At 36.5% G+C, this 72,089-nt stretch overlaps 1 protein-coding gene across 1 annotated transcript; it reads right to left on the bottom strand.

Moving 5' to 3' along the window:
• Positions 1-45,365: 45,365 nt before the first annotated feature.
• LOC110941145 (cytokinin riboside 5'-monophosphate phosphoribohydrolase LOG5) lies at positions 45,366-48,825 on the bottom strand. Its single transcript, XM_022182766.2, has 7 exons — positions 48,583-48,825; positions 48,266-48,363; positions 48,145-48,175; positions 47,970-48,069; positions 47,186-47,256; positions 45,973-46,116; positions 45,366-45,704 (listed from the first exon to the last, which is right to left on the bottom strand). Exons 1-7 carry the CDS (start codon positions 48,688-48,690, stop codon positions 45,606-45,608), a joined length of 651 nt encoding a protein of 216 aa, XP_022038458.1. The 5' UTR covers positions 48,691-48,825; the 3' UTR covers positions 45,366-45,605.
• Between the last annotated feature and the right edge of the window lie 23,264 nt (positions 48,826-72,089).

Consider the following 72,089-nt stretch of genomic DNA (forward strand, 5'->3'; position numbering starts at 1 on the left):
CCTGGAAACTTCCTACCATTTCTTTTATAAAACTTGCTTGTTCTCACACTCAACAAGGCAAGTTGATGCAAAATGTCCATCTCTTTCAGATCTATGGGATCAAAATGTTGAAGGTCATTTAGCTCAAAGGACAAGTTGTCAGAGATCTGGTTTTCCCCATTAGCTGTGAAAGCATAATTGGGTGAATAAGGCTCAGAGTTGAAGGCTCCACCTACAGTTATGTCAATGTAATGATCATAACTTTGATCCTTATTACCACCAGATGACTCTTACTGACCAAAAAGTGTTGTATTACGAAAAGAGTAATCATCAGCCACTTTCCCTGACTCTTGTAACTTCTTTTTCTGTTTAAGCTCTCTTTCATATGTGAGAAGCCTACCATGAAGTTGAGTCAGACTCATCTCCTTGAACCCAACAAAATTTCTAGTAACAAAGGCTATAGTGTCCCACTTTTTTGGTAATGATCTAAGGATCCTACTATTTAAAGTAGAGTTAGCATATTCAACATTAACCAGTTTTAGCTCACTAATCAGACAACTAAACCTTTCAAACTGCTGGGTCAATGACTCTCCCTTAACATGACAAAACGTTTCATATTGTTGGTTCAACATTTCTCTGTTGTTCTCAATGACCTCTTCTTCCCCACCGAATTGCTCTTTGTAGGATCGCGTTCGGCCCTGATTGAGTCGATCAGAAGAATTCCTATCCAAATCAAGAGGCGGAAACTAATGATTTGGTGCTATTTCAGTCGGATTCACTTTAATATTGTTGTTTTATTGATTTTGACAACGTTTACAGACTCTGACAGCACTTCGGCAGCACTTCGTGGCTCACCGGAAGAATACACCTTCAACACACGCACTAGGTTTCGCTTGAATGTCCCCTATATATAGATGAGGAGGTTTCGCTTATATGGTCATGTCCGTATAAGCGAACCTACATCAATGACGTATAAGCGGAACTAATCATTGACGCATAAGCGAACCTATTAGACTATGACACATAAGCGAAACCTAGACACTGACACATAAGCGAAACCTATTCAATCACATGTTTCTAGAATTTCGTGCCATATCTAACCTATACAACACTAAGAAGAAGGAAAACAGTTGTCTAGTGAAGAAGTAAACGAAAAGGAAGCAGAGTACTTCACAGAAACCATCAAGAAAATGGGTCTAAAAGAAGAGAGCTCAGTAAGACTTCAAAACCTTTTCAAAAAGGTATTAACCAAGCCTGCATCACCAAACACTTCAGAAGTATCAGACATTGAGCTAGATCAACAAAAGAGAAAAGAGCAAATTGAAAAGGAAACTGCAGAAGACGTAGCTGCAGCAAATGATGTCTTTGAGAAGGCCCTCAAACAAATGTCTGATAGCTTACAACTTTTCACAAGGCCAACATCTCCAAACTCATCTGGAAATAAATCTCTCCCAAGAAACCCATTAGGATTAAAAGTACTAAAGTGGATGTCTGATCAAAAGACCCACGTATTGACCTTGGTCAGATCCAATGGCGAAGTGAAGTACATATCAAGGAAAGAAGCACTAGGCCTTAGTGTTGAAGATTTACAGGATCTCCTTGAACTTTCACTGTGTAGGGATGAGGATGACTCAAATTCCAAGGATTTTGAAGAAGAATTTAAAAGACAAGCTAAGGAACTTCTGATGAGAAATAAAAATCCAGAATAATGAAGGGTTTTGGCATTATCTGTTCCAGGGGGAGATTGTTGGGATTGAACCCTACCAGATGAACAGATAATGAAAGCCAAAACTGGATCACAACAATGGATTCACAATAAGCAGCTGTTTACTATAAGCTTTCCCCTTGATTATGGCTCCAACATCTAATATACTCCAAAGTACTGCCTTTATCAACAACTGATGGCACTGGAAACTGCTGATCAGATCAAAGACTGATGAAGATTAAAGCCCTGCTGCTCAATCTACTGCCTTGATTCAAGCACTGCTAATCATGACAAGTACTGCTGGGTTCACAGCAGTGGAAGGATGCAGCAGCTGTTTATGTCTACTTTATGTAATGAATTGTAACATCAGTAGTTAGCAAAGCAGTAGTTGTATAGATCGGTAGATAGAGTTTGTTAGTTAGTTAGATGTCACTTTCATGGTGACGTCAGCTGAGATGCCTCAGTGGTTTGGACTGCCGATAAATGTAACAGCACTCTGTACTGTTACATTTGATTGACTGAGCAAGTTCTTCTTCTCATGTCTAATCCTTTCATCTTGTGCAACCAACCTTGGAGCATCAGGCTGAGGGGGAGTTTAGTATTGTAAGAATGCTTGTAATCATTTGCTTTATAATTCAATCATTCGACTTAATGTGAAGCATCTGTTTTTCATACTATTCTCTTCTTTGATTATGTTTACAAAGTTTGTATTAATTTCCGCTGCACTTTACGTTATTTCATATTCTCTTAATGTACAAATTATGCAAACAAACACAATCATGAGAGCCTCCGATCCTAACACAATTTGATCAATATTACCACTAATTGATCACAATCACATTAATTTCTTCCTCTATGTACTGCAAAGTAGATATCAACATGTAGTTTGCCCAGTTTTTATACCTCTACATACCGAGACACACTTCCTTAGATCATGATGTATCTTCTGTAATATCTCACTTGGTCTCACGTACTCTTAACCTTAGAATCATTCCTGGATATACAAACGGTTTGTGAATAAGAGCGCCACCAAGTGAGTAAATCAACAAATACCCACAAGATGTTCCCATAACAATAACCCGAATATCATCAAACACCAACCAGCTACTCAAGTGTAGACACATACTCTGCTTCAATTGGGGACAAAGTGGGTCGGATCTTGACCTAAAAAAAAAGCAGGAGCGGAATCGTGAGACCACTCAAGAAAAAGGAGGAAGTGGTGGTTCGCGATTGCAAGAGAATCTGTATCGAATGCGCAGAGAAGATTTGGTTGTCGAGCCAGCCTTCTTTCCCTGCACCCAGTTCGCTCAGATCAAGTTTGATATGAATGATGAAGGTGATTTGATTATTTTGGGTTGCGGAGGATGAAAAAACCAAAAAAAAATAACATATATATATATATATATATATACTCTGCAGATCTGATGGTTCTTGGCCGGAAAAAAAAACGATGGTGGTTGTGGGCCATGGTGGTTCGGTTGCCGATTGGTGGTGTTGTGGAGGGTTTGTGGTGCTGGATCTGGTGGTGGCGGGGTTGGTTGGATACGGTGGCTGGTGGTGGTTAGGCTAGATTAGGTGGTTATGGTGGTGGTGGGGTTGGATTCGGTGGTGGTACGGTTGGATTTGTTGGTTGTTGTGATGGTGGTTGAAGAGAATGAGAGTGGAGGGGAGAGTTGTGATGGGGGTTGAAGAGAGAGAGAGGGGGAGGGGAGAGATAACTGAGAGAAATACTTAAGGTTATATATGCTATATATAATTTATTATTTTTTTAAAGAGTAAATTACAAGTTTTGTCCTTTATGTTTAAACCAAGTTGCAGTCGCTGTCCTTTAGCGCAAAAGTTTGCAAGTTTTGTGTTTTATGTTTCAAAATCTTGCACGTTTTGACCTTTAGGCCAAACCCAGTTAGATGTTTTAGTTAATTATGGTCATGTGTCATGCACATGAGGGTATTCTTATAATTTTACCTCCATAGGGACTATTGAGTAAACAACTTGATATTCAAAGGACTAGTTATGTAAGAAATAAAAAATAAAATGTAAATATGAAAAACCCTGAAATGTATCTCTCCGACTATCTCTCTCTCTCCCTCTCTCTTCTCTCTCTCATTCTCCTCTCCCTCCCATCTCTCCCTCTTCACCCATTACCACCACATTCCACCACCACCTCCACCTCCCACCACCAACACCCACCACCAACACCCACCACCAACACCCACCACCACAACCTCCATAAATCCCTAAACAATTTATATACATCTATGTAAACCCAGACCAAAATCTCATTTTACACAGTCAACTATGCATATAAAATAAAATCTCAAATTTTTCCTCAAGTAAAGATGAGGCCACTTCTGTCTAGCTTCACCATCAGCAACCGGATCACCAGCGAACCGGCTCTCCTCCTCGTCCTTCACCACAACCTCCACCTTCTTCACCGGTTTCCGGCCAGAACTTCTAACCAAAGCGTCACCGTTAACCGCCGGAGCTTCAACCACATCAGTGTTTGACAATTCCTCTTCTGTTTCCTCTTTAACTATCTTTGCTTTCTTCTTGGAAATAGATGAGAGGCCGGATCGGTGTTCTTGGCGGAAGCAGACGACTTTCACTTGTTGTTCATCATCGTTTTATTCTCCGGTGAGAATGAGAGAGAGAGAGTGTGTGTGTGTGTGGATGAGAAGGTGAGGAGACTGGAGAGTGATGGATCTAGGGTTTTATGGCGTGTGTTTGGCGGGTGAATTTTTTTGGAGAGTGATGGATATACACCCCATCACCTCCAAAAAAATTAAACTGAACGAGTACAATACGACACAAATCGCAGTTGAAGATCCGAAAATTAAACTGAACGAGTACGATACGAAATAAATCGCACCTCCGGCAGCCGGAGATCGACCGGAAACCGTCACAAACCGCCGATATCAGCTGCGACTGTGTGCGTGTTCATCTGTTGGTTAGGCATTTGGGATGATGATGGCTTGTGTTCATCAGTCGTGGTGTGATGATGATTTGAAAATGGTGGAGGGTGGTGGCTTGTGGTTGTTGTTAGCAGTAGAGAATGATAGAGATGGTGGTTGTTAGCAGTAGAGAATGATAGAGAGATAAAGAGATAAGAGAATATTTTTATATTTCTTTGATTAACCTAAGATTTTTCCATTTATTACAAACTAGTTACTAAATATATTTTTTTACACAATAGTCCCTGAAGAGGTAAAAAGACAATGATACCCTCATGTGCAAGGCATATGATCAGATTTAACCAAAAAATCTAACTGAGATTGGCCTAAAGGTTAAAACGTGCAAGATTTTGAAACATAAAGCACAAAACTTGCAAACTTTTGCGCTAAAGGACAGCGCCTGCAATTTGATGTAAACATAAAGGACAAAACTTGTAATTTACTCTTTTTTAAATGAGTAAAATTACGAAACTACCCTCTTATACAAGTCACATGACTAGACTTAACTCAAAATTCTAACTTGGTTAGTGCTAAAGGATGAAAGGTGTAACGACTTTTCCAAATAAAGGATTGTGACAGTAATTATTGAAGTTAAAGGTTATCCACTGCAATTTGATACAAAGATAAAGGACGAAAAGTGTAATTTACCCTAAAGATAGAGTGCACCACATCGTATTATATTTTTTTTTGAAAGGTAAAAAAATGACATTAACATTATGAATATCGTACATGTTATTTTAATTTTAATTTTAATAAAGAATGTTTTTTATGAACAATCTCAAACATCCTATTAGGATTGGAATTGGACTCGTATGAGATCAATTTGGTAATCTCAGATTCCAAGTCTCCTATCTAATTGTAAAATCATCTGTTATATCTAACCCACTACCCATTATATATATATATATAGTGGAAGGTTTAAATGAGAAGAATTTTTTTGTAAGAAGAAAAAAGAAGAAGTTTCAGCCAATAAGAATGCTTCAATTTACTTCATTTAATATTTGCATTTAATTTTAATATAAGGGTATATTGGTAAACTTACATAAATCATTAATTTGTATTCTTCTCCTTTAATAACTAACTAAATTAAATTTGTAACTCATTTTCAAAATATATACTTTTTCCAAATTAAAAAACCAACATAATTTAAAGTGTAGAATAAATTAGTAGTTGTGTAGGTAAATTACGAGTTGTGTAGGATATATTTCGAGATGTGTAGGATAAATTTCGACTGTGTAAGATAAAATTCTATAATGTGTATGGTACATGTAGGAAAATTTTGATATGTGTAGGTTTTGTAGATTATATGTAGGATAATTAATGATTAGTTGACTAATTAATTAAAGAGAGAAAAAATAATGATATGAGTTATAAATGAAATAGTATTTTACTAATATGCCTTTTCTTTTTTTTTCTTCTCAAATTAAATTTCTTCTCAAATGAACCTTCCCCTATATATATATAGGGAGAAGATCATGCGAGAACCACCTCTTATTGTGAGAATCGCGAAAACCAATGTGAACACACCAAAAATGCCTAAAAATAGCTAAAAATCACACAAAAAAATTTTTTTTTTAATATTTTTTATATAAAAATCGCTACTTTTCGAAGCCAAAAAAAAAATTTTTTTTTAATTTTTTTTTGGCCACTAAAAGTAGCGATTTGAGCATAAAAAATATTAAAAAAAAATTTAGATTTTTTTTATTTTTTTAGGTTTTTTGGGGGTTTAGTTTTTAACATTTTAGCTTGGGTGGGGGAGGGGGGGGTTTAGGTTTTTGGGGGGTGGGGGAGGGGGGTTTAGGTTTTTTTTTTTTTTTTTTTTGGGGGGGGGGGGGGTTAGGTTTTTTTGGGGGTTTTAGTTTTTAGCATTTTGCTTTAGGGGGGGGGGTGGGGTTTAGGTTTTTTGGGGAGGGGGTGGGGGTTAGGTTTTTTGGGGTTTTTTTTAGGTTGTTTTCACATTGGTTCTCAAGGTTCTCACAATAAGGGTGGTTCTCGTATGAGCCCCTCCCTATATATATATATATATATATATATATATATATATATATATATATATATATATATATATATATATATATATATCTCGAATAATTACCCTAAAAATAGAGTGGACCATATCGTACTATATTTTCTTTTAAAAGGCAAAAAAATGGCATTAATATTATGAATATCGTACATGTTATTTAAAATATCGTACTATATCGTACATGTTATTTAAAATAATGACATTAACATTATGAATAAATTTAATTTTAGTAAAGAATAATTTTTATATGAACAATCTCAAACATCCTATTGGATTGGAATTGGACTCGTATGAGATCAATTTGATAATCCTGAATTCCTAGTCTCATATCTAATTGTAAAATCATCTTTTATATCTAAGCCACTACACGTTATATATATTTGTCAAATAATTACCTGTTGATTATTGAGCATACCCACAAGTACTGGATTTATCTATTAGTTTGTTAAAATTACTCGTTGAGATTTTAATTACATCTTTTTCCTTCCATTATAGTTTTTATATAACTTTATATTCTTAACACCTATAATAAATTAAAATATGATAAATTATCCATTGTAGTTTTTATATAACTTTACATTCTTAACACCTACAATAAATTAAAATATGATAAATTACATCTATATTATTATCTTCTTTTAACATGTTTGAAATATAAAATAATGTATATTTCATGAGAATATAAATTTGAAAATATAATATCATAATTTGTAGCATATAATTTATTTCAGAGTAAAATGCCAAAATAATCCCTGAGTTTAGGTCATTTTGCCACTTTAATAAAAAAAACTAAAATCTTTTGAATATAGGTCCCTAAGGTTTCAGTTTTCATGTCATTTTCATCCAAAAGACAAATTTGGTCAGAAATTTCTTTTAATCTTCACATTTTTTGTCGTGTTCCTCATTTTAATAAATGGTAGAATTATCTTTTTATCCCTTTATATAACTAAATTAAAAAACTTTATAAATCCCAAATTCCCTTTATAAAAGCCTAAACCCTAATGTCCATTCTTCAACCCCACCTACTTCTTCAACTGAAGAATAACAATGGTCGTCTGCATCTGTGGAGTCCCAGCCCAAATTCGTACATCGTGGACAACACAAAATTGGGTTAGGGCTCCACATCTGTGCTGACCACGATTGTTGTTCTTTAGTTGCAGAGGTGGGTGGGGTTGAATAAGAAACGATTAGGGTTTGGGCTTTTATAAAGGGGATTTGGGATTTATAAAGGTTTTTTTGAATTCAGTTATATAAAGGGATAAAAAGACAATTCTATCCTTCATTAAAATGAAGAACACGACAAAAAATGTGGAGGTTAATAGAAAATTATGATCAAGTTTTCCTTTTGAATGAAAATGGCATAAAAAATGAAACCTCAAGGATCCAGATTCAAAAGGTTTCTTTTTTGGACTAAAACAGCAAAGATGACCTAAACTCAAAGACCATTTTGACTGTTAACTCTTTATTTCATGATAATATAAATCTCAAAATATAGAGTAAACTGCCAAAATGGTCCCTGAGGTTTGGTCATTTTTTACACATTAGTCCACAACTCAAACCTTTTAAATCTGGGTCTCTGTGGTTTTAATTTTATTGTCATTTTCATCCAAAATCAAAATTCTGGTCAGATTTTTCACTCAACATCCAGCTTTTTTGTCTTTTTCATCCCTTTTAATGGAGGGAAAAATGGTCTTTTAACGTTTTATTATAGCAAATTAAAAAAATCTTACAATTTTTCCCTTCATTAAAAGGGAGGAAAAGACAAAAAAAAAAAAAAAAAAAAACTGGATGTGAACTGATGAAAATGACAACAAAATTGAAACCACAGGGACCCAGATTCAAAAGATTTGAGTTTTGGAATAAAGTGGCAAAAGTGACCAAACCGCAGAGACCATTTTAGCAGTTTACTCCAAAATTTAATATCATAATTTGTAGCATATAATCTATCTATACTTTCTATAAAAGGAGAAATCCCAATGAAATAAGAAAAGCTGATGTGTCAACTGGAGAGGTTGTCCAACAAGGCTTTTCTTATGTCATTATTACATCATAAAGCCTAATATTAAAAGCTTTAAAAGTTCAAAGGTGGCCCACATTCATATTCCAAAGGCCTGCCATCAAACCACTGCCTTAAACCTCTGACAATTCAAAATCCTGGCTCCATATTCAATTCAAAATTTTATAATCAAACATCTGTTCCCAGTTCAAAATTCTGGCTCCACACTTTCATCTCTCCCTCAAATCCAGTTCCCTCAACATCTGCCCTCAACATTTTATAATCAAACATCTCTTCCCAATTCAAAATTCTGGCTCCACATTCAAAATTCAAACCATATATTCTGATCCTATAAATAAGACATAATTATCTGGCTCCACATTCAAATCTCTCTCGCTGATATCTGCGAGCGTGTCTCTCTCTCTCTCTCTCAAATGCATCTTTCTCATGATTCAGCCGCTATTCTCCGATTACACTTCTTTGTTCGAATGTTTGATGATTTTGTTTACATGTTATTGTTCCTGTATCATTGTTCCAACATCATCGTTTCAATGAAGCTTCCCATCACACATCAACCTTTCAATATCGATGTGGCAGTATAATTGTTGCAACATCGTGAAAAGTTGCATGTGCTACCTTCTTTGATAGGAGAGTTGCAACATGAACGTACGATATGTATCTTCTATCGTGAAAAGTCAGTTGTGCTACAACAGTTGAGAAGAGACCTTTGCATTTTAGGTTTGTTTCTTATTTTGATTAACTGTTGATGATGTTGAGACTTTTTATTTACACTGACATTTTAGAATATGTTAAGATGCATGTTTATATTATTAAAATGAACTACTACATAGAAAAATAGGAATTTAATGAAATATTTATAAAGTATTACACGCTAGCGTTAACACTTGCTAAGATTTCGTAGACTCTGGCCTTTCTCCATGTGATTTCATGCTCTCTTTTGAATTTCAGGTCAGTTAGCATGATGCAGATTTTCTGATCCTGTTCAAGAAGTTGTGTCAGAAACTCTTCTGCATTCTTCTGGAACTCTGATGGAGGAGAGTGGAGGACTTCATCGAGCAATGCTATGCTATTCCAGGTTTTGTTGTAATTAGTGTCATTGATTATGTCGACTTTCCTGTTTAGTTCTTGGTCTGTTCTTTGTTCTTTGAGTGACCACATCGAGAATTGTGTTTTAACATCGCTGGTGTCTGACCAGTGGTAGAAACTAAAGTTTGCCATGTAGATTTTTTGTTGGTTTTCTGATTTGGAACAATTTTTGACAGAAAGTGATTTGTAGGACAATTTGTTGATGTTTTGAATCAAAAGTAATCATCGGTCTTTTATAGAGTTTAAAAACGCGTCTACATGGTAAATGAAGAGGTTAATTGTAATTGTGATAATAATCTTTTGTTCTTTGAATTTCGATATTTTGTCCCTTGGGTTTCTTGGTATTTAATATTACAGTTTTCCCATAAAAGTTGGGGTTTTGAAAAGGTTTTTGCATTAAGAGACTGTTGTTTTGAAATATACATTAATATGTTTATATTAAATCTACACGTTTTCATAATTACAAATTTCAGTATATAAACTCATAGTCACTTCACCTGTTTTTCATCATGTTTTCCTACGAAGATATCATACTTTCAGGAAAGTTGAGTAATATAGTTTATTCAAATGGCGTCATTCACAAATGCAAAATCGGATGATTTAAAGCAGCGTTTTGTCAGGCAAATCGAGGAACATGTGTATGAAGACAGGGCTACTCTTCAAGAGTTGAAGAGATGTTTTGATGGATTGCAAGTTGGCCTGTTCACTAGAGAGCAGGTTTCCAGAGATCTTATGCGGATGCCTTCAACTTCCGTTCGTGAGCTTTGTGTTGTCAGTAAGGTAGAGTGCGGCGATAGAGACGTGAAGTTCATGGCGATGCTGAAGGACATACATCTAGAGGTTCAGCAATCGATGGAGTTGAAGCTAAAGTTTCTTAATTCTTGTTGTTATTGTTAGATTTGAACTTTAATGTAGTTCAGTATGTGATGTAATTATTGGACTTTTAATGTCATGAATAAATGAATAAATTTTAATCTTATGAATCTATGTTGCGTTTTAGTTTTACTTATTTAGTGTTTGAGTTTGATTTAGATTATGTTGATGTTGAATTGTGTCTGAACATCTGTTTGGTAAGTCAACAGAAGTTTAATAGTATCAAGGGTTGGTTTGATGGTGAACAGATAATGTTGATGTTGAATTGTGTCCGAACATCTGTTTGGTAAGTCAACAGAGGTTTAATAGGTCTGTTGTAGTTAAAGTTTGGTAAAAGAGAACATCTGCTGATGATGAAACAACTGTGTATGATAACGACTGTTTGATTTACCACTGTTGACTAAATGAATAAATTTTAATAGTATTAATCTTTGTTGTCGCATCTTCATTTTAATTATTTCAGTCATTCCTAACAGTGGTTGGGCTAATAGCAGATGTTAGACTTATGACTGTTGAGTTACACCGACTGAAAACAACTGTTTTTGAAACTTATGCTTGCCTAAAAATACATCCACTGCTAAATGGTACCGTCTGTTGTCATAATTTCTGTTTATCCTAATGACTGTTGATTTACTATACTGCTGACTGTCATCCATTATGACAACAGAGGTTCTGACGTAGACAGATGTTAGCTAAAAATAAAACAACTGCCAACAGAGGTTTCCAAACACATTTTGTTAGACATCTGTTCTCATAACTTCTGTTTATCTAACGACTATTTGACTCACACTGTTTAGACAAGCATCTGTTCTCATAACTTCTGTTTATCTAGCGATTTTTTGACTCACACTGTTTCCAACGACCAACAGTGGTTTCCAAACACATTTTGCTAGACATCTTTTAGACATCTTTTAGACATCTTTTATTAAGTTTGTTAAATATGTTTTATATTTACTTATAGTTGTCTTTTAGCTATAATAGATAAAACATTTTCGTACAATATCTATACATGTATCTATATGTTCTATCAATATGTGTTACGCATGGTTTTCAATGTAAATGTAAATAACAAATTCAATAAGGGGTGTATGTGTAAATATTTTTCATCTGTTGAAAATATGGGAAAACGAAAACACAACCGTCATTATTTCTTTAGCATCATTACACATCAAATATCTATCATCTGACTTCTTTCAAAAATCTCTTCTTCCCAGTCATTTTCTAGGGTTTCAACTTTCTTATTCTCCGTCTTCTACACTTCAATCACTGGAGATTTTATTGTTTTTTCTTCAGCAACTGGTATGTACATTCATATTGTAATGAACTTTATATTGTTTAACCGATTTTAATTCAAAAAAAATTCAAATCCTATCATGCTACAAATACGATTTTAAACGTTTATTGCTATACATTTTTTATGGGTGAAATTCTGAGCCTATATCATGGTTAATATTTTAAGCTATATGTTGATTATATGATATCTGTTCATACCCCGGGTTACATATTCAGGATATTGGTAACATCCTGAATGGTATCCTGAGGATCACTAACGAATTGTGTGCAGGAATAAGAGTTCAAGGTCGCAACGTTTATAAGGACCCTCTCTCCGGAAGACTCGGTCTAAGTAGTTCGAAGAAAGACGTTGAAGCCGCTTTACTCGGTCCACAACGTTCACTATGGAATATTCGGGAGCATCCCTTATTTATAGGAGTTTTTGTTTGTATTTCGTAACTATAAATAGATGGATAACTCGGATCGAATAGGACACGACACAAACACTCACTGCTCTCACATTTCTCTTTCTCGCAACTTTCACTTTCACAACAAACATTGTAACACTTAGCGATCTGATCAATATCTTGCACTGTATCCTGACGTTTAAAGCAATAAGAAGAACAAGGCAGCTGCGATTGTCAGCTCCCGAGGTTTTATGCCAGCGATCTAGATTGATCAAGGGCTTTCCTCGTATATCCCATGTCACCTTTTACCTTTTTTTCTCATTGTTTGATTGTAGATACAGCTCAATATCCTGAGCCGTATCCTGAAACTGTTTTTGCAAACCACTTAATTAACACTTTTTTGAACACATTCTCTTAGCACACTACCTCACTTAACTAATTTGATCACTTAATTGCTTCGGTAATTTTTTACCAAAAGAATTTGGCGCCCACCGTGGGGCAAGTGGTGCTATTTTTTCTAAAAACTTTTGCAAGATCACTACTTGGTTTTGTATTTTCCAAACTATTTACTACGTTGTTTTCAATGGCCACGAGATCAAGCATGAGCTCTTCTACTGTGTCTGCTACAACTTCTACAACAATTGGTTTGGTGCTTCCTCTACCTCCTCCGAGGATGCAAGCCTCCTCGCAGCCTCAGGATATTATACCTACTCGGAGTATCCAGGAATCGGCCCCTATTCTGGCCTCTAATGATGAAATTATGACCTTGTTTGGCAGTGTACAGGAACAGATGAGGCAGCAGCAGGAGACCAATCAAATGATTTTAAGAGAAATACAACTCTTGAAATCCAGCTCAAGCAGGCCTAATGAGGATACTGTCACTCCCTTGCAACCCAGGGCTTTGAACTTCAGTTCTGCTGTTTATACTGAGGATAACCGGGGAAATATTGTGCCTAGCCGTCCCCAGAATCACACTCCTGAGATACCCTCTTCAGTTAGAATGTCAACTGAGAGAAGCTCAGGATATGCTTCAGGATATGGACAGAATCCTCAGATCGGTAGTGTATCCAATACTAATAATACACTTGCTACTAACGGAATTGGATCTTTGCAGGATGCAGGTGTGACATCAGCATTGTCTAGGGAACTTCAGAAGCTAAAGGATATGTTATCCAGTGTACCTGGGGTGGTTCAGCCAATTCCTGAAGTATCCCAGGATAGCCACAGGATATCCCGGTTTGTGCATCCTATTTGTGATGCTGAAATCCTAAAAAGATTCCAAACTCCCAACATGAAGCTTTATGATGGAACCACGGATCCTGAGGAGCATATTGCCCAGTATAGAGAAAGGATGGAAATCAATCATATCTCTCCAGATCTTAAAGAAGCATGCTTGTTCAAGGGTTTTGGTTCTACCCTAACGGGATCAGCCTTGAAATGGCTCTTGAATGTTCCTCCGCACTAAATTACATCATTTGCCCATTTAGTGAATTTATTTAATAGCCAATTTTCTTGCAGTAGGAGTTTTGATAAATTAACAAGTGATCTCTACAGAATAACTCAAGGACCTCAAGAATCCCTAAGGGATTATGTGAACAAATTCAGCAGGGAATCCTTAGATATCCCACACCTTGATGTTGCTACAGCAGTCCAAGCATTCAAGATGGGACTGCAAAAAAATTCCCAATTTTATCAAGATCTTGTGATGAATCCTTGCAGGAACTTAGATGAAGCTCGGAACAGGGCGTTGAGATATATCAGGCTGGAAGATGATAAGAAAATGCAAGGGAGGATGAATGCATCCTCAACATATGAATCAACTAACAGGAAGTCAGAATCCTCGTACAAACCATACCGCTCTAAGCCGTATGGTAGAAACGATAACAAGAAAGTGAATGCTGTTGAAGACGAGGATCCTGAGGAGTATCCTGAATTATCTGAATATTGTTTTTCTGTTAATATACCTGAACTAATGTATGTTATGCAGGGTTTAGGAGACAAAGCCAGGTGGCCTCGGAAGAATCAACAAAAGGCTGATTGGAAGGATAAGTCCAAATGGTGTGCCTTCCATGAATATTTTGGGCATATTACAGAGGATTGCATTGCTTTGAGGAAGGAAATAAGCTATCTCCTGAGCAAAGGTTATCTGAAGGATCTCCTGGGAAGAAAGAAAAACAAGGGACAGGATACTGAGAAGGATCCTGAACGAGCAGCATCACCTCCTGCGGATGCCAAGATAATTAACTTTATTTCAGGTGGATCCGACATTTGCGGGACTTCATATTTTGCGGCCAAGAGGCATGCAAAGGAAGCTAAAGCTGAAAGAGGGGAAAGACCAACCAGGACGACGACCCTCACAGCTGATAAAGTGATCACTTTTGATAGTGATGACAGGGATACTGTCCAGGATCCTCACCATGATGCTCTGGTAATAACATTATATGTGGCTAACCATTTTGTACGCAGGATATTGGTGGACAATGGAAGCTCTGTCAACATAATCCAACTAGAGACGTTGAAAAGGATGAATGTATCTCCAATGGATATCACTTCAAAATCCACTGTACTCGTCGGCTTCAGTGGAGAAGCTAGGAATACCGTGGGAGAGATTAAATTACCAGTATATGTTGAAGGGGTCAATTCGATACAACGCTTCTGTGTGATGGACTCCTTATCCTGCTATAATATCATATTGGGCAGGCCATGGATCCATAATATGAAAGCTGTGCCGTCAACTTATCATCAGTGCATCAAGATCCCTACACCCTGGGGAGTTGTCAAAGTAGATAGTGACCAGCAGGAGGCGAAGGAGTGCTACTCATCCTCCATGAAATCCTCTACCAAGCCTAATGCGGCATAGCAATTAAAGATACGGGCCCAGGATATTGCGGAGGCTTCGGAGCTGGATGTAAAGAAAATTATCCTGGATCAGGATAATCCGGATATCTCGGTGCTCGTGGGAACTAATATCCCTCAGGATATTGAGGACCAATTGACTAACTTTTTGAAATGCAGGATGTCAACATTCACGTGGAAGCACGAGGATATGACAGGTATTTCCAAGGATGTTATAACACACAAGCTTGGTATTGACAGGTCGTTCAAGCCTGTCCAGCAGAAAAGAAGGAAATTCGCTCCAGAACGAAATGCGATTATTTTGGAAGAAGTAGACAGATTGTTGAAGTCAAAAATGATCAGAGAGGTCGAGTTTCCAAGGTGGTTAGCAAATGTAGTGGTGGTACAGAAGAAAAACGGGAAATGGAGAGTTTGTGTAGACTACACAGACTTAAACAAGGCTTGTCCAAAAGACCCATTTCCTCTTCCTCATATTGACTCAATGGTAGATGCTACTGCCGGCCATGAAATGTTAACCTTCATGGATGCATCCTCGGGATTTCAACAGATCCAGATGGAACCTTCAGACCAGGAGGATACTGCCTTCATGACACCAACAAGTATTTATTGTTATACTGCTATGCCTTTTAGTTTGAAAAATGCAGGTGCAACGTATCAAAGATTGGTAAACATGATGTTCAAAGACAAACTGGGGGACACTATGGAGGTGTACATCGATGACATGGTAATGAAGTCTAAGAAGGCTGAGGATCATCTTCAGGATATTGAAGCAGCATTTGATATTCTGGATCAGTACAACATGAAGCTGAATCCTGCTAAGTGCCATTTTAGAGTGGGGGCAGGAAAGTTTCTAGGATGTATGGTAACTAAAAGAGGGATAGAAGCGAGCCCAGAACAGATCAAAACCATCCTAGACATCAAATCACCTTCTAACATGAAGGATGTTCAAAGACTGACAGGACGAGTAGCAGCGTTAAATAGATTTATCTCAAGATCCTCAGAAAAATGCAAGGAATTTTATGATATCCTGAAGAAAAATAAGAAGTTTGAATGGGGGGAGAAGCATGAAGCAGCCTTGCAGGATTTGAAGCAATACCTCTCAACTGCACCTCTACTGATGAAGCCTGAGGATGGTAAACCATTATCCATGTATCTTGTAGTATCAGGGAATGCAGTAAGTGTTGTCCTTATAAAGGATCATGAAGGTCAGCAATATCCCGTTTATTATGTTAGCAAAAGTTTATTAGATGCTGAAACAAGATATTCTCATTTAGAAAAGTTGATATTGGCCCTAGTTATGGCATCAACAAAGCTTAGACATTACTTTGAGACACACAGGATTCATGTTAAAACCAATTATCCTGTTAAAAATGTGCTTAGGAAACCTGAGATGTCAGGTAGAATGGCTAAATGGTCGGTAAAATTAAGTGCCTATGATCTAGTGTACGAACCTAGAAATGCCATAAAATCTCAGGCTTTAGCTGACTTTGTGGCTGATTTCAGTAGTGATATTCAAAATGAAGTGGACCTAGAAGTACAACAACTAGGAGAAACCTTAGAATCCTGGACATTATATACTGATGGTGCATCTAATATTAGAGGAGTAGGATTGGTATACTACTAAAATCTCCACAGGGGGACATAATACCCCAGGCTATTAGATGTAAATTTCCAGCCACTAATAATGAAGCAAAATATGAGGCTTTGATTGCAGGATTAGAATTGGCTAAGAACATGAATTTAAAAGTTTGTAAGTAGATGTTGACTCTTTATTAATCACTAATCATTTTAATGGATCCTATGCAGTTAAAGGAGAGAAGTTAATTGAATATCTCGATATTCTCAAAAAATTAGCAAGATATTTCGATGTTTTTACACTTGAACAGGTACCAAGAGAGGATAATGCTGAAGCGGATGCCTTGGCAGACTTAGGATCATCAGTCAGGATACCGGAGGGAACCTAAATACCAATACTTCATATCCTGTATCCTGCCATGGATCCCTTCAGAGCTCAGGATAAAGAGGTAACAAGCATTCAAAATCCTGGTCATGATCCTGAGGAGGATATTGGATCCTGGATGACTCCAATTATAAGATATCTCAAAGAAGGACACATTCCTGACAACGAAAATCCTAAGGCATTTAGGATGAAGGTATCACGATTCACCATTATAAATAATATTTTGTATAAGAAATCTCTTGCAGGTCCATACCTAAGATGCTTGAAGGATCCTGAGGCCATGGAAGTGCTTCAGGATATACACGAAGGGGATTGTGGTAACCATACTGGGGGCAGATCTTTATTCTCGAAAGTGTTGAGAACAGGATACTATTGGCCGACAATGAAGAAAGATGCTGCAGAATATGCTCAAAGATGTGATGCATGTCAGAGGCGTAGCAACATATTGCACCAACCGGCTAAACCATTATATCCTATAGCTTCCCCTTGGCCATTCATGAAATGGGGAATGGACATAGTAGGAAAGTTGCCGAAAGCTCCGGGAGGAAAATTTTTAATGCTAGCAATGACCGACTATTTCTCTAAATGGGTTGAAGCTGAAGCATTTGTCCAAGTTAGAGACCAAGAAGTAGTATCCTTCATAAAGAGAAATATCCTGACCAAGTTTGGAGTACCAGCTGAGATAATCTGTGACAATGGTTCTCAGTTCATAAGCAAGAAGACCACTGACTTTTGCAAGAGTTAGGGGATCAAAATGATCACGTCTACCCCAGTACATCCTCAAGCAAATGGGCAAGCAGAATCCTCAAACAAGATAATAGTTAACAACCTGAAAAAGAGACTAGGAGCTAAAAAAGGAAGATGGGCAGAAGAACTACCCTTTGTTTTGTGGGCCAATAGAACAACAATAAAGAGTGCAACTGGCCAAACCCCTTTCCCCTTAGTATTTGGAGCAGAAGCGGTGATCCCAACAGAAATGGTGATACCTACGGCAAGATCCAATCTCCAGGATCCTGGGCAGGATCCTGAAGCATGTGCCAAGAATTAGATACTGTGGATGAAACAAGGGATGCAGCAAAGCTAAGGATGGTAGCATATCAACAGAGGATATCCAGAGCATACAACAAGAATATAAGGACTAGGAGGTTTCAAGTCGGAGATTGGGTGTTAAGAAAAGCTTTTCAGAATACTACTAATCCTGCTGATGGAAAATTAGCTCCAAAGTGGGAAGGACCCTATGAGATAGAATCAGAAGCAGGTAAAGGAGCCTATCGACTCAAGAATATGGAAGGGGATATGCTACCAAGATCCTGGAATGCTATACATCTAAAGCTTTATTTCAAGTGAGTTTAGAATTTAATTTCTAACTCATAATGGTATGAATTCTATCTCTTTTCAATATATTTGAGTTTATTTATTCTTTCAAACCCAATACTGACTTAAGCATCGGAGGGGTGTTAGCCAAGCTAACACCCGCCTTAGTTTAAGGTTGTTTTGCAGGATATGCTTCAGGATATACACTCAGGATAACTCGAAAGATTAGAGGATTGGCCCCCTCTCTCACGCTTAAGGGATCCTGATCCCTTCACAGGTTTAAAAGTATTCACCTTTCTCTTGAATTGGGATTAAACACCCCGCCTGGAGCACAAGTTATCCAGGGACAGTTCAAGGTGGCGGGACCAGTTCATGTAAAAGTGGCTGACAATTTCGTTACTGTTGGCTATACCCTGGATCCTTAAGGTATATGAGGATTGATCACCCTCTCTCGCGAAAGGGTATTTTCATACTCTCTAAGGTTTAAAGGTTTTCACCTTTCTAAGTCTTGGAGTTTATACACTCCCGTCTGTAGCGCACGAAAATTTGGGATTTTCCCCAGGATACTAAGGGTTTATCCCCAGTACATTAAGGGTTTATCCCCAGTAAAACTAAAGTTTTTAACAAGATTGCAAAGATATGACAAACGGTGATTACACACGTTCTTTTGTGGATAAGAAGCTACGAAGTTTAATCACTAAGTGAAGAAATACTCAAGTATGTCATGCACTGATGCAATATCCTGCACAGACAGGGGACATCCATGCCGGGGACATTGCAAAGGATTCAAAGGTTAAGGTTGGAAATTATTGCCTAAGTGTTTCTGGTATGATTTATTATTCAAGTCTCGAAAACCTTATCTAAATGATCTAAGTTTTCTAAAAAGTCATATTCAACCAAGTTTTGTCTAACATTTAGAAGACATTTCATCAGTATCCTGACCAGGATATTTGATCAGGATATTCAAAACATACCTTTCAAAATAAAAACATAATAAATAACACTAAAAGGTCAGTTTATTATTATTAGTCCAAAAGATTGTATTCTTGGTTTCGTCTCAAAAAGAGACCCATTCACCAAGAACACAATTAAGTTTATAAAGCATATTTACATAAACAGTTGAAGGCTTCGTCCTGAAAACACAAGATCCCTGCACCTTCAACTGTCAAACTATTCTACTTGCAGGAAATTAAAATTGTTCTATGTGCAGGACGGCCAGATGATTTAGACCCTACAAAATACAGGTATCATTAAAGACAAACTAACCAGGATACAGGTTCAGTATATGTGTACGGGATACAGGATCTGGATACTTACCTTATTAGGGAAGGAGATCATGGGCTCGATGGATTCCATGAAGCCAAGGTCACCATAAGAGAAACCTTCGGCAGCAGCAGCAGCAGAGGGCTTAGAGCTGATGGCAACATATGGCTCCTTTTTCACCAAGGCAGGCTTAGAAAAGCTGTCAAGCTCCTCTAGATCAAAAGTAGCAGGGTCTTTGATGGAATCTGCGTAAAAGGGAGTAATTCTAATTTCATTACATGATAGTATTCTGAAGTAACCAAACCTATTTAAAACCGATATCCTTACCAGACATGTTGGAATGACTAAAAAATATATCCGTTGGAATCAGGATATCCAACAGTTATATTTTTGGGGACAATTGTTATGGGTGAAATTCAGAGCCTATATCCTGGTCAATATTTTAAGCTATATGTTGATTATATGATATCTGTTCATACCCCGGGTTACACATTCAGGATATTGGTAACATCCTGAATGGTATCCTGAGGATCACTAACGAATTGTGTGCAGGAATATGAGTTCAAGGTCGCAACGTTCATAAGGACCTCTCTCCGGAAGACTCGGTTTAAGTAGTTCGAAGAAAGACGTTGAAGTCGCTTTACTCAGTCCACAACGTTCACTATGGAATATTCGGGAGCATCCCTTATTTATAGGAGTTTTTGTTTGTATTTCGTAACTATAAATAGATGGATAACTCGGATCGAATAGGACACGACACAAACACTCACTACTCTCACACTTCTCTTTCTTGCAACTTTCACTTTCACAACAAACATTGTAACACTTAGCGATCTAATCAATATCTTGCACTGTATCCTGACGTTTAAAGCAATAAGAAGAACAAGGCAGCTGCAATTGTCAGCTCCCGAGGTTTTATTGTAACAACTATTATTAAAATCCATAATTAGAATGATAATTAGTCAATAAGGAAACCCTAATTGAAACACCCAAGTAATTCTGCACTAACCCTAAAATTTTCATAACAATCGGAATCAGTATCAGGACCCCTAAAACTCAGGGGGGTTAAACCCTAGTAGATATTTATCTTTCAAAATTGCTGTAAAAGTGATGGAATTTGGAAATTTCACAAAAGCAGAATTTGGGTACCTAAACAAGGAAATTTAAGATCGAAAATCTTAGAAGAAGCTCATAAATCTAGGTATACTATACACCCAGGAAATAATAAGATGTACCAAGATTTAAGAAAGAATTTCTGGTGGATAGGAATGAAAAAGGATATAGCTGAATATGTATCTAAGTGTTTAACTTGTTCACAAGTTAAAGCAGAACACCAGAAACCCTCAGGCTTACTACAACAATTAGAAATGCCGGTATGGAAATGGGAACTCATAACAATGGATTTTGTTACTAAATTACCCAGAACCAGAAAAGGTAATGATGCAATTTGGGTAATCGTGGATCGATTAACCAAATCAGCTCATTTTCTACCAATAAAAGAAACTTTTAGCATGGAAAGGTTAGCCAAGCTATATGTGGATAAAATAGTATCCTTACATGGAGTCCCGCTCTCCATCATATCGGATAGAGATAGTCATTTCACTTCCCGATTTTGGACAAGTTTTCAAGAATCAATGGGAACCCGACTCAACCTGAGTACTGCATATCATCCACAGACCGACGGACAAAGTGAAAGGACAATCCAAACTCTGGAAGACATGCTTCGAGCATGTGTAATTGACTTTGGAGGTAATTGGGATAACCATTTACCATTAATTGAATTCTCCTATAACAATAGTTATCATTCAAGTATTGAAGCCGCACCATTCGAGGCACTATATGGACGCAAGTGCAGAACACCCGTATGTTGGGCAGAAATAGGAGAAAGTCAATTATCAGGTCCAGAAATCGTGCAAGAAACCACCGACAAGATAATTCAAATCAAAGGAAGATTGAAAATAGCTAGAGATCGCCAGAAGAGCTACGCCGACAATCGTCGCAAACCACTTGAATTCCAAATAGGAGACAAAGTACTACTAAAAGTATCTCCTTGGAAAGGTGTGGTAAGATTCGGTAAGAAAGGAAAACTGAGTCCCCGATATGTTGGACCATTTCCAGTGATTCAACGAATCGGACCAGTTGCTTATCGCTTACAACTACCAGAAGAACTAGCTGGAGTACATGATGTATTTCATGTATCCAACCTTAAGAAATGTTTATCAGATGAATCTCTGATAGTACCTCTTCAAGACATAGAGGTAAATGAAAAGCTGAAATTCATAGAAAAACCTTTACAAATAGAAGACCGGAAGGTCAAATTCCTCAAACACAAGCGACTTGTGTTGGTAAAAGTCAAATGGAATTCCAAGAGAGGACCGGAATACACTTGGGAATTAGAGTCAGAAATGAAACGCAAGTATCCTCATCTATTTCAGTGAATCTCGAGGACGAGATTTTTCTTAAGGTGGGGAGAATGTAACAACTATTATTAAAATCCATAATTAGAATGATAATTAGTCAATAAGGAAACCCTAATTGAAACACCCAAGTAATTCTGCACTAACCCTAAAATTTTCATAACAATCGGAATCAGGATCAGGACCCCTAAAACTCAGGGGGGTTAAACCCTAGTAGATATTTATCTTTCAAAATTGCTGTAAAAGTGAAAATAATTCGTTCAAAATTACTCAGCAAAGCTACGGGACACGAAACAACCTAGTCTAGAAACTAGACCCGTCGCGCCACGCGACGGGTGCACCTATCTCTTTCGCGTGGCGCGAGGGAGGCCAAAATCCAGGTATAAATAGGGGGCAGTGGCACTTGAATTCTGCTGAAGATTCGACGTTAAAATTCGAATTATACACTGAGTTACAATAGAAATCGTTCACACACACACTAATATCGAATCGCTGCCGCAGAACAGGGTAATTACTCGATCGCTATTACGATTCAGTTTCCGGGATCAATATACCCAAAGAATTTCTAAGTGCCGCCCACATTGGGCTATGCTTTGTCGTTGTCGATAATTCGATAATGAGTTGAAGCATTGTACTTTGTCGTTGTCGATAATTCGATAATGAGTTGAAGTACTATACTTTGTCGTTTGTCATTTTGATAAATGAGTTGAAGTATTGCACTTGGTCATTCATTACGAGTATTTGATCTCGGGAAATTATCGTAACTGCTGTATTGATCACTAACTCTGTTTTGTGTGCATTATTGTGAAATTAGGTTAACAGGGATAAAATCATATTCTGTCAGTACTAAATCTGCAATGTGAGTTATTCTTCTTTTATAAATTCTTTTCTCACCGTTTGTGAGTTATTAACTATTTTACAATACTCCAAATTCATTTTCCGAGATTATAATACCAGTGATTAAGTTGATGTAATCACCAAATTACAGCCAGTATGTGGGGTATTGTGCACAATATTACAGTTTAAATCATTTTAGGTGGGCGAACCTAATTTAATTGATTTACGTCATTCATTGGGGCAGCCAATGGTGATATGACCACTGTCACAGATTCGGTCGAGTGACAAATACTGTGGGTAGTTGGTTGATATCAGAAACATGCGTAAAAGATCTTAACACTGTGAATAATTATAAAATGTGTCGTTTTCAGTAACTAGAATAATTCACTCAGTATTTCCCCGCTGACAAAATCTTTTTCAAACATGTTTCAGGTGATCTGCTGTAATTCAGGAAAAATGCAAGGGGAAGCATTTCAAGCTTAAGATAGTGGCTCAATATAAAATAAAGAAATGTGTTTTATTACTAAAAACTTATTATTGTAAATTACCAGGGTTTTATCCCGAATTGTGAAATAAAAATAATCGGGAAAAGTTTTAACTTAGCCGATCCTGTGAAATAAATTTTCCGCTGCTAAACTCACAATAAACAAAATACCGCAGACTTTCTGTCCTGCGGGTCCAAAAACGGGTCAAACCGGGTCAGGGGCCGTGACAGAAACAAGGTGGTATCAGAGCCACTAAGTTAAGCTAATTAAGTATTTAAATGATACTTAATTTTCCTGATTACTATTCTGTGATTATGTGTTTATGTGCTTTTAATTGATTATTTGTTAGTTACAGTATGGGTAAACAAAAGTTGCAAGATATCTATCTTAAACTAGATAGATCAATTTACGAGAAAGGAAGTTCGTCTAAAACTAAAATTTCAAGGCTCCCTACAATTCCTGAAGAAGGAATATTTGTGCAAAAAGCGAACTATGAAAATCCGCTTTCTCCTAGAAAAAGGAGTATGATTATTAAGAAAAGTAAGGAGCAAATCAGAGAAAGGAAAATTAAAAAGGAAACCCAGGATTTAATCGATAAATCACCTTGGGAAGATAAACTCGATGAAAAATGGGCTAATTTATATATGTTAGCCACTGTGGCAGAAAATACCAATCTTTAAAAAGTATTTTAAATATAGTACTAGTAATTCCCAATAAGTAAATAAATAAAAGTGAAATAAATTTGAGTGTATTTTCCTGTATTTTGTACAAATAGTGTGCAATAAAACTTCCATGTTATTTGTTAAACTTTGTTCCAAAGTTTTAACTTGATATTTTATGCATTTTGCATATATGCTACACAGCATGAACGAGATATCTGAAGCTTTTCAGAACCTCAATTTGTACCCAGTGAACATAGAAGTTTCTCATGAATTCACGGGATATATTGCTGATGTGGACCAACCTGTAAAACTCCCTACTCCACCAGTGACCCAACCAAAAAGGAGGCCAAAGAAAAATTATGTATGGGGAAGCCGTATACGTAAAAGAAAGACAGTTACAAAAACCCCTAAAACTAGTAAACCTTTAGACAAAGGAAAAGCGATTGTAATCCAGGAAAACCCTAATCCACAAGAACAGGAAACTGAAGCTAATGAGGTTAGGCAAATGGAGGAGCAGTTCGATCAGTACTCTCAGGAAATAGCAATAGAAATAGGGCAAGGTTCTAACCCAACCCAAGTAGAAGTTGGAGAAAGTTCTAACCAAACCAAGAGAGTAACTTTTCAGGATCAGATAGATATTTTACTAGAAAAATGTGAGACTATGCAACCTGTCAGTCCGGGTATTTTTACCTATCCTATCGAAAACCCAATTCCTATGAATTTTGCACCAACCATCACTGAACCAATAGTCCATAACCAACCTGTAGAAATGGAAGAATGGTGGACCAACGATTGGCAATTTCAAAATATTGTCAATAACGCTTACTCATTCTTTCCACAGTTCGACCCAGAACCCCTACCCAATCCACCGATGAGCAATGAGAACCTGGCTGAACTTCGCCATTTCGGTGAAGAGTTGATGGATGCAGGGAATAGAATTAGGGAAATAGGGGGACAGATTGCCTGGAAGTATGACGAGAGGGAACTTCGTTTTTAAAAATGACAAGTAGGAGGACGGAAACTATCTTTGTATAATAGTAATAGTAAATAGTGAAACAAGTTGTAACATAACGAATAAAACGTTGTAAAATATCGGTGTGTATTGATGCATACTATACTGATAAGAAATGCAATCGAGAAATCGATAATTTTGGGCTTTATGTGTTATAACTTGCTTAATGATTTGTATAAACTGTTAATTGCTAATTATTCATAATAACTTATCATCAGATGGCAAATAACGATAACGAACCAGTAAATGAAGTTAATCAATCGGAGCAACACCCAGAAGATCAATATATGACTAAACAAGATATTGAAAATATGGTTGCCCAGGGAATAGCCAACGCAATTCCAATGTTCGTTGCTGCTATGAAAAATCCAAACGATCCACAACATATTGTTCCTAGCAAACATACTATTGAAGATAATTTCAGTAATAGTATAAACGGGGGCAATAATCGTATCAATCATGACAATGAATCTCAGCACACCCAGCGCCCTAAAAAGCGAAAGGCTGCAACACCTGGTTGCACTTTCAAAGAATTTCTTGCTTGTAAACCCGCTGAATTTGCAGGCAATGAAGGAGCAACTGCAACGCTGCGATGATTGGAGAAAACCGAAGCAGTTATTGCAATAAGTAAATGTGCTGAAGAAGATCAAGTCATGTATGCCTCAAACCTGTTTAAAGAAGGAGCACTAGAATGGTGGAACACAGTGCTACAGGCAAAAGGCAGACGGGTAGCTTATGCTATGACTTGGGACGAATTTAAGAATCTTGTCGAAAGAAAATTCTGTCCTGAGTATGAAAAGGAACAAATGGCAAATAAGTTCCTAAATCATCGAATGACCGGGGTAGATTGTCGTGGCTATACTTCAACATTCTTCGAGTATGCGAGAGTGGTACCTAACCTGGCTTCGCCAGAACCAGTACTCATTTCTCGATATATTTGGGGACTAATTAGCGAGATTCGCAATATCGTCAAGGCTGCGAAACCTCGTACCATTGACGATGCGGTAGAATTAGCTAATACCTTAACCGACGAACTGATCCGCACAAGAGATGAAGATAGAAAGAAAGAATTGGCTCAGAAAATTACCCAAGGAATTAAGATGGGTAATAATTTCAAGAGGAAAGGGGCAGGGCGATCTGCAACTTTGCCATTCTGCAAAGTTTGTCGTAAGAACCACTTTGGAAGGTGCAACAGAATTTGCAATTTTTGCAAAACAGCAGGACATAATGAAGAAAACTGTAAGAAGAAAACTGTAACTTGTTTTCACTGTGGAGAAACGGGACATTACAAAACCGAATGTCCTAAACTAAACAAAATCACCGATAACAAACCCAAGGCAGCTGAAGGAACTACTAAAAAGAACGTTAGAGCATTTCAGCTAACTACTCAAGAAGCAGAACTCATTCCGGATGTGATCGTCGGTACGTTTTTAGTTCACAACGTCTATGCCAAAGTATTATTTGACTCTGGTGCAAACCAAAGTTTTATTAATACTTCATTCTGTCAAGCTCTTAAGTTACCATTAACTACAGTTAGGCAGATCTTTACAGTCGAAACTGCAGATGGGAATTCAGTAGAAATCAATCAGGTTTTGCAAAAAATAAACATAGAACTTTTAGGTCATAAATTTACTGCAAACCTATTTCCTATGAAATTAGCTGAATTCGATGTTGTGTTAGGAATGGATTGGTTAATAGCCAACCATGCGCAAATCATTTGTGATAAGAATTCTATAGAAATTCAAACACCTACAGGAGAGATAATTAAGATTTCAGGAGATAAACCTCGGAAGCCGTTAAAGTTCATATCAGTAATGAAAGTTGCTAATTATGAACGGAACCAAGGAATAGTATATATGATTTCCATAATCATTTGTACTAAGGGCAAAGAACTCAAGGAAATTCCTGTAGTTTCAGAATACCCAGATGTCTTTCCAGAAGATTTACCTGGGTTACCACCAGATAGAGATGTAGAATTCAGGATTCATCTAATTCTAGGAACTACACCGATAGCCAAGGCACCTTATCGATTAGCTCCTACCGAAATGCTAGAATTGAAAAAGCAATTAGATGAATTACTAAGCAAAGGATTTATACAACCTAGTTCATCCCCTTGGGGTGCACCAGTGTTGTTTGTGAAAAAGAAAGATGGATCAATGAGAATGTGTATTGATTATAGAGAATTGAATAAAGTTACAATTAAGAATCGATACCCATTACCTAGGATTGATGATCTTTTCGATCAGTTACAAGGAGCTAAGTATTTCTCTAAGATAGATTTAAGATCCGGATATCATCAGTTGAAAGTTCAAGAAGAAGACATACCTAAAGCTGCTTTCAGAACTAGGTATGGTCATTATGAGTTTACAGTCATGCCCTTCGGATTAACCAATGCCCCAGCTGCATTCATGGACATGATGAAAAGAATCTGTAAACCATATTTGGATAAATTTGTGATCGTATTCATCGACGATATACTCATTTATTCCAAAAGTCAAGTTGAGCATTGTCAGCACTTGCATGCACTCTTAACTTTGTTAAGAAAAGAAAAGCTGTATGCTAAATTCTCAAAGTGTGAATTTTGGTTACAAGAAGTACAATTCTTAGGCCACATGGTGAATCACGAAGGTATTCACGTAGATCCTGCTAAGATCGAAGCCATTATTAACTGGAAGGTTCCACAAACTGCAATGGAAATTAGAAGTTTTATAGGTTTAGCCGGTTATTATAGACAGTTTATTAAGGATTTTTCCAAAATAGCTGTACCATTAACTAAGCTGACCTGTAAAGCCACTAAGTTTGAATGGGGACCAAAACAAGAAGAAGCTTTTAGAATCTTAAAGCAGAAATTAACCAATGCGCCAATCTTAGCCTTACCAGAAGGAACGGAAGGTTTTGAAGTATACTGTGATGCTTCAAAATTAGGATACGGATGTGTGTTGATGCAACGCAAGAAGGTAATTGCGTATGCCTCTAGACAATTGAAAAAGCACGAAGAAAACTATACGACTCATGACTTAGAACTAGGAGCCATAGTTTTTGCCCTTAAGATTTGGAGACATTATCTGTATGGAAGTAAGTTTACTGTTTATACAGATCATAAGAGTTTAAGATATATATTCGGGCAAAAAGAGTTAAACATGAGGCAAAGGAGATGGATGGAAGTCCTGAGTGATTACGACTGTGATATTCAATATCACGAAGGAAAGGCCAACGTAGTAGCAGATGCCTTAAGTCGTAAGTTCCATGAAAAGCAAAAGCGAGTCCGTGCTCTTAGAATAAATCTACAGGTAGATTTACGGGAACAAGTGAAAGAAATCCAGAAAACGGCAATCAATGACGAAGCCGAAGGAATGAAAGGTTACCTAAAAGAATTAGAACAAGGAAATGATGGAATTTGGAAATTTCACAAAAGCAGAATTTGGGTACTTAAACAAGGAAATTTAAGATCAAAAATCTTAGAAGAAGCTCATAAATCTAGGTATACTATACACCCAGGAAATAATAAGATGTACCAAGATTTAAGAAAGAATTTCTGGTGGATAGGAATGAAAAAGGATATAGCTGAATATGTATCTAAGTGTTTAACTTGTTCACAAGTTAAAGCAGAACACCAGAAACCCTCAGGCTTACTACAACAATTAGAAATGCCGGTATGGAAATGGGAACTCATAACAATGGATTTTGTTACTAAATTACCCAGAACCAGAAAAGGTAATGATGCAATTTGGGTAATCGTGGATCGATTAACCAAATCAGCTCATTTTCTACCAATAAAAGAAACTTTTAGCATGGAAAGGTTAGCCAAGCTATATGTGGATAAAATAGTATCCTTACATGGAGTCCCGCTCTCCATCATATCGGATAGAGATAGTCGTTTCACTTCCCGATTTTGGACAAGTTTCCAAGAATCAATGGGAACCCGACTCAACCTGAGTACTGCATATCATCCACAGACCGACGGACAAAGTGAAAGGACAATCCAAACTCTGGAAGACATGCTTCGAGCATGTGTAATTGACTTTGGAGGTAAATGGGATAACCATTTACCATTAATTGAATTCTCCTATAACAATAGTTATCATTCAAGTATTGAAGCCGCACCATTCGAGGCACTATATGGACGCAAGTGCAGAACACCCGTATGTTGGGCAGAAATAGGAGAAAGTCAATTATCAGGTCCAGAAATCGTGCAAGAAACCACCGACAAGATAATTCAAATCAAAGGAAGATTGAAAATAGCTAGAGATCGCCAGAAGAGCTACGCCGACAATCGTCGCAAACCACTTGAATTCCAAATAGGAGACAAAGTACTACTAAAAGTATCTCCTTGGAAAGGTGTGGTAAGATTCGGTAAGAAAGGAAAACTGAGTCCCCGATATGTTGGACCATTTCCAGTGATTCAACGAATCGGACCAGTTGCTTATCGCTTACAACTACCAGAAGAACTAGCTGGAGTACATGATGTATTTCATGTATCCAACCTTAAGAAATGTTTATCAGATGAATCTCTGATAGTACCTCTTCAAGACATAGAGGTAAATGAAAAGCTGAAATTCATAGAAAAACCTTTACAAATAGAAGACCGGAAGGTCAAATTCCTCAAACACAAGCGACTTGTGTTGGTAAAAGTCAAATGGAATTCCAAGAGAGGACCGGAATACACTTGGGAATTAGAGTCAGAAATGAAACGCAAGTATCCTCATCTATTTCAGTGAATCTCGAGGACGAGATTTTTCTTAAGGTGGGGAGAATGTAACAACTATTATTAAAATCCATAATTAGAATGATAATTAGTCAATAAGGAAACCCTAATTGAAACACCCAAGTAATTCTGCACTAACCCTAAAATTTTCATAACAATCGGAATCAGGATCAGGACCCCTAAAACTCAGGGGGGTTAAACCCTACTAGATATTTATCTTTCAAAATTGCTGTAAAAGTGAAAATAATTCGTTCAAAATTACTCAGCAAAGCTACGGGACACGAAACAACCTAGTCTAGAAACTAGACCCGTCGCGCCACGCGACGGGTGCACCTATCTCTTTCGCGTGGCGCGAGGGAGGCCAAAATCCAGGTATAAATAGGGGGCAGTGGCACTTGAATTCTGCTGAAGATTCGACGTTAAAATTCGAATTATACACTGAGTTACAATAGAAATCGTTCACACACACACTAATATCGAATCGCTGCCGCAGAACAGGGTAATTACTCGATCGCTATTACGATTCAGTTTCCGGGATCAATATACCCAAAGAATTTCTAAGTGCCGCCCACATTGGGCTATGCTTTGTCGTTGTCGATAATTCGATAATGAGTTGAAGCATTGTACTTTGTCGTTGTCGATAATTCGATAATGAGTTGAAGTACTATACTTTGTCGTTTGTCATTTTGATAAATGAGTTGAAGTATTGCACTTGGTCATTCATTACGAGTATTTGATCTCGGGAAATTATCGTAACTGCTGTATTGATCACTAACTCTGTTTTGTGTGCATTATTGTGAAATTAGGTTAACAGGGATAAAATCATATTCTGTCAGTACTAAATCTGCAATGTGAGTTATTCTTCTTTTATAAATTCTTTTCTCACCGTTTGTGAGTTATTAACTATTTTACAATACTCCAAATTCATTTTCCGAGATTATAATACCAGTGATTAAGTTGATGTAATCACCAAATTACAGCCAGTATGTGGGGTATTGTGCACAATATTACAGTTTAAATCATTTTAGGTGGGCGAACCTAATTTAATTGATTTACGTCATTCATTGGGGCAGCCAATGGTGATATGACCACTGTCACAGATTCGGTCGAGTGACAAATACTGTGGGTAGTTGGTTGATATCAGAAACATGCGTAAAAGATCTTAACACTGTGAATAATTATAAAATGTGTCGTTTTCAGTAACTAGAATAATTCACTCAGTATTTCCCCGCTGACAAAATCTTTTTCAAACATGTTTCAGGTGATCTGCTGTAATTCAGGAAAAATGCAAGGGGAAGCATTTCAAGCTTAAGATAGTGGCTCAATATAAAATAAAGAAATGTGTTTTATTACTAAAAACTTATTATTGTAAATTACCAGGGTTTTATCCCGAATTGTGAAATAAAAATAATCGGGAAAAGTTTTAACTTAGCCGATCCTGTGAAATAAATTTTCCGCTGCTAAACTCACAATAAACAAAATACCGCAGACTTTCTGTCCCGCGGGTCCAAAAACGGGTCAAACCGGGTCAGGGGCCGTGACATTTATGCCGGCGATCTAGATTGATCAAGGGCTTTTGTAACACCCCCAAAATTCCACCTGCGGAAACCTCGCGAGGCGTGTTACGCATCAGAGTTCGAGCCACCAATCACATTGAACCAATGATAGATATTAAATAAGTCATGACATTAACTACTATTATAAAATGTCAACATGTTATCAATTCTCAAAAGTTGTGTAGCGGAAGCATGTATTAATTCGTTTAGTAATAGTTTCACGATAACATTCAAAATCAATGTAACGTTTATAAGTCACCCAAGAGTCTCGATCCATGACCACTCCAGCACTCCCAGATAGCAAGTCCATGTTCCAAACGTTAATGACCTACAAGCATGCAAACAAGTGTGTCAGACTACGCTGGTGAGTTCAAAGTGTTGCTTACGTGTTGTGTTACCAGTTATATGTTAATGCGATTCAATGATGCGTTACGATGTTGCTCATGTTAGTTACCCTAGGGACTATGCCCTTACGTAACCGAGGAGTGTGCCTCTTAGCAACCCACTATGTTGTTCAGTTAGTTACCCTAGGGGAACCGCCCTTACGTAACCGAGGAGTGTGCCTCTTAACAACCATAGTGAAACCCAGATAATTAGTACCTAATAGCGCTATCAACTAATCACCCCCATTGCCCTCCAGGCAATAACCAAAACCGATTAAGTTATTTACCCAATGTTTCCCTTCCAAATGTTTACCAGTTGTCCCAAACCACCGGGACGCATGCTTGAGAAAATGCAATGAACTCACCTTCGGTTGCTCGGTAAGACTTAGTTACTTGTTTTCAGTTGTTCAATCAAATCCTATCGTGGATTACCAGAGACAGTCAGTTACACGAATTCACAACCCACATGCCTAGTTACATGTACTACTCAAACAACAAATAAATAAACATATAGCATCTTGTACATCCTACTAAGCATCCAGATCATGGTCATGATATATCTACAACACTAGTTCATGTCTCATATTCTATTTTACGCATTTAATAATGAATACCATTTGCAAATCCGCATAACAGGTTAGTCCTACCCAATTCCCCAGGTTCGGGTACCCATTACCCGCCCCCTTATGCGGCCCATGTCACCCAATTTCATACTTCAACCTAACGTAGCCCAGTAACAATAGTAATTAGCGGCCCATTATTAGCAGGCTTGATCAAATAATTCACACTTAACAATCAGGTATGTTCATTTAGTCCCTCAACCCGATCTATTAAGTGCAGCCCATAACCCAATCCCGTCCGGCCGAAGCCTCACTTCACATCGGGCCCAACAGACTTGGCCCAATTGCGGATGGTCGGAGTCCGCGCCTCACTACTTTACTGCGGCCCAATCCAACCTCTTTTTACCCAAATCTGACCGGCCCACAATCCTCTAACAGCCCTATTACCATAATAACCATAATTTTGTGAACATGAGCCTGCTTGTTACCTACTGCCCGACCAAGTTCTATAATTCGCCCATTTAATTACGATCAAATCCCAATCCCTCGCGTATCTATACATCATCGGTTATCATTAAACAGCCATTTAATTACATCTAGCCAACTTAGTTGCATAATTCCTTATTCATAGAGTTTAATTCACAGAATTCATACAAGAGTATAAAACTTGCATAAGAATTGCACATATTAATAAACCGTCCTTTTATTAGCCCATACGGATCACACAATCAGATTATCATGCACACTTAAACACATAATTCTTAGTTTCAACCAATGATAATTCTTAAACACACAATCGGATTATCAATTCAGCATGCTTGTGTACTTAGAACAGGGTTGTTTGTTTGATTCTTGATCGTATTACATGCATGTCATATTGCACCTAGATTAGTCTAAATAACAACCACATCATCCTCACACAAACATGAAAGCAATCGATGAATATCACTAACCAGGAACCGAGGATGTAACTCGAACAAGGGGGAAGAAATCTCCTACGTCGGATGCGAATCAAAGAAGGGGAGAGGTAGGGTTGCTTCTATTGCCGTGCGTAACCAAAGAATAGGTAGGTTGTTATGTTTTAAAGTGATTGCATTTGATTTATATTACAATACGTATGGAGTGTTGGGCTTAGATTTCAATACTTATGAAGAGTTGGGTCGGGTAACTAATTAATAAGGGAATTGGGTCGATTAATTAATAACAAGGATGTTGGGCTTATTACTCGAACTTAAACAGACGATACAAGAGTTGGGCCGGTTTAACAGTCTATCATGCTTAGCGGACTTCAGCCTGTCAGCTTGTCGGGCCTCATGATGGGCTTAACTAATTGTAGTGAGGACCGGCCCAATGGTGATATAGCCCACTAATACATTTGAACATAATATGGCGCGTTTACATTAATTAACTAGTCGTAGCGAAAATGAAGGAGGAATAACGAGGAATCAAAGTTAGCGAGACTAACCTTAAAAGTTCGGGTTGTCACATCATCCCCAACTTGAAGGAAATTTCGTCCCGAAATTGGCAAGCGTCAAGTGTGAGAGAAACGAAGTAAGAAATCAGAGTTGTTGCGGGTTTTGCTCAGTTGTGACATCATCCCCAACTTGAAGGAAATTTCGTCCCGAAATTCACCAGTGATATCAAGAGTTGGTTCAATCCCTTGAACAATTTGAGAACATTGAAGTTTTAACATATCCTTTCGTTCCTATGTGAACTTCAGTCCACGCAACGAAGTTTAACAAGCTCTCACGATTGTCATATGACTCATGCTAGCGGACCCTGACATATACAACTGATCTGATGACCTCAAATTCCGGTAAGGGTATCTCCAAGGTTTCATCGGACAACCACTACCTAATATTAGTTATTCCGTTTCATCAATTAACCTGAGTTTGTGAACCAAGTCACCGGTTGTTCCTGTATTCCGAATGTCTCACGCGTCGGAAAGTAAGCTTGCCAAAGAATGAGACCCAAATGCGTCCAGTTATGTAGTAAGCGCCGTCTGCCTTCTGTTCTAATCGCCGTCGTGAGCCACGTATGGCTTCAGCATTTCGTATTTGTGCTGGAAGGCTAGGCTGAATCGTAAGCTGCAGCACTCGCACGTGCCGAGGTAAAGCGTCCTTCCGACTGAGGGCGTCAGCCACAACATTGGCCTTGCCTGGATGGTACTTGATAGCGCATGCGTACCCGTTCAGTAGTTCAACTCATCGTCGTTGACGCATGTTCAAATCCTTCTGCTTAAGAATATGCTCGAGACTCCTGTGATCGGTGTAATCGTGCACCGGGTACCGTACAGGTAGTGTCGCCATACCCTAAGCGCGAAAACTGCAGCTCCCTGCTCTAAATCGTGTGTCGTGTAGTTCCGTTCGTGATTCTTAAGTTGGCGCGGAGCGTAAGTAATGACCTTGTCGCACTGCATTAATACACCCCCGAGACCTTGGATGGATGCGTCACAATATACTATGAAATCGTCTGTGCCCTCTGGCAAAGAGAAAATAAGTGCGCTGCAAAGCCTATCCTTCAGGTGCTGAAAAGCGGTCTCCTGGGCTCTCTCCATCGATAAGTGACACCCTTCTGTGCCAGTAGTGTAAGTGGCTGCGCAATCTTCGAGAAATCCTTGGTATACCGTCCGTAGTAACCTGCCAACCCAAGAATTGGCGTATCTCCGTTGGCGTACGTGGTGCAGGCCAGTTCCTGATCGAGTCTACCGTGGATGGATTGACATGGATCCCATCCTTGTTCACTACGTGGCCTAGAAAGTAGACTTCACGAAGCCAGAAGTTGCATTTCAAAAACTTAGCGTACAGTTGTTCCTTCTGAAGAAACTCCAAAATAAGGCGTAGATGCTGCTCGTGTTCCTCCTGGCTCTTGGAGTAGATCGGAAATGTCGTCGATGAAAACAATGAAGAACTTGTCTAGTTAGGGTTTGCACACCCTGTTCACAAGGTTCATAGATACAGCAGGTGCGTTCAATAATATCAAACCATCCATCATATCAAACATAAAGTATAGTAGCTAAAATAATTCATAAAACCCAATACGATTGATGTTCAAACCAAACTTTGTTTGAGTAGCGAAAACATAATAATGAAAACCCAAAATAAGTTATAAGTTCAAATATCGTTCATTGCGTCCCCTTGTCCTAACACGAAAGCTCGACCTCTTGCCCCGTTGCCATTGCTGTTGTTTCCAGCATTGTCGTTATTCTGGCGGTTGTTGTTGTTGGCGTTCTGGTTTAACTGAGGGCAATCCCGTTTAAAGTGACCCTCATCACCACACTGATAGCACCCCTTCCTGAAGCCCTGGTTCTGCTGGGGTGGTTGCCCCTGTTGTCCTTGGTTCTGCTGGTTCTGTTGCTGCTGGTGTTTGGGTTGTGAGGCCCTACAATCCCTGGCCTCATGGCCTGACTTACCACATTTGTTACACGTCCGACCACACGGTCCCCAATGATGATAGCCACACCTGTTGCATCGTGGCTTCCTCCCTGCATACGAACCCTGGCTATGGTCGCTTCCCTGGCCTGGATTGACAGAAGACGACTGGCTGATGTTGCGGCTGCTGTTGTCTGGCCTTTTCTGAGTCTGGCCAGCACTAGATGCTTTGTCATGATCACTCCACTTTCGCTTGTTATCATTAGTGGACGCAGTGGCAGTGGGTGTAGCAGCAGTAGCGGCCGAAATACGCGGAGGTAACGATTCGCTTTCCACCTCTTGGTCCACAATCTTATGAGTCAGACGAACAATCTGTGTCAAATCATTGAGATGGGCTGCAGTGACCAAGCTCTTCACACGCGAAGGCAACCCTTTGATGAATAACTCAATCCTCCGGGACATAGGTCGGGATAAGTTTGGGCACATGTCGGCCAGTTCATACGATCGCTTCACATACGCTTCGACTTCAGATCCAACCATCTTCAAGTTATAATATTCGTTTTCCAATTTCTGGACCTCGTCCCGAGGACAGTACTCCTCCCTGATCAGTTCTTTAAAATCTTCCCAAGTTGTGGCGTTCGCTGCCTCGATGCCCAACAACTGTACCTGGGCGTTCCACCACGTTAGGGCACCATCAGCCAAGGTACCCGCAGCATATTTCACCCTGTCCCCAGCGGGACAGTTACAGATAGCGAACACAGACTCTGCTTTCTCGAACCATCTTAGAAGTCCCACAGCCCCTTCAGTCCCGGTGAAGGTCTGTGGCTTACAGTCCATAAACATTTTGAATGTGCACGCAGGCTGGTTAGGTTGAGGTTGCGCTTGTTGACCTAGATGACGGAAGGGAACACATTATAGGAGTGAAGAGACGTGTATGCGGTATAAGAGTAAAAAGTACTTGGTACATTCCGTACCAGCTTGATAGGCTGCTAAAGCCTCAGCTACGCGAGTATTGATTAGGTCTGTCAACTCAGCCTGAGTCATGGTGATGTTACCACGTCCGTGTCCTCGTCCACTCATGTTTCTATAGTTGGGAATAAACCGATTTAGGAATCGAAACGAGATAGGAGTCAAGTATCATACTGATATTTACGTACTACCAAGTTCACACATAGTAAGGCAGAACCCTTCTCACGCTCGATAAGCCTCACTGGGACTTGCATGCACCCCGCGTTATTATTAAGTGTGCACCCATAATAATAAGGCAATTTGCATGTTTATCTCAGTGCCTCTTAGCTTGCGCTCAAAGCTTCCCCCGTTCAAACAACACAACAGATGATATCATAGTTCTATGGTTTACATGAGTCGAAGAGTAGTGTCACACTATCAAGTCACTATGGTGTTAAATGTTTCAGTTCATGTAAGCTGTGAGTGGGTGACTGCTAAGCAAGTAATGCATAAAGTGAGAGAGAGACGAACCTTGCAATCTGGAGCTGAGTGTCATGATCGATTTTCGAAGTTGTTCGGTTATAGTCTGGTTTTACAAAACGTTTTAAAACCTAGTTCACTATAACCAGTGGCTCTGATACCAACTGTAACACCCCCAAAATTCCACCTGCGGAAACCTCGCGAGGCGTGTTACGCATCAGAGTTCGAGCCACCAATCACATTGAACCAATGATAGATATTAAATAAGTCATGACATTAACTACTATTATAAAATGTCAACATGTTATCAATTCTCAAAAGTTGTGTAGCGGAAGCATGTATTAATTCGTTTAGTAATAGTTTCACGATAACATTCAAAATCAATGTAACGTTTATAAGTCACCCAAGAGTCTCGATCCATGATCACTCCAGCACTCCCAGATAGCAAGTCCATGTTCCAAACGTTAATGACCTACAAGCATGCAAACAAGTGTGTCAGACTACGCTGGTGAGTTCAAAGTGTTGCTTACGTGTTGTGTTACCAGTTATATGTTAATGCGATTCAATGATGCGTTACGATGTTGCTCATGTTAGTTACCCTAGGGACTATGCCCTTACGTAACCGAGGAGTGTGCCTCTTAGCAACCCACTATGTTGTTCAGTTAGTTACCCTAAGGGAACCGCCCTTACGTAACCGAGGAGTGTGCCTCTTAACAACCATAGTGAAACCCAGATAATTAGTACCTAATAGCGCTATCAACTAATCACCCCCATTGCCCTCCAGGCAATAACCAAAACCGATTAAGTTATTTACCCAATGTTTCCCTTCCAAATGTTTACCAGTTGTCCCAAACCACCGGGACGCATGCTTGAGAAAATGCAATGAACTCACCTTCGGTTGCTCGGTAAGACTTAGTTACTTGTTTTCAGTTGTTCAATCAAATCCTATCGTGGATTACCAGAGACAGTCAGTTACACGAATTCACAACCCACATGCCTAGTTACATGTACTACTCAAACAACAAATAAATAAACATATAGCATCTTGTACATCCTACTAAGCATCCAGATCATGGTCATGATATATCTACAACACTAGTTCATGTCTCATATTCTATTTTACTCATTTAATAATGAATACCATTTGCAAATCCGCATAACAGGTTAGTCCTACCCAATTCCCCAGGTTCGGGTACCCATTACCCGCCCCCTTATGCGGCCCATGTCACCCAATTTCATACTTCAACCTAACGTAGCCCAGTAACAATAGTAATTAGCGGCCCATTATTAGCAGGCTTGATCAAATAATTCACACTTAACAATCAGGTATGTTCATTTAGTCCCTCAACCCGATCTATTAAGTGCAGCCCATAACCCAATCCCGTCCGGCCGAAGCCTCACTTCACAGCGGGCCCAACAGACTTGGCCCAATTGCGGATGGTCGGAGTCCGCGCCTCACTACTTTACTGCGGCCCAATCCAACCTCTTTTTACCCAAATCTGACCGGCCCACAATCCTCTAACAGCCCTATTACCATAATAACCATAATTTTGTGAACATGAGCCTGCTTGTTACCTACTGCCCGACCAAGTTCTATAATTCGCCCATTTAATTACGATCAAATCCCAATCCCTCGCGTATCTATACATCATCGGTTATCATTAAACAGCCATTTAATTACATCTAGCCAACTTAGTTGCATAATTCCTTATTCATAGAGTTTAATTCACAGAATTCATACAAGAGTATAAAACTTGCATAAGAATTGCACATATTAATAAACCGTCCTTTTATTAGCCCATACGGATCACACAATCAGATTATCATGCACACTTAAACACATAATTCTTAGTTTCAACCAATGATAATTCTTAAACACACAATCGGATTATCAATTCAGCATGCTTGTGTACTTAGAACAGGGTTGTTTGTTTGATTCTTGATCGTATTACATGCATGTCATATTGCACCTAGATTAGTCTAAATAACAACCACATCATCCTCACACAAACATGAAAGCAATCGATGAATATCACTAACCAGGAACCGAGGATGTAACTCGAACAAGGGGGGAAGAAATCTCCTACGTCGGATGCGAATCAAAGAAGGGGAGAGGTAGGGTTGCTTCTATTGCCGTGCGTAACCAAAGAATAGGTAGGTTGTTATGTTTTAAAGTGATTGCATTTGATTTATATTACAATACGTATGGAGTGTTGGGCTTAGATTTCAATACTTATGAAGAGTTGGGCCGGGTAACTAATTAATAAGGGAATTGGGTCGATTAATTAATAACAAGGATGTTGGGCTTATTACTCGAACTTAAACAGACGATACAAGAGTTGGGCCGGTTTAACAGTCTATCATGCTTAGCGGACTTCAGCCTGTCAGCTTGTCGGGCCTCATGATGGGCTTAACTAATTGTAGTGAGGACCGGCCCAATGGTGATATAGCCCACTAATACATTTGAACATAATATGGCGCGTTTACATTAATTAACTAGTCGTAGCGAAAATGAAGGAGGAATAACGAGGAATCAAAGTTAGCGAGACTAACCTTAAAAGTTCGGGTTGTCACATCATCCCCAACTTGAAGGAAATTTCGTCCCGAAATTGGCAAGCGTCAAGTGTGAGAGAAACGAAGTAAGAAATCAGAGTTGTTGCGGGTTTTGCTCAGTTGTGACAGCTTTCCTCGTATATCCCGTGTCACCTGTTACCTTTTTTGCTCATTGTTTGATTGTAGATACAGCTCAATATACTGAGCCGTATCCTGAAACTGTTTTTGCAAACCACTTAATTAACACTTTTTTGAACACATTCTCTTAGCACACTACCTCACTTAACTAATTTGATCACTTAATTGCTTCGGTAATTTTTGACCAAAACAACATTCAAGAAGGGTTTAGTTAGGTGTTTGAATCATTTGTTGAGAAGATATTAAAATAGTTATTATTTGCAGAAATTTTTTAACTCATACTCTGTTTCTATGATTAATTTCAGTAGATACTCTGTTAATACAAAAACTTAATGTCATCTTCGAAGCCAACTTTTTAATTTCAATGTTTTAACATCTTTACTGATTCAGGTTTTATCATGTATACTACATTTGTCAAGTTTCTTGATAACCCAGAATCTTTGAAACTTGTATGACATGTTTTTATATACATAATTTATTTTTATTGAGATATATATTTAACAGTTGTTATGGTTTATATTTCCTACACTACTTAAAAATTATATACAGGATGTACCTATAGCATTTGCTAATCAAAAGTGGGGAGATTGTTGGCAAAAAAATAAGTTGCGAATCTATCATGAGTCTGGTAAAAAATGGGTTGTGAGGGTCAAAACAGAAAATTCAACGCCAATAATAACTGATGGTTGGAACAGTGTTGTTAAAGAACTCAATTTGCCGAGAGATACTTTGTTGGTTTTTAGACCATTAGGTGATTTTGGGCTTAAACTTTCATGTTTTGTTGATGGCATGTGTGGTGAATCTTATTTCACGTTTAATCGTTATGCAAGATTTGGTTTTACGGTATGACTATTGATCTTAACTTGAATCCTTTTGCATCTTAAACGTGTCAACACTTATTCTCATAAGTTACATAATTCACGTATAGTATTCATTATTTTTAATTTTATGCAGGTAATCGAAGACTGCTTCATTAAACAATTTTACGTAAACAACCCACCAAGTGGCAAATTTCAAATCTGTTATAAGGGTTCCTATTGGAATGTTGAGGCGTCTAAGGTTGATACCAACTTTGTATTTGCTAGAGGATGGCCAGAAATGTGCAACGGTGTTGGGATACTGGAGGATGATTTGCTTGTGTTTAGCAGAATTGATGATGTTATTTTTGACGTAGTAGTTTATAATGATGAGACTGAGATTTGCTTTTCGAAGAAACCTGAATCTGACGATGATAGTGTACTTGAGATATCGAAGGTTGATTATGTTGAGAATGTATTCAAGGTACATATGTATTTAGCATTAGCAATAAAAATTTTAATTATTTTAGCATTATATTAATTATTTCATTAATGTTGACTAGGACATCTATGAGGATGAAGAAGTTGTGTCTGTAGGTGAAGAAAGAACCGTTACTCAGGTACTTACTAAATTATTAAAATTATTTATTTTTAATTTAACACATATAAGAATTTAATGTTTTTACAACTATTAGTAATGTTGTTTACTGATGTTACATTTATCCAATAATGTATTATTTAGAAGAAGTTACCAACCAATGCCGAATGCGCGTCGAAGAGACGCATGTCTTCACGATTGAATAAAACACAAGATGTAAGTTTACCATCTTAAAGATTGTTATATTACTATGGTTATTAAAGTTACTCTATGACAACAGGTTAAGAAGAAAGGTAAAGTTACTTCTGAGAGAAAGGAGACGGTCAAGAACATGACTAAGGGAAATGCTGCCTTACCTGTCGACACAAGTGATCATATTGGATGTTCTTCATCTGCTCACAAAGTTAAGGTATCTATACTCGCCACTTAATTAGTATATCTTATATAAACTGTTTTTTTGTGCATATATTCAACATTCCTTTAATTCACATGTATATGTTTACTTTTTCATCAAGGGGAAGAGAGCCGCCAACGTTCAGAAAAGCTTATCTGTAGAAATAAGATTACAAAGACTGCAAAAAAACATTCTGGACATCTTCTCGACCCTGAGTTCTTTCATTTTGATCACAAAGGAGACTATAGGCTGGTATACCATTTTTTATAACAAACTAATGATTTATGTTTATTTGTCTGACTATTATTTTTTTCTACACAATACATTTAGCGTCTTCCTGTTGAAGTTGCTAGATGAGCAGGTCTTTCTGTTGATCTTCATCCTTTGAAAGTTCAAAACATGGTTGGAGTTGTGGAGGTTTATGATGTTAAGTCGGAGTTAAATGAATTGAAGCCACGTTATGCGTTGTACGGTTGGCGAAAGTTTATGACTGAGAATAACTTGAGGTTTGGTGATATGTTGCACTTCACATACGTGTCTTCGCAACAGAAGATCGTATTAAATCAAGTTACCTCAGTTTAACAACGACATTTAAGTATGTTCTGATATCAGATATTATAACTATGAATTTTTTGATGGTGATGTTGTATCTTTTTTTTTTTAAATTATTAACTTGATGTTTTGTTGCTATGTATAGCTAACATGATAAAACACTGTTATTAGCACTTTATGTTTTATATATAGATGATATCATGCTTCTTTTTGCTAATAGTAACTGCAACTAGTAGAAACTTGGTTTATTAATCGCAAATGTGACATTCTTCTGCATTTATGGGTTTATGAATTCAGAATAATGGATGGATATATATGAATGTATTTGGCATGATGATGTTGTGTTTCATGTTGTAAAAACCAGGGAATTGTCAGATAATATATTGCTTTGGCCGATTAGATTATGTGTTAAATTATAGTTCTTTAAGTCATTGTTTCGTTTTCTTGAATTTTATGTAATTTTGTAAAGAAGTACAATAACAAACAGTGGTTTGAACATCTGTTTGCCTTTTGGTCAATAGTTAATGGAAACCCATGTTAGGTTCAACAATGTTTTGAAGAGGAAAACAGTGTGAGAAGACAGTAGATCTGATTAAGTTAAACATCTGTTCAGACTTACAGATGTTTGGCCTTTTATATAAGAGGTTTCGACTTAAACAGTTGTCTGACCTTAAACAGTAACAGTTGTTTGGCCATAAACAGATGTTTCACCTTAAACAGATGTTTTGCCTTAAACAGATGTTTGGCCTTCTATATCAGATATTTGGACTTAAACAGATGTTTTATCTTAAACAGATGTTTGGCCATAAATAGATGTGGGGCCTTAAACCTAACATCTGTTTAAGGTCAACGTCTCTTTGACTATTGGTCAACATGTGATTGACTTTTGGTCAACATCTGTTTGAATTTTGGTCAACATCTCATTTGGTATTCAACAGAACTTTGAATAACTCAACATCTGTTTAATTTGTTGTTTCGTTTTCTTGAATTCTATGTAATTTTGTAAAGTAGTACAAAAAACAAACATTTTTACAAAATCCCAAATCACCCTATCATTAGTTTAATTTTGTAAAGTAGTTTGCTATCAACAAAATGTAATTGCTGTTGAATAAACCTATTGACCATTAGTGTATATCAATTTTATAAGTCTGCACTAATTATTTTTTTACTCTCAGTCAATATGGGCTATGCATGGTTTTCTAAGAAACGACTCGTGTTTACACACGGGTCTTACCGCTAGTCTACTATAATAAAAAAAAACTATTTATGAGACACATGTCATTCATTGAAGCCATCTACCTAATTATCAATAATTAATTTAATTAAAAGATAATTATACAATTGAATTTAATATAAATTTAATTATTAATGTTACACTCATATCTTAACTTCATAAAAATAATTCGTATATAAGATAATATAATATTTTGAAATTTTCAATAGATTTAATTATTTTTCCTTAAAATCTGATATTATGTTATTCAATTAATATAAACATAATATATTCACAAATTTCAAATCACCGTTTAGTAATCCTTTTATATTATTGTTGTTGTTGTAATAAAAGAAACCAATAAGAGGACACATGTCATTCATTAAAGCCATCTATTTTTTAGTTTTTTTCCCCCTCTTTCCTACTTAATTATACATAATTAGTATTAATTAAAAGATACTTATAAAATTAAATTTAATATAAATTTAAACAATTCGTTTATGAGATAATATAATATTTTGAAATATTTATTAGATTTCAAAATTATTTATCCTGAAATTAACAAAAGAGTACAACAAATATAAATTAATATAACATAAATGATTTATTTATTTTATTAAACTAAAGTAGCTTAGGGTAGAACCTATTTCATAAATGTTTATAAGGGGAAAACAAAAACATTAATCAATGTTTATTGGTTCTATACTTTTATTTTCGTGTTCAACTCTCAACTCAAATACGGTATTCACTATGTTTACGTGACATTTATAAGAATCATCACCGCAATCATCTCATCCATCATATATCGAGTATATCCGTTAATTTTTTTAAAGATATAATTTTTTATTAGATTCATTCAACCCGTGTAATAAACGAGGTTTTTTAAAAATATAATATTTTTATTATTTACTATACAAAATTACATTTATGCAACTCGTGTAATACACCGGGTTTTTAAAAATATAACTTTTTTTATTGTGTGGTATATAAAATTAGATTTATTCAATCCGTGTAATACACAAGGTTTATAAAGATATAACAAAATATAACTTTTTATTGATTGGTATATAAAATTACATGTGTTCAACCCATACAATACATGAGGTTCTTAAAAATGTAACTTTTTTCATTATTTAATATATAAAATTAAATTTACTCAACCCGTACAATACACGGGGTTCTTAAAGGTGTAATTTTTTTATTATTTAATATATAAACTTACATTAATACAAAACAAGATTTTTAAAGATATATTGTTTTATGATTTGGTATATAAAATTACATTTATTCAACCCATGTAATAAGCGAGGTTTTTAAAGATATATTGTTTTATTGTTTGATATATAATATTATATTTAGTCAACCCGTGTATTACACAGGGTTCTAACCTAGTTAGATATAACATAATCAAAATACATAACTTAAAGAAAATCTCGTTTTGCACATAACGAGCTACTAGAATAAAACTTCATCTGACAAGAGTTAGGCCTTATGTGGATATAAGGTTTAATCTTTTTTTTTTTTTTTTTTTTGATATATGGTTTGGGTAACATGCATATGGTTTTAGGTGATTCGGTCGGATATAACCTAATTCCATACACATTATTGCTTGCTAAATATAGTTTTAATCAACCTATACTTGCTACAAATGTTTTGGATTTCAAGTATACCCATCGGGAGTGAGTATTTTTGCCATCCCTACGCCCACTAATTTGTTAATATTTAACAAGATCATTGTAACGATACACAGAAGATTAATATGGACCATTGTAATTGCCTAGGCAAATTCTACAACTGTTGTGGTTAGGAGAGATTTTTGGTTCATAAGGACTGCCCTACTTCTTAATCACCAACAGACGTTTTGGACACATTAGCCGTGGAGCAGATGAAAACTCCACTTTAAACGTGCTCATGTGAGAGTAGTATTAAGATGGATAATCTCTTGAAAAGTCTCACCAAAACAAAAAAAACAAATGTGAGTTTCTGATGAGCAACTTATCAGAAACAAAGCAGATAATATTGATAATCAGTTGTTACAATTACATTACATCATACATACAATCTAAATTTTTATATACAAAGTAAAGTAAAATACCAAATTACCATCAACTCTTAATTCTTAACAAACACAAAAGAACACCCTAATTACATTTTCACTCTTCCAATAACACCCCTAGAAAACTAGTGAGAAAGAGACAAACGGAGGTAAGTAACATGTCCAAATCTGTCATGTTATCATCTGGCTAACTCAGTGTGCAAAGATGCGTTTAACTCCACTTGTTCAACCTCCCATCTTGCCTTAGCCACCACTCCATCATGCATCGGTACGTAATCCTGCACACCACACCCTTACATGCATCAACCACTTGTACTGTACAACCCCCCTACTCCATATTACGTGTACTCTACTACCAGCACATATATTTATTCTTATTGATAAGAATTCAAATTCCATTCCAACTTTATAGAATTCAAATGCTTAGAATAATTTTATTTTAATTTATATAATGAGTCAAACTTTTACTCTTATGTGTTTAAACGGCCAATTATAAAGAAAAATGGCAAATAAATTTTTAATTGAGAAATATAAAAATGCTATTACCTCAAGCTTTTGTACAAGATCTTTTGCGTTCGGGGCAGAGACGATGATGTGACGTTGTATTGGCATGATGAACCCGTCGTCCACCGCCTTGTCAATGAAGGTAAGTAGGGAGTTATAGTAACCATCCACGTTCAATAAGCCAACCTATCCAATTGTTGAATGTTCACTATGAAATTATTTATATAAGGTGATTTACACGGAATAAAAACTAATTTATAAAAGAGGAATCTCATTATGAAATATATTTATCCACACAACCTCAAGAGTCTTTTATCTACTTTATTTTCTTTTCTATAACAATACGTTAAAGAAAAGTATAGGACGTTGATACATTATATTCTCCTAATAACAATATTAAAAGAAATGATAAAATTTAAGGAAGAGACGAAACACTCTTATTTTCTAGTTATAATTAAGGTATTTATGGTTCGTTTCGGCTAGTTTTCACACGTTAATTACGGTTTCAGGGAACGAAAGAGCGCATTGGCGGGGTTGGATTGGTTGCTTGGATCAGCCGGTTTAGACAAACTAATAGTTCGGTAATTGTCGTTTGAATCATGACTATATATACATAATTATATGTTTCAAAAACAAAAAGAAAATTATAAATTATAACGGTTAATTGAGTGGCCTAGTTTACAGGACCAGTCTCAAGTTCAAAACTGAAACAAAACGTTAAACCACAAAATAGTCAAAACCAAACAATGAAATAACGTGTTTGGATCTCAAAATGGTATAATCGGCTGACATGTTTTGGTTTCGACGGTTTGGTTCGATTATAAGGTTTACGAAGAATCCTTATTATTTGGAAAATGGTTTAGAAGAATCTAATGAAAAGATGTTTTGAACGACCAACAGAATCAATCCTGAGTGTTCTTAGGGCACCCATTGGACAAATGGAGTACTTCAAGAGTAACCTGAGTCCACCACCAATCCGGGAAAAACCCAGTAACCCACCCGCCCGTAGGCACGACAGTGAAATTACCAGTAAAACTCGTTTGGCTCAAGGATCCAACCCAGATTTCCCTGAGTCTCCTATTATTATCCAACAGTGTCTCACTCTATAGCAAGTGGGAGTTAAACCTCCATCTCTCAAAAGAAATAGAAGTGTTCCAGCAATTGATTAGAGATCATTGGCTTTTGGTGACTTTTTAAGGTTTTTTTTCCTTATTTGGGATAATATAGAAAGTTAAAGGCTGGTTTGGTTACTTACGGGTTTGTCATGAATTCCGAGTTGGGCCCACGTAATAACCTCCAATAATTCTTCCAATGTTCCATATCCACCTACAAATATTCATTACAAATTCATTACAAAAGTTGAATAAAAACTTTAATTAGTCATCCCAACAAACATGTGTTATGGTAAATGATTCAATAAACACGTGTTATGGTAAATGATATAATAAAGATGTGTTATGCTAAGTGATAGTTACTGGTCATTTTAGTTATTTTTTTGATCCATTAAATAGTTTAAACATTAAACATTGTTAAAATGTATTTTATTAATTATTTATAACCAATTAATTGTCATTTGAAATATTGATCCAAACACGTATTAAAACCGTATATGTGACCAAAAATATATATATACTTTTAAAAAAACAACTCTGTTTTTCTTAAAATTTATATTAGAATGTTTAGGAAAAAATAAACAAGATTGTGAGTGTGTGTATAACCTAATGAGCCCAAGGTATTTAAGAAAAGTTAAATTAAATATATTAGAGTAAATTTTTTAAAAAAGTATGGTATTGTGTTGCTTTGTGAATGACACCACCAAATAATAATAAATATTATTAAAAACCCATGTTGCACCCTCTCATGTGGAGATGATCCGTGAGCCCACTCACGCTCAAACCCATTTTCACGTTCACAAACCTTGCGGCACAGTGTTAACATGCTAGTGATAATGACATGTCACCCCCACGCTCACATTCACGGACATAACACATAATCTAACTTTTATACATATACTTGCAAGTAAAATAGAGAACTAGCACCTGGTAAGGCAATAAAACAATCAGAATGACGAGCCATCTCAGCTTTTCTTTGATGCATATTAGATACCGCTCTTACTTCTCCTACTGTCTCACCCGTTATCTATATTTTATGGAAATAATCTATATTATTATAGAATAACATAATAATATAAAAATTAAACTTATAAAGTCATACCTCTTTGCACATGAGAGTCTTTGGAATAATCCTGAGAAAGTATTAAAATATTATTTTTTTGGAAAAAACTAATGGTTTGAAATTAAGATATAAAATAATTCAGTATGTATGTATGTATTACCCTAACACATGGCCACCACCATTGTGAACTTCCTGTGAAACAATTCCCATCAACCCTACACTCCCTCCACCGTAAACAAGACTCAGCTTCTTTTTCACCTTCAATAACAATACACTATCAAAATAAATACAACTACTGCTACTAATCATAATAATAAATTTGGAATTAGCAACCTTTTATACATAAAAGCGAGAGTTTAATTACTAAAAGCACAAAGAATAAATTGTCAACTACACCCTCAGTGGGCGCAACTTGTTGTTCGTCTACCTGCCATTAGTCTGTAATCGTCTCTGTTTATATTCATAAAAAAAGCGTACCAATTCTTGGCCTAATTCATGAGCGGCATCTCTGTAGCAGTCTCGTTTACCAGTACTGCTGCCACAAAAAACACACACGCTTTTGAACCTTGATTTTGCTTCCTCCATGTTGTTGTACTTGTTTTGCTTCCAAGATGTTATTTTCGTTGAAGAATAATGTTTGAATTTGATAGTGGAGTGTTTAGAATAACATAGGAATTATGGAAGGTGGGTTGGTTTATATAAAGTTATAATTGGAGGACCAAATAATGATAATTCCAGTACTCTATTTTTATTGGGCCACGTACACCCGACTACAATCAAAATTTATTTATTAAAGAGTAAACTGCCATTTGGTCTCTGAGGTTTGGTCACTTTTACCACTTTAGTCTAAAACTCAAACCTTTTAAATCTGGGTCCCTGTGTTTTCACTTTTATTGTCATTTTTGTCCAACAATGAAATCAGCTGATATTTGGCTAACGAAATCCTGTTATTTTGTCATTTTCCTCAGGAGCAAAACGGTCAATATAATTTTATTATAACACATTATTAATTAAATTAATGAAATTAGCTTATATTTGGCCATTTTGCCCCTGAGAAAAAGGACAAAATAACAAGATTTTATTAGCCAAATATCAATTGATTTCATTTTTGGACCAAAATGGCAATAAAAGTGAAACCACAGGGACCCAGATTTAAAAGGTTTGAGTTTTTGACTAAAGTGGCAAAAGTGACCAAACCTCAGGGACCAAAATGGCAGTTTACTCTTTATTAAATTAAGGTCCCAAAACTAATTAAAAAACTAAAAAGTTTAGTTACTGTTATAATATATAACTAGCTTAGAACTCTGTGTATTATACGGATTGAATAAATATAATTTTATATACTATATAATAAAAAAGTTATATCTTTTAAAAACCATTATGTAAATCATTTATGAAATATAAATAGATTGTGTTAAGTTATTATTTAATATTATTATTTGATGATGATATTTTGTTACAATTTGTTGTTTAAGGTGTTATTCTGGATCTATCAACATCCCCAACTTTTTAAATTTACGGTTCTTTGCAGCGTTGGTATAAGCCTTGTTAGGGTACAAAATACAAGAAACAAATAAAAAAATTGAAAAAAAAATAAAGTTAGAAAACACATTAATAACATATACATATATAAGATAATATATATCATACCATCTGAAATGTTAGATAAGTTATTTTCTCATCACCTACAATAGAGTTAGTCATATGTTGTATTCTTGTTATTTTACGTGTGTGACATTATATTTTACAAATAAAACATGTGAATAATAACAAACTTAAAATTTGATGTATCGGCGTTGGTAGGTTTTTTAGAAGACAACATATTTGAGCATTTGATCTGTTTAACATTTCCTTGTATAATGAGAACGCATAACCAGTGGCGGATCTAGGATTCCGACCAAGGGGTAACGTTTTATAAATAAGCCGTAACGAAATCGAAAAAACGTCAAATTTTTCCAAAATTTATACTAATTTTTCCAATTTTTTCTGACCAAGGGGTAGCGGACGCCACCCCTTAATAAGCTATAGGTCCGCCCCTGCGCATAACCATAGTATACAACTAGCTAGGGAGTCTAATTGAAAATTTTTGGTGACAGTTTAGTGGACACACCAGTTCCGCCATTTAATTGGATTTAAAAAGTCCTTAAGAGACATGTTGTGATGGTAAGATGCGTTTCATTTATTTAAAAGATGAAAATTTCAAATTTTTCAATGTGTATGTATAAGAATATGTGAGAGTATATTAATTTGTCCTTAAAAACTTTAGACACAAAAAATAATATAATATTATAATTAATAGTGTACTATTAAGTGTGATAACTATTATCATTCGTAAAAACAACTTATAGATGAAATAACAAGATAAGTTTGAATACAAAATCTTATATTTTGTTGAAACAAATTTAGGGATGAACGTTTCGCGGTTCTAACCCACCATAACTTTGGACCCAGCCAGCAAGAACTTCGGACCCAAACCTTTTTGAATATATAGGTCGGTTTCCGATTCTAGATTTATATAATATCGGTTCCAGGTCGGGTCTCAGTTCTAACACTAGAACCGTTTGTATTTTAATTAGAATCTACAAAACAACCTACAATTTATAGAAATGGTCCAACAGATATGTATTGCTAATGCAAAAGATAAAACAATACTCTTCTTTCGTCTCTTTGCTATTCTTTTATACATGTTGTAATCGATTTCAAGTAATATTAATACAATATCAAAAATATAAATTTAAAAAATAACAATGGAATTTTTCGTGAACATTTTCCAGCTAGATGTATATATATGGATGCGATATATTACATAATACATTTATTATATCTAATTTGAAGTATATATTTATGTATATTGCTATAATGTATTTATATGTATGTATTTTTGAAAAAAATAAAAGGAAACACACCACAACTTATGGTATAAAGTTATTACATAACTTTGGATTAGTAGATTATGTTTAATTTGATATGTTCTCTGATGTATATATACAAATATCTTTGTTTTGTGATGTATACATAATGGTTTCACATAATGTTTCAAGTGACGAGGTCGAGAATGATAAAAGTTTTACTTTTCTTTTGAAAAGTAAATAAAAAAAATGTTGACTTAAAAAGGAAGCTCTTGGGCTATTGTTGGAACCATACAGAGGAATTCTTTGACGGAATTGTTAAAAGAATGGGAAGATGTAACCCTTAAAGGCATGTTACGTAAAAAAGTTCTGACCCATCAGAACCGCTATGACCTGAAACTACATAGCCTTTCAAAATCCGTTTCGTAGTTCTCAATTTCATCAATAAAAGGATGTTTGGTTCTTATGGATCTAGATTGGGTGAGGTAACCATTTGCAAACCCCTGGCAACAATAATCAGATAAAAACAATCATTTTATCTCTGTTCAATCGGATTATCTCCAACTTAAAAAATACTGTAATAAGATTATTTTATTTCAAAAAGTGATAGCATAAATAGAAACGCACGCACAGAAAAGGTCATGTCGTTATCTTGAAATGCTGGAGCTTGTACGAGAAAGAGTAATACAGAGTTAGAGACAACTCAACTTAGGCTGATTCTCTTTGAGGTATTAAACATTTTAAACAAGGGGATTAGTACAAAAATAGCATTCCACAATCCACATCAAGAAAATCGGCCCTTGCATTATAGACAAGGGATATTTTGATGGTAGGATAAGTCTTAGGAATCATGAGGTTTTGGGTTCGATTCTCACAAGTGGGTTTTTACCAGATTGTGTTTTCTCCTAAGTTGGTAAAACATTATTGCCTAGCGGAGATGTATATAATTGGATAGTTCCGCTTGTCACACAATGATATTCTTATGGTCTGTCAGTGATCCAAATTTACAGTTAAAAAGAGATAAAAAAATCGAGATAATATCTATTGACTTTTCATTTATAAAATTATCTTGTTTCACCTTTTTATTAAATTTGTTTCAAATGAAAATCAGTGATAGTATGTGACGTAAAAGCATGAGTCATGTGCATCAGGGGCGGACTTAAGTAGAGGCCTAGGTGGTTGGGCATACTCTTGAGAAAAAAAAAATTTGTGTATTTTATAGGTTAAAATCGTGATCACACATTTTGAAAATTACGATTTTGACCCCTGTGGTTATATCACTTTTACCCTTTAAGCCTAAAAAGGAATCTTTTAACATCTGAGCACCCAACGTCTTTTTTTCTAATCCTTTTGGCCCCCAACATCTTTTTTTCTAACAATTTTGGCCCCTAAAAGTATATGGATGGGGTTACTGTTATGGGCCAAAAAGGTTAGAAAAAAAGACGTTGGGGACTCAGATGTTAAAAGATTCCTTTTTAGGCTTAAAGGGTAAAACTGATATAACCACAGGGGCCAAAATCGCAATTTACTCTAATAATAATAATTTATATATTACATATATACTTATATTATATTATATTGAAAAGTGATTATTTGATTTTTATAATATTTATATATATATATATATATATATATATTTATATTTTTATCATTTCAATACTACAATAGATTATTATTATATTTATTTTTAACCTTAAATATTTATTTTTAATTTTAACTTTTAATGCCTTTTTTAGTATTACTGATACTATCTGAACAACATCGTTGTCGGTACCGTACAACATCAGTATAGTTTTTTTTTTATTATTAACGTCATCGTGTGCCTATTATTATGTACGATTCGATAAAAGTTCTACTCGAACGAGTCATGTATAGTTGATTTTTTTATCATCACAAACCGAGGATATATTGATCAAACAACATTGGTATTCAAACAGGTTATATATAGTTAATTTTATTTATCATCATAAACCAAAGATATACCGACCAAACAACATTGGTATTCGAACATAGTTGATTTTTTTAATAATCACAAACCGAACATATCCCTACCAAGTAACATCGGTAACGGTACCGTATTCGTTTTTATAGAATTCTCGACGTGGCGGTATAAAATTCCTTGAACACAAAGTAATACTAGCAATAAAGTATTTTTGGTAAGGTAAGCTATATCGAGTGTCTGTACGATATTGGTATCGTAACGGACTGATAACGACCAAACAACACTAGTACCGGTGCGGGTATTCGTTTTTATTGGTTTTCAATCGATGTAAAAACGTGTCGATTGGCAACGATTGCTATGCCGAGTGCCGGTATCGTACTGCTACTGTAATGAACCAGACCGATAATGACAAAGGCCCGCAGCAAAGTGCGCAAGAATCCCATTAGTATAGGTGTATAACAGTTAATGAAAGGTTTATGAACAGTGACCATTTATTTTGTTCTTTATGGCTTTTTATTCTATATATAGCAATTAATATTAGACCTTAAGTGTGACAACTGTCACTTTTCCATACATTCCGTACATTAATTGAACAGTAATTTGTGCTTTAATAACTGTGCATGATCTAGTTTACAAGACAAATGAATTTCTGATTTCTGTTATATACATACAATTGCATTTCATGTTGCAAGACTTTTATCATTACTACATGCAACACGATATAGTTCTAATAATGCACAGAACATAATTAGCACCATTATCAGACAAACTAAAAGCACTGACGGGAGTTCAGTACATAGACAGACAATGTTTTGAGACCCAGTATGAGCCAGAAACCAAGTTCCACACTAGTATAGTGTGTAGGGAAGTAAGTACCACAAAACTGCATTCCTAAGTGATAGTTTAAGTGCCGGGAAGTGCCTAAAACTCACCCAAAGTGCAGAATTCTGCATAATTCAGCAAAAATAAGCTTTTTAACAAGCTAGTTTCATGTAAAAATATGACTAAATGGTCCTGAATGCTTTCCTAAGTGTCGGGAATTAAAAGTGTCACAAAAGGGTACATAAAGAACACTAAACAGTATAGTTTGACAATTTAACGAACCGGTATCTAACCGAACAACCGGACATTACCCGAAACACCAAAATTATACTAAAGACATTGTTTTAATGTTTCTGAGCTAGTTATGATCCCCGACCACCCTAACACACTATATAATGCATGATACACATAAACACTAACTAATACCCTTTGAATTCTAACTAGTTATCTAACTAAACATTAAAACCCAACTAAATACCCCCCCCCTAAGTGGACGGTCACCATGTGACCCCACCATGATCTTCTCAATCTTGCTAGATCTTATATAATCTCATTTGATTTGGTGGAAGATTGTGTGGTGTACTTAAGTGACATAAGAACCATTGGGTAATAGCTTAACATGGATTATAAGTTCTAACCTCAAGATCACAACCTCATTCATCTTTCACAACTCACAACTCTCCTCCTCTCTCCCTCCCTCTCGGCCGAGAACTAGCACCACCACCACCATCACCATTTTCATCTCAAGTTCATCCATTCCAAGACCATCCTAAGGTGTAATAAGGTGTTTAAGGAAGCTCGGTGCTCTTGGATCTTGAAGGACCTCTCCCGATTGCTATTATCCTTCACTTTTGTCATCATCAACATGAAGTGTTCTTCCCTAGCCTTGTGCTAGTAGTAAGGCCCTTGTGAACTCTTGTTACTTCATATATTATTGGTTAAAAGATGATATACATTATAAATCTTGATGAACATTAAAAGACATATTCATAAAACTCTAACATAAGCTTATGAACATATGAATACTTGTTGATTTGTGTTTATTTGTGTTTATTTGCTTCTTGTTGATTGATTATTTGTGTTAATGATGTTAGACATCATATGGAACCTACTAGATTGTGATTAAACACATGATCTAGTAAGTTAATGTGATGATCTTGTGAAAGATCAAGATCATCATGCCTTATGTTTACATGAACTTGAATAATAAAAGTTGTTTTCATGTAATGATGATTTAAACAAAATACAAGTCTTGTGAGTGGATGATTTCTAAAATAGTTTTCCAAAGAAACTAAGTTAAATCACAAAGATTTACATGAACATTGTTTTAAAAAAGAACTAATCATGTTTCTAGTGTTGAAACAAGTATAAGAACACTTTGTTTACAAGAAAAATTCAAAAGAATGATTTTTGGAAAAATCATCTAACAAGTTGTAAACACTCAAATCTTTCAAGAATGAGGTTTTTAAAGAAATAAACACACTTTAAAGGGTAACTAAGTCTACTAAGCATACTACCAAGTTACTACAAGTTTTTATGAAAGTTCAAGTTCATGATTACTATGTAAGTAGCATTGTGTTGGCACTTGGTAAGTGTAGGATGATTGTTGATTGTTTGTGATGATTTTGAAAAGAAAACGATATGCTTTGATAGCATGGACACCTCCATTTTTAGGGGAAACTATGGCAAAATTTTCTAAAAACACAAACACTTAGAAAAATATTTTCTAAACAAATATTTACAAGTGTGTTTTAACTATGGTTTTCAATAAAAACTTTGCCATAGACTTTGTTACAAAAATACAAGTATTGGAGGTTGGTTTTTTATAAATAGAAATGGATAAATATGTATTTAGAATATATATTTACATCAAAGACACATTGTGTGTGATTATTTGTATACTTTGTGTATCAGTTATATTATTTTAGGATTTAAAATGATATGACTTAACAAAATACCAAGAAACTTACAATCCAAAATAATACCAAAAATCACAAGGAATACATATATAAGTTACCCACTTAATATTGTGGAATCGAACGCAAGAATGTAACTTACAAAATATTCCGGAAAAATACCGTTATAAATATGTTTTTGGTAAATATTATTTTGGACACAAGAAATGAAAACATGATTTTTGTTATTATTACAAAGTATATCATATTTTCGACAAAGAGAAATATATTATTTTTGGAAGTAAAAATATATTTTCTTAGAATATTTAGAAGATATATGATTTTTGGGAAAAATATATATTTTCTGGACAATACATTATTTTTTGGACAAAATAAGTTATTATATATTTTCTAAAGTGAGACTTGAAAATATATTAATTTGGAACTACAAATACAAGAATACAAGAATACATGTATGAGATACCCCCCTCCTTGGGAAGGAAATATGAAAATAAATACTTGAGAAGTATTGTTACAAAAATATTGTTAACTAATTTTTCCAAAATTAAATATAATTTAAAGTTAAAATAGTTATTATTTTAACAAGGAATTATAACTTGGAATAATACTGGAGACATAAAAGAAACGTAAATACTAAGTCAAGGCATGACCCGTTCGTCTAATAGACCCTAGTACATTGTAGGGAGTCGTGTTTGCTAAGGAGATTTGAGTTACAAGTATCGAAGACGCAAACTAGTGAGTTCATGCTCCCCCTTTTCTCTTAACTATTTTTTTGTTTGGTTTTATAACTCTCGGGGGTGGAATACATGTTACGAATGCTTAAACGGTATGAAATGCCAATGAAATGCACTATTAGATCATGTGAGCATAGACTTAATATTGAAATGCCATTAATTCTTAATTAGGGACGAAGGTTAGATCTAACGGGTATGGCCAAGCCCCACTCATGGTCCTCATGTGATCACTTGAGTGCTTCGGTGTCCCAGTAAAGGGAAATCGACATAGTCAAGGGAAATTGACACAGTCAAGGTAAATTGACATAATCGAAGGGAAATTCGACATAGTCGAGGGAAATCGGCATAGTCGAGGGAAAATCGACAAGGGTATAAGCCTACTCATTTCGAGTGCTCCCTATGTCCTCACATGCCTTAATGTCCTTGTAAAACATTTATTTGGTATGTTCATACACACTTTTCATACCTGTTTTCAAAGGAGTCTCTCAAAGGTTTTCAAGTTTACCAGTACTCACACAAAACACATGAACTCGCTCAACTTTTGTTGATGTTTTCCAAAATTACATGTATTTCAGGTAACAAGATGGATCTTGAGCGCGGGTGTTGTTTCTAGAAGTAAATTCCAAGTTTAAGATGTCATCCACTTTTGTTGAATTGTATCTTAGTTGAAGGTTGTTTTGTTTGAAACTTAAATAACTGGTATTTGTAATACTCAAATTTTATGAATGGATGAACACCGTTTTGATCATGTAGTTGTTTATTATGATTGAATGCAATGATATTAAACCAGTCACACATCATACGCTTTCGCAAAAGTCAGGGTGTGACATTAAGAGCAGTATAACACGTAGTAGTTGTGCACAAAAAACCCGAACCTGGACCTGGACCCCGACCCGAAAATAAAACCTGGAACCGGGTATTATAAAACCCGGGTTTTTTATACCCGAACCCGACCCTACCCATAGGGTAGGGGTTGGGTATGCATTACTGTTATAAACCCGAACCCGGAACCGTGTTTTTTATACCCGTTTTCAACCCGGGTTTTACGAGTACCTGGTTTCAACCAGAACCCGGAACCGGGTTTTTTCAATACCCGATCCGGATTTCCCAATACCCTGTTCAGGTTTTTTAGTTTTTTTTTGTGTTTTTTCGAGTTTTGTAGCTTGGTAATGGCTATATAGCCGTTAGAAAGTGTATTATCATTTGTTTTGTTTAAATTATATCTCTATACCCGATGAAAGGGGTCTTTGATGACGAACAATAAACGAAGACGATCAAGTTATTCGAAGCTATCTATGTTCATCATCTTATTCGATCCGGTTCAATGATTATTTAGGTGTCATGTATTTCTATGTTTTATGAAATAAAAAGGTTTTGCATTTTATATTTCTATGATTTATCCAAAAAAAAATGAATACCCGAGGCATACCCGAACCAAACCCAAACCCAACCCTACCCGAATCCGAAAATAGGGTATTATAATACCCGAGTATTAGAAAACCTGACCCGAACCCTACCCGAACCCGGACCTGACCTAGGTATTGTCAATACCCGATTTTGTAGAACCCGATCGTACCCGAACCCGGTTCCATACCCGGAACCGGGTATTCAGAAAACCCGATTTGTGCACCACTAACACGTAGCAAACATTTGAAGCTTATTTACCATACTGTCTTGCTGGTGTTGGAATTGGGTACTTGTGCCTGCTAATGGGCCAGAAGCCCAACAACTTCGTGATATTCAAAATGAGCTCAGGGGAGTTTCTTTAAGTAATAAAATGTACAGTTGGGCTTGGAATGATTCAGGTCCAGATTCCTTGATTGTGGCAAAAATAAGAGCAAAGATTCATGATTTCATTTAGAGTAAACTGCTATTTTAGTCCCTGAGGTTTGGTCACTTTTGTCATTTTAATCCAAAACTCAAACCTTTTACATCAGGGTCCCTGTGGTTTCAGTTTTATTGCCATTTTAGTCCAAAAGCAAAGTCAACTCAGATTTCTAATAAAAAAACCTAGTTTTTTTTGTCCTTTTCCTCAATTTAGTGAAGGGCATTTTGGTCATTTTGCCCACTTGCCCACCCCCACCCCCACCCCTCTCCCTCTCTCTTATCTCCTCTCTCCTCTCTCCTCTCTCTCTTTCCCCTTTTCCCCATCATGATGCACAACAGATTCATTCAAATTATCCATATTAATCTGCAAATAAATTAGCAACAAAAATTACGAAACAATGTATTCAAGAATAATGAATTTGCAAACAAACAATATAGGACTTACAACTATAGAATTATTAGGAATTCATATGTATCTGCAACTAGAATAAGTAACATAAAATTGATTAGAAGACAATACAAAATATGATGATGAAAAGATAGATGACTTACAAAATAAAGAAATTGTGACAGGGTTGAGAACAAAACGGGCAACAAGTGTGAGGAATAGTAAGAGTAGGAGTGGGTTTCTAATCCTGATCGTGATCCTCTTCATGTTTAAAAGAAAACAAGAAAAGGGTACGATTGTTTTAAATTATGAAACAATGAATTCAAGATGAATGAATTTGCAAAGAAAGAATGTAAGACTTACAAGTGCAGAATTATTAGGAATGAATTCATATGTATATGCAACTCATTCGCCTACCCCTTTCTTCTTCTTCTTCTTCGTACAGACATCTAGGTCAAAATCAAACAAAAAACAACTCAATTAAAGTAACACAAATTCATAAACAAATCAAACCACCTGAAGTAATCTCTAAACAAATCAAACCAAAGTAACACAAAGTTACAACAGATCACACACATCTAAGTCAAAATCAAACCAAAAACAACTCAATCAACAACATCAAACACAAATTAATAAACAACATCAAACCAGCATTATGAGAGAACTGAACGATTTTGTTCACCGATTTAGAGTTGCAGAAGCAGTTAGGTTTATGGATCTGAATGGTGGCGACATTGGGGTTTCAAAGTGGAGATAGAAAGAGGAGATCAGAGTTGAGGGTGGAAAGGAGGAGGTATTAGTAGTGGTGGTGGTGGTTTATTGTGGTGTTCAGTTGACGATCGGAGATGGTGATGATCTTAACGGCTGGAGTTGTGGCTTATGGTGGTGGCAACGGCGGTGTATTACAGTGGTGGTGGTAAATGGTGGTTTATGGTTGTAGGTGATGTGGTTGTGGTGGACACGAGGAAATGGTGTATGGTAGCAGTGGGTGGTCTTTAGAGAGAGATATATGGGGGGGGTTGGGTTTGTGAGAGTATGAGAGAGATATGAAGAAGAAAGGTGCAGGGGAAGGAGGTAGAGGGAGAGGGGTTAGTGGGGTTCACTTAATTAAATATTCTTTAATTTTTTCATAAAAAATTAAAATGACCATTTTGCTCCTGAGAAAAGAACAAAATAGAAGGATTTTATAAGACAAATATAACCTGATTTCATTTTTGGACCAAAATGGCAATAAAACTGAAACCACAGGTGTGACAACCCGAGCTTTCAAGATCTTCCCTCGACACGTTACTCGTTTACAATCGTGTTTTCGTAATTATTTGTGTTGTAACTTGTATATTTGAGCCCAATGATAAACCAAAAGTGAATTGATATTGTTTGGCAAATTCCATGTGATCAAATCATGACCTAACAAAATCTCTTGGGCCAATACAATTTAGATCAGATAGCATGTGAATTTAGATAAGATAGCATGTGATAATAACCTTTAGTTCTTGGCCCATTAATTGCAATACATTACGGTCCAATAGAAATTTAGTAAGTTCAGAATTCTTATAATTGTGTTGCTGTTCTATATATAATTAACTAGGTTAGAACCCTGTGTAATACACGGGTTGAATAAATGTAATTTCATATATCAAATAATAAAAAAATATATTTTTGAAACCTCGTTTATCACACAGGTTGAATAAATGTAATTTTACATACCAAATAATAAAAAAATATCTTTAAAAATCTCATTTATTACATGGGTTGAAAAAATGTAATTTTATATATTAATTAATAAAAAAAGTTATATCTTTAAGAACTCTGTGTATTGTACGGGTTGAGTAAACTTTATTTTATATATTAATAATGAAAAAAGTTACATTTTTAAGAACCTCATATATTATATGGTTTGAGCACATGTAATTTTATATACCAATCAATAAAAAGTTATATCTTTATAAACCCTGTTTGTTATAAAACTTTTGGACTAAACTGACAAAATGGCCCAAACTACAGAAACTAAAATGACATTTAACTCTTTACATTACATTAATTTTTATATAGTGTACGTCTTTTGTTAATGTCAAGATAAATAATTTTGAAATGTAATAAATAGAGTAAACTGCAATTTTACCCCCTTGGGTTGGAGCCAATTGGCACTGTTAGCCCCTCCCAGGGAATAGTTGCAATTTACCCCCCCCCCACATATGATGTTATGTCGCAATATTACCCCCTGCCGTCAAATAAGTTAACAGATCTGTTAAATGGAATGTGAAATGACTATGTTACCCTTTCATATTACCCCCTATGGTTTGTTCTACTCTGTAATATTACCCCCTGGTATAAAATGACTAAATTGTCAATACTTATTACCCCCTATGGTTTGTTGTACTCTGCAATATTACCCCTCGGTGTTAAATTGTTCTTGCAAACCTTACCCCCTGCAGAAAAAAAAACCTTTTCCGCCTAAATCACCATCCACCGCCATCACCCACCTCCACCACCATCAGCCGCCCCCACCCACCTCTACCTCCATCGCTGCTACCCACCACCCACCTCATCTCCTCCATCACCCACCTAAGGTATTCTTTATAGTTTTACAAGCCGTAATTTTATCCGTAAACACAAGCAGTCAAATTACAAAGTTGATCGCTAAAAAAACTAATAAAAAACCAACTTGATTTAAAATTATAAATTGCAATTATTTCCTGGGAGGGGCTAACAGTGCCAATTGGCTCCAACCCCAGAGGGTAAAATTGCAGTTTACTCTAATAAATATTTCAAAAGATTATATTATCTTCTATACGAATTGTTTAAATTTAATTTTATAATTATCTTTTAATTAATATTAATTATCTATAATTAAGTAGGAGATAAAGATTAGAAAACTAAAAAATAGATGGCTTCAATGGATGACATGTGTCCCAAACTTGGTTTCTTTTATTATATAGTATAGATTGGTGTATGGAATTATAATTGGTTAATTGGTCGTACATGATAGTTATGGTTTGTATATTGTGAGTTGTTAAATGTTTTGTGTGAATTATAACCTAGTCGCATATGTGACCGCACACCATGTTCGGAATTGTTGGGCTGTCCTCGGCCCAAGTCATCCCAAACCCGTAAACGAAACCCAAGGGGGGGGGGTCCGGTTTAGTTACGTCGAACTCATACATACCCCCATTAGCGCCACATTATTAATGGATTAAGTATCTTTAGCTTTTATCATATGTTCACCTCATGAGAAACCGTGTATATCTCATCCCAATTCTCGACCCACCTTGTGCCAAAGCTCAAACCAAAGCCCAAGGTTATTTTGGGCTCAAACTTCTCGGAATAAAGGCGCACAATTATAATATACGTAGTTGTGTTTGTGAATGTGAAACCATAACAAAACCTAGCACAAATTTTGCACCCCTTTGGCGATTGGCGACTGCCACTTTCTTCGAAGCCATACCCTCCCTCGAATCCCGCATTCTCTCCTACGTTTCATAATCTGGTTAGTGTAACTTTGTTATCTAATGTTGATCCCTTGATACACTTGGCCGAAGATATTCTTGTTGATTGTTATGTTATTTGTAAAAGAGTGGATTGTTATGTTATTTGTAAAAAGATAACTGTGATTGATATGTTAATTGTGAAAGACCAACTGTGATTAAGGAGTGCTAGAATTGGTATGATTAAGAGTGTATGGATACCGAATACAAACCCTATGTGATATTTTTGTATGATCCGAATTGAGTGTTCCTTGTTGGTAGTTAATTGATAACTCTTGGTGATGTTGGATCATTAGATTTATGTTAAGCATTGGTTATAATTTGATCTGATAAACGGAGCATGAGATTAATATAAAAACTTGTGACTGTTGATTTTGTGTTCATGGGTAAAAACATGAGGAATGAAAATATGATCATGCATTAGAAATACAAAAGGAATGATGTTTGGGATGATCAGTAGGTTACTTGAAATTGTTAGGTAGTGGGCCACGCGATAACATTAAATCAATCCACTTGGGTCGGGCATGTGAACTGGGCCACACGCGCTGAATCGGACCAGTTAAATGATGGATCATATACTTAGCATGGGCTCGCGAAATTGAGTTGGGCCTAACCTGGCTGGGCCGATCTTGTTAAGTACCTTAATAAGTAATTAGGGGATTGTTGGGATTGAACCCTACCAGAGGAACAGATAATGTAAAGCCAAAACCAGAACACATCAGTGGACTATCAATAAGCAGCAGTTTACTCTTAGCTCTCCCCTTGACAGTGGTATTCTAACAGCTGATGGATCTTAACTGCTGCTCAACTACAACAACTGATAAACCAAACACTGATGATACTCCAAAGACTGCTGAAGACAAACTCTGTTGCTCTATCTACTTCTGTGTTCTAAGTACTGCTGAAGACTCAAGCACTGCTCATTCAAAGACTGATCACCTTATGAAGAAAGCACCGATGTTCAAGTAATCAGTGCTTAGGCTACAACAGTGGAACGTGAAGCAGTAGTTATCTCTTTGTATTATGCTGATTATCAGATGTTGTATATCAGTAGTTTGTATAGAACAGTGTTTGTAATTTGTTAGGGTCGTTAGATGTCACTATCATGGTGACGTCAGCTGAGGTACATCAGTAGTTTGGTTTGCCTATAAATGGAGCGGTACTCTGTACTGTTACATTTGATTCGTTTTGAGTGAGTTCTCCTCCTCAATTCAATCCTTTCATCTTATGCAACCAACTCTGGAGTATCAGGCTGAGGGGGAGTTTAGTATGTAAACATGTTGTAATCATTTGCTTTGTACTTTAATCATTCGACTCAATGAGAAGCAATTGTTTACAAAACTATTGTCTCTATATTGATTGTGTTTACAAAGTTTGTTTTCATTTCCGCTGCACTTAATCTTGCTGTATCGTCATTGATTTGTCAAAACTAAACAAACAAGCACAATCATGTCAGCCTCGGATCCTAACAATTGGTATCAGAGCTTGGACAGTCAAATTCGATCTAACAATCAATTTGACATAACAGTTCAGCTCAAAATTCATTGATACTAAAGTTGCTTGTATTCAGTTGAAAAACAGAGTAATGAGTGAATCATGATCAAAATGGTTATTCAGAAAACTCTGTAAAACAACCAAGATGTCATATGACACACAAATTTCACGCAACAAGTGATTTCATGCACAAGTCTCTCATAGTTTTCAGATCTGTAAAGTATCTGATAAATTATGGGATTTTTCAATATTTTCAAATTGATTTCAGTTGTTGCTTGGTTATTTGTGATGTTTTTCATATTATTCACTAAAGTATGTACCTCAGAATTAGCAAAATCTAAGTTCATATAACCCTTAGTGTTTTTCCAATTCTAAAAGAGGGAAATAAAACTTTAGTCGAAAATTCTTATGTGCTAAAAGGCAGGTTGAGTATCCTCAAAAGGACCAAATCAACTTTGTCAAAACACATTAAGAAAATAAGGTGTCAAAATAGTCCAAATCATGCGTAATGTGAGATCTGGTAATAAAACATGTACAAATATGACTAGATCTTTCAAAACATTACTTCAAAGTGATTATGGACTAAGCATGTTCAAAATAAAATCTCCTAGTGAGAATTTTTGAACATATGAATAAAAAGGGTTGAAAGGGAAAAAGAAAATGAACAAATCTCAAAGTGTGGCTATCTCAAAACTTTTGTATCCAAAAGGAAAAGAGTATAAGCATAAAACACTCTTGAGGTTACAGTTGGGTAAAACAATGGAGTCATGCAACTGTGTGCACTCATCAATGCAGAAATTGTTCAGGTAACAATGGCATCACCAGTGATAGCTCTTAAAAGTAGGATTTACAATCAATTGTCAAGAAAATGACCCCAAACTATGGTCAAAATAACTTGAGAATGATATGATCATGAACCTAATTAAAAAGTTGTCAGATCCTTTTATTTTTTTTTCAAAAATTTCCTTTAGTTTTTCTTAAGGTGTTTTTCTCTAAATAAAACCAGATATGTTTTATTTTTTTTATAAAATATACTTTGTACTTTTACTCAATTTTGATAGTAAAAGTTCATCTCTGGTTAGGATGTAATTTCCTTATTTTTGTGTGAAATTACTATCCTTAAAACTGATCAAAAGGAAATGACACTCATATCAAGGTCATGTTAAGCTCAAGTTTGGTTTTCACTGATCAAAAATTAATTGCAAATTGATTTTGAACTACTAGACACTCATGTTCTAGTTCAAGTAATTAGACACAAAATGAGTAGGTCTAGTAGAAAAGTTTTCATCATCTGTGATACTAAACCACTGTCTGAAAAACTAGACAGTTGGCAAAACCTTGAACAAGATTTCTGAAGTTTACTGATGACAATTTAATCTTAATATTTTACATCTAAAATGTATTTTGTTAAGAATAGCATTTCTGGTACTCAACAGATGATAGATTCCTACATCTGAACAAACAGATGCTAAAATTATCTGTCAGTAGTCAAAACACTGCTGCACAACCAGTTGCTATACAAATTGCTCTTATCCTCTGTTGTTCTTAAAATGCTGTTGTGCCTCAAACATCTGTTTTCTAAAGCCTGTCCACTGCTGAGAGTCAACCTCTGCTTCTACAAAAACACTGATGTTTAAAATCTTTGTTTCATCCACTGATACATCCACTGTTTCATTTCATTACTGTTGTAACCACTGATGATCGCTCCATCAGTAGTTGTCAAAACAACTGTCCTCCATTATTTACCATTTCATCAGGGGTTGGCACGTGGTCAGCTTTTAGCCGTCAGATCATTATAACCGCTCTCACATCAGCATTCACTTTTTTCTTCCTAAATAAAACTCTACCCTAACACCAAAACAGGGTTTTACTGTCGAATTGAATTCCAAAAGTTCTCTTCTCATAGCAGTTTCCCTCTCGTAACTCCAAAAATCTTCTTCGATCTTCTTCGTCCAAAATGACGAAACCAAAATCGAAAACAAAATCAAAACCATCATCTTCCTCCACAACAGCAGATGCCACTCAAATGGCCGCTGAAACAACGGAGATTCGCTACAAAGCCCCACACAACTATGTAGGTATACTCACAAAACCTACCGATAACCACACCTTCGACTCCATCCTTGACATCCTTTCTGCATCAAAGTACAAAACTTTGATAACAGCAGACGCTCCCATTTACCTTGATACCCAGAGAGAGTTCTGGAAAAATGCCACCCTTGAAAAACAAGGAGACATCATCGCCGCCATCAACTCCTCGATACAGGGTAAGAAGGTACAAATCTCTCCAAAATCCATCTCTGAAATCTTTAAACTCGATGATTTGAAAGGAAAAACCTCATTTACTAAAGACGAGTTGATAAAGGATTTCATGAACAGGGGCTATGCAGAACAACCAAATAGGGATACCCTACAAAAGGGTTACTTCCCTTCTGCACCCAGATTTTTATTCCGCACACTACTCATGTGTGTTTCTAATAAAACAACGTCTTTTAATGAGATACCAACAAAAATCCAATGCCTGGGGTATGCAATTTTAAATGATAAAAACTATAATTACTCCCAGGAAATATTTGATGATTTGGTAAAGAATGTTGATAGTAAGGCATTTCTGCTCTTTCCAAGATTTCTAAGCTATTATTTTGAACAAAAATTTGTAGAGAAAGATGCAAAATTACCCAAACAAGGTGTCTTTTTCAAAATAAATTGTTTAACAATTGAAACATTTTCAAGAATGATGGCACCAATAAAATTAAAAACAAAAATGCCTGAGCAGGTTTTAGAAACTGCCACTGATCCTCAGGCAACCTCTGCTGAGTCCACTGCTCCAGGTGATCAAAGCAGCACACCCACTACTTTGAAACCCACACCTGCCACCACTAAAAAGACCAAAAAGAAAATATCCAGAAAACCCACCAAACCCACACCAAAGGCAACTCTGGAAGATGAGATCCCAGAGTCAATGCCAGTGACAACACAAAAGTCACAAGTAACCACTGCTGCTACTTCCTCACAGCAGTTGGAAGAAAGATCTCAACCCCAGCCTAAAACTCCTCCTGCATCCTCACAAAAGGATCAGGTTGTAACCACAGGGTCTCCACAATATGAAGCTCTAGATTCACTCGGATCTATCTTCCACAATCCTGATCCCAAGGACATGTCTCTTTCAACACCCATACCCTCACCAATCATATTGCCACAATCAATAATACCCCTGTTGCATGCAGTTGATATGGCACAGACACAAACCAGTTCCTCTCTATCACCCATTACTGAGAGTATACCTCCACAAGTGACTGGGTCTGATGCTCATACCTCTGCTACCCCAGCAACAGTTGAGGAGGTTACACCCCCTGAGTTACAAGTAATTCAAGTGGAGCAGCAACTACAACTGATGGATCAACAGATCTTCAGTTGGACAGTTGTTACATCAATAAGACTCCCTTGAAGGCAATTTCTTCCATGGCAACTTCGGTAACCACCAGTGAGTTAACTTTAAACACTGGTACCATCAAAGGTTTATCGGTTGCTGAAGAAAGAAGTCCCCAGTACCAAGAAAAAGGGGCATCAATGGATGATTTTTGGGACTCTGTTCCAAAGTCACACATTGATACAACCACCACTGGTGGGGTTTCAGATGATCCTGTTAATTCAGGTGATGATTCAAAATATAATGAATTGACGGCCAGAGTTGAAAACTTGGAATCTTCTGTTGTCGAGATAAAAGATATGGTGCAGCAGCTGTTAGAAGCTCAAAAAGCCCAATCAACTGTTCCTCCTACTCAAGCATCTGTTCCACAAGCATTTGCTGCAAATGAGCTATGGAATATCTTCCAACCAATGCTTGAAAAACAGCAACAAATGGCTGATAAAAAGCATGCTCTTCAAGTACAAATGCTGACCAACATGGTGGAATCAAGGTTCAAAGACACTCAAGCAGATATCAAAGCTGTAAAGGCTAGCATCCAAAAGACTGCCCAGAGTGAAAAAGCTCCATCTACCATCTTCTTCATGGATACACCCCTGGCAGATAATGCCAAAAAGGGGGAGAAAATCAAGTTGAGAAAGAAAGGTATAGAAGATGGGCTGTACATTGAACCAGAGGAACCCAAAACCTCAAAAACTTCAACTCAAATAGCTGATACACCAGTAGTTACAAAAACTACTGTCTGTAGCCAAACAGCTGCCATATCATCAACACAAACACCTCCAACACACACCACATCACCACACACCACCACAACTACTGTTCCACCACCACCATCTGTGTCCACAGCACAAAAACCACCATCAAAACCAAAAACTACCAAACCATCATCACCCCCTGCCAAAAAGCAGAAGACAATAGATGTTACAAAATCTGTTGTAATGGCAACAGTGGTTGAAGCACCAGTTGTTTCAACTACTGTTAGTCAACCACTGATCACCACCCAAACAACTGCCACAATAACCCCTGCTCAAAAGCAGAAGACATCTGCTGATACATCAGTAGTTGTAATGACAACAGCAGTTGAGACACCAGTTGTTTCAACAGTTGTTAGTCAACCATCCACCACTGCTCTATCCTTTCCTATATCACAACCAAAGCTCCTCAGTAGAAAAAGGAAGCCAATATCTGCCAATGAGGGAACACATGATCCCAATGCTGCAAAATATCCACTGGAAATTGAAGCTCTCAAAAATGAGATGAGGCAATTCTATACAGAAGAAGATCCTTCAAAGAGAAGATTCTCCTCACTCATAGGCTACATGCCACCAGAGGATATGGATGATTATCTCAAAATAAAGGCAAGGCAAGCTAAAGTAAAAGCTAAGGTTGATAGTGAAAAGGAAAGTCTAAGCGAAGTAGGCATTGCTAAAAGACTGGAGTTCTACCTTACAAAGGTAAAGCAGATTGAAGAATTTGCACAAGAGCTAGAAAAGGAAAAGGCTGATCAAAAGAAGAAGTTAAGAGAACAACTTCTAGCCTTCATCATGAAAGAAAAGTTATATCCTGCTGAAGAACAACAGTTTAAAGAATGGCCATTAGTAGCTTTAAAGCATAAGGCTGAAAGGATCCAAAGAATCAAGAATGATCCTTTAAAGAAGAAAAATGCTCCAAACTGGAGTAAATACAAAAAGCTCATTGCTGACCTCACTGCTGAATATAAAGGAAAGAAAAAGAAGCTAGTGGATGCTAAGATGGACACTGCTGAAGCCATATCAAAATGGTCTAGGCAGCAAACTGATGAAGCCTATGAGAGGCTAAAGAAAAAGAAGAAAACTGCTTCAGATGCTTCAAAGAAAAGAGAACAGATGATGAAGCTTGAACAGAAAATTTAAAACCTCAAGACAATGTTAAAATTAGCAGACAGTCCTACTCTTGGGTCAAATCAAGATGAAGGCAAACAGCTGACTGAAGAAGAGGTCATAGAAAAAGAAGCAGAGTATCTCAAGGACACCATCTTAAAAATGGGTCTGAATGAAGACAGCTCATCAAAGCTTCAAAACCTTTTTAAGAAGGTACTCAACAAATCTGCATCTCCAAGCACTGCAAAAGACAAGACAGAAGTTGAAAGACAAGAACTTATTATTGAACAAGAAACTGCAGAAGATATAGCTGCAGCAGACAAAGTCATTGAAGAAGCTTTCAATAGAATGTCTGAAAGTCTGCAGATGTTTTCAAGGCCATCATCCCTCAACTCATCATCAAATAAGTCTCTCCCAAGAAACCCACTTGGCTTAAAAATACTAAAGTGGATGTCTGATCAAAAGACACACGTATTGACCCTGGTCAGAGCCAATGGCGAAGTAAAGTACATATCAAGGAAAGAAGCACTAGGCCTTAGTGTTGAAGATTTGCAGGATCTCCTTGAACTTTCACTGTGCAGGGATGAGGATGACCAGAGTGCAAAGGAATTTGAAGCTGTATTCAAAGAACAAGCTAAGGCACTCTTGATGAGTAATAAAGGTCCTGAATAATGAAGGGTTTTGGCATTATCTGTTCCAGGGGGAGATTGTTGGGATTGAACCCTACCAGAGGAACAGATAATGTAAAGCCAAAACCGGAACACATCAGTGGACTATCAATAAGCAGCAGTTTACTCTTAGCTCTCCCCTTGACAGTGGTATTCTAACAGCTGATGGATCTTAACTGCTGCTCAACTACAACAACTGATAAACCAAACACGGATGATACTCCAAAGACTGCTGAAGACAAACTCTGTTGCTCTATCTACTGCTGTGTTCTAAGTACTGCTGAAGACTCAAGCACTACTCATTCAAAGACTGATCACCTTATGAAGAAAGCACCGATGTTCAAGTAATCAGTGCTTAGGCTACAACAGTGGAACGTGAAGCAGTAGTTATCTCTTTGTATTATGCTGATTATCAGATGTTGTATATCAGTAGTTTGTATAGAACAGTGTTTGTAGTTTGTTAGGTCGTTAGATGTCACTATCATGGTGACGTCAGCTGAGGTACATCAGTAGTTTGGTTTGCCTATAAATGGAGCGGTACTCTGTACTGTTACATTTGATTCGTTTTGAGTGAGTTCTCCTTCTCAATTCAATCCTTTCATCTTGTGCAACCAACTCTGGAGTATCAGGCTGAGGGGGGAGTTTAGTATGTAAACATGTTGTAATCATTTGCTTTGTACTTTAATCATTCGACTCAATAAGAAGCAATTGTTTACAAAACTATTTTCTCTATATTGATTGTGTTTACAAAGTTTGTTTTCATTTCCGCTGCACTTAATCTTGCTGTATCGTCATTGATTTGTCAAAACTAAACAAACAAGCACAATCATGTCAGCCTCGGATCCTAACAATTGGTATCAGAGCTTGGACAGTCAAATTCGATCTAACAAGCGCAAATCGATTATCGCAATATAACCTTGAAAATGTGGATACTTATATACGACCTATTTATGGCTAATCATAAATAATATATGTATATATATATGTATGTATGGATATGTGTAAACAAACTATCGCAACGCTTAACAATCGGAACGAAAAGTCGGAAAACTAACCCAAGCAAGCCATCCGATCGAATGACCATTCGATCGAATGGTCATCCGATCGGATGGCCATCCGATTGAAGGGCCCTCCAATCGCACCATTACACCGCCTCTCCTCTCCTGTCCCCTATAAATAGCACCTGTCACATCACTGTTCAGGTGATGTGACAGCTCTCGTTCGACCAGCACACTTTTGGCCTATTTTCTCTTGATTCCTCGCAATTCTTGTAAGTTTTCTCCTCAAATCTTGTACTTCCTTGATCTACACACATTTCTTCACCATTTCCACCGTTAAATTTTAACTTTTCACCATGAAATCGGTGGATTTGGGCTGTTCTAGGATGATGTCATCATGGGTTCCCATGAACTTCAAAGTGTGACCTCATTCCACCAAGAACAACTCAGATCTAAGAGATTTCAACATGCTTTAACAATGATTTCGTCATAAACTAAACGTTTTCCAACTGATTTCTACTTTTCTTCAAAAGTCTTAACTTCCTACTCAAAACCCCGAGCTCATTCAAGCCTTCTACTCATTCTCTAGTGAAGTGCCGGTTTGAGAATTGGTTTCTATCGATGAGATGACCGACTTAACGAGCTGAATATGAAGTTCCGTCAAGAACAGTTAAGTGATCGGACGGGTTGATTCCTATCCTATCGGGTTACTTGGACTTGGTGGAGTTCCGTTGTTCAACGCGTTGTCATACCGTCTCGGTCAAACCGTAAACTTCCTAAACTTAACAAATTTTCCAGATTTCAAAACAAACAGGTTACCAAACGGATTGCCGTCCGATCGGATAACCATCCGATCGAACGACAATCCGATCGGACGACTTGTGGACTTTCAACACTTGAACAAAATTTCAAAACATAATAGTTTCCAACGAATAGTTATCCGATCGGATAACCATCCGATCGAATGACTATTCTAACAGGAGACTTGGTTTGTGAAATGTCTCACTTGGACGGATTGCCATCCGATCGAACAACCATTCGTCCGGATGACCGTTCGATCGAACGACCATCCGTCTGGATGACCGTTCGATCGAACGACCTGAAAAGTAGAGATACTTCTCTCATTTTAAAATGCTACAACAAAAACTTCAAAGTCACATCATACACAATACATCCATCCCAAACGAATGACAATCCGACCGAATGGCCATCCGTCCGGATGACCATCCGTCCGGATTGTCATCCGATCGGATGATCCTTCGTCACTCAGTTCACCGACACACTGTTTAACGCACTGTTCATCGCTTACGCTATCATTCTATGATTAGGCTAATCTCTTACGCGCTCCCTTCAATCCAAGATTGTGTTTACTTGTTAAACACGAATTGTGAGTATACTTGAACCCTTTTTATAGCACTTTTAGGTGTAACATACGTTTATATCAAAATCGCACTTATCGAAACGAATCAACTGTTTAGACTATTTATCACTTGCGAAAGACTGACTTACATATTGACACGTGATGCTAGTTACATATGTGCTAGGACTTTTACTCACGACGTCCCGCCTTAA

Source organism: Helianthus annuus, chromosome 5, assembly GCF_002127325.2.
Source record: "Helianthus annuus cultivar XRQ/B chromosome 5, HanXRQr2.0-SUNRISE, whole genome shotgun sequence".
Lineage (NCBI taxonomy): Eukaryota > Viridiplantae > Streptophyta > Magnoliopsida > Asterales > Asteraceae > Helianthus > Helianthus annuus.

Bases quoted from the DNA above. Each gene is read 5' to 3' on its own strand.
- LOC110941145 (XM_022182766.2), bottom strand. From the start codon at position 48,690: ATGGAGGAAGCAAAATCAAGGTTCAAAAGCGTGTGTGTTTTTTGTGGC. The intron at 48,176-48,265 runs GTAATACATACA...ATACTTTCTCAG, and splicing joins GGTGGTGGCCATGTGTTAGG to GATTATTCCAAAGACTCTCA. The intron at 48,070-48,144 runs GTATGACTTTAT...CATAAAATATAG, and splicing joins AGACTCTCATGTGCAAAGAG to ATAACGGGTGAGACAGTAGG.